Raw genomic sequence first — 72,089 nt, forward strand, 5'->3', positions numbered from 1 at the left:
AAATCAGATATGTAGCACAATTTAGAATGAATTTAATTTTAATTAATAATTCGGTTGAAGCTGTTTTTGTCCAAGCTTTGTCTCTAGATAAAATGATTGTCGAAATAATAGTTACTAATTCACAAACGCTTTTAAAAATTTTATTTCACAAATTTGAATGTTTTCAATTTTTTAAATCAATTTTTAGTTTTAAATTAAAATTCTAATTATTTCTCCTTTTTTTATTTTAAGGGAAAATAATAGGTAAACCTCATGACATTTTTGTGGAACCCAAAATGTTAACTGTTATGTATAAAGCCAAATTCGAATATTTTTTTTTCCTTTCACTTTGATTCGTAACTTTCATCCTCGTACCACTAAATTTAGACACAAACAATAAAAACAAATGTATTTAAATATATAACTATTTATATATATAAAAACAAATCTATAAAAAAAATCGTGCTTCATTTTATGCATTAGGTATTCTCTTTATTTCTTTGCGGTTTCTTAGTTTTATTTAGTTATACGATACAAATTTTGCGGAGCGAAATATAAATAAATGATGATATTACTTTAAAGAGACTTTGCTAAGATGTCAAGATGTTCTTGTTCTGCTATAAAATTAAATAAAATATGATGATATTACATTGAGGAGGTTAAGATAAAATGTCAAGATGTTTATATTCTGCTATAAATTTAATAAAATATATTGATATTACTTCGAAAAAGCTAAAATAAAATATTCAGATAATGATATTCTGCTATAAAGTCAAATAAAATTTGAATATTAAATGCATTAATATTATTTTTTTAAAAAAATGAATGGGTGTGTTTTTGATGATTTCATTAATCTATAATAAATGAACTTTTGAAAAATTTTGACAGAAGAATATATTTACATCGGAGTTAGTACACGCAGCAATGGAATAAAAACCATAGCTAATAAATAACTTATTTTTAGAATAGCTCACCTCTTTTTAATTTTATATAATAAATTTACGATCCATCAAAATTTTTTTATTTGTTTGATGCATTCTGATGATTTTTTTCCTTTTTATAATTCTATTCTATATGATTTAACTATGAAAATAAAAACATTAATTATTGTAAATGAAACAAATTTGATTGTTTATGTTTTTTATCATTATTATTATTATTATTTTATCTGATACTTTCAGTATTTTGATGAAATATTCGCGAGAATTTAAGAACTTTTGATGAAATTAAAAACAACCAAATTTTGAAAAATGCTGGCAGAAAAAAAGTTTTATTGTTTTCATGTGCATTTGTTTTTTCTTATTTGAAAATTAATCTTATGAAACTGTTTTTCAATTTATTTATTTAATCTTTTATTTAAAGATTCTAAAGCCTGAATGACATGTGCAAACCGGAGGGTTCTTAAAAAATATATCAATAAAAATAAAATGCATGCCTTAAGCGTGAATTTTTAACAGTGAATAGAGAGGTCGGTAATTTGAAGATCCGAATTACCGAGAATATCGATAATTTGAATCTCTTCAAGTTAGCGAGAATCGGCCCTTTCTATAAATCGATAAAGAATTGATATATCAATTCGAATTGTGAGAAATCAGGTCTAAAAGTGAGTTCAGTGAGAGAAGAAAAAAATTTTTATACAAAAATTGACTTTAAAACTTTGTATTTAATATTTAACAATAATGAAAAGTAGAACAAGATTAATAAAAAAAATTGTCTTTTCGAATTAACAATATTTATAAATAAAGCAAGGCGTATAGTCTTAACAACAGTCTAAAGGAATAAAGAAATAGGTAGTTAAAATTTTTAATACGCTCAATAATAATAATTTTATTGAATAAAGAAAAAAGAAAAAGAAAACTATCCGTATTAAATAGCGTAATTCTCAACTTCTCATATATATATATATATATATATATATATATATATATATATATATATATGTATAAGTAGCCAATCTAAAGTCAGAAATGTTTTGAAAGCGAAACGAAAACGAAAAGAATAGTTACGGAATCGCAACTAAAAATTATTCCTTATTCAAACTAAAATCAAAAAAGGAACAGGAAATACATTATAGTATTTAGAGAGCGCAAATGCAGCTACTTCTAAAACACAGATGAATTGAGGCAAAAGTATTAAAATCAAGTTAATAGGAAAAAAAATAAACCAAATAAAAAAAATAAAGAATCCGGCCTGAAGACTTTTTCAAGGGTCACCCTCAGGCAGGGATTCAAAAAAAGGAATTTTTCTGTGAGGGAATCAGACAAAAGGTCTAATAATGATTCCTCGTTACCCTAAAATCCCCTGAAATTATGCCCAAGAGATATGCCATTTTAACAGAAAGGAAAATACAAAACAATAATTTAGAAGAATACAACCACTAATAAACAAAATACAAAAACAAAAATAACAAAAATATCACATAATAACACTCAAAACTTTAATTTCAACAAAAAGGAAAGCACATACCAGCAGTAGGAAAAGAAATTTTAAGCTATCGATTGTGATTCCCGCTTTTAACACCTATAAGCTAACGCAAAACAGGTAAAAAACAATTGTAGGGTCCCAGCGCCCTCTATCGAGTGATCTAATATGCAAGGAAAGTTCTGTTTTTAAATTAGTTAAAGGATTAATCCCAAATCAAACCTAACAATCAATCAACCCTTTCTAATCAAAAAGTTGACAGGACCGTAGTTTCTGTGAAATTCATTATTAATTAAATTTTTAATGAGGTTATTTGATGCTTCATTATAGGAATTTTTATAATTACATATCCTTTTGATCCTGTTTAATTGTGAGAAAATTAGATTTTTGAAAATTTTAGAGTTTAGATTGAAATGATAATTACAAAGTTTTGTTATTTTAAAGTTGAATTCACCCCTTTTATCCTAGATACCAATTATTGTTTTGCCATTAGCAATTTCGATTTTTAAATCCAGAAAGGTAAACTCAAGTTGATCTGTTAGAATTAAATCTTTTGGATAGCAATTAGTAACAATATTAGTATTGTCTAAGTTTATCAAAAATAGGTCATCAAAATACCTCCACCCGTTTATTAAATTATATTTAATTCTTTTTTTCTCATAGAAATGTAGGAAAATATTAGCTAAAGCACTTGAGAAAGCTGTTCCCATTAGAATGCCCTTTACTTGTTTATAAAAATTAATTCCATTAAAAACGTAATTTTCAGTAATATTAAAATTACATAACTCTAACCAGTTATTTTTAGGAATAACATCTTCATTTAAATATTCATCATATATAAAAGTGCAGACCTTTATTAATTTTTCATGAGGTAGATTGGTATATAAATTTTCTAAATCATAATTATTAAGTTTATTAATGTTGTTATCTTTAAGAAAATCCAGTACTTTGTTACTAGAAATTATAAAGTTGTCTTCATCTTTGATTTTGTCCAGGATAAATTTTAAGTATTTAAAGAAATGTTTTCCCTTATAGTAATTATAACTGTCAGTGCTACGAGTCACGAATCTGAATTTTAATGGATTTTTATGAAATTTAGCTGTTGGGAATAAATAAGGATAGTTTAGAGAGCAATTCTTAATTTTTTTTTTTTTTTTTTTTTTGCGAAAGCTAGCATTATTTTATCAAATTCATTTTTCTCAGTGTTCTTTAAAACATAAATTGCATTAGATTTATATTCATTAACTAAAAGTTCTTATAATTAAAAGTTCTTTATTATTTCTTTTTTATTTTGTGTCATTTTATCTTCCTATTAACTTGATTTTTATTACTTATATATATATATATATATATATATTAGAAAAATAATCTTAACTCATTATTCAACCACTGAGAACAAAAATTGCGGAATATTAAAATAATGAAAACAATTCTGAAATAAAAATAGTTTCATTAGCTTTTAGTCTAGACATCAAACTAATCAAAACTAACTTGGAATTGCAGACAACAGTCTAATAATTATAGGGAATTCAAGAAAACTGAATTAAAACTGCATGAATTAACTTTCAGTATGTTATATTGCAGCATGATAGTTACACTAACTTTTAGTTCTACAACAGTATGTTAGATGAGTCATTGATCTACCTCGCAATTTGTTTGAAAGCAGAAAATTAAAGCTTACTGTTATTCATGGCATGTGCTTCATCCTCATAGGCTTCAACATGATATAATTATGTGAGCTCAACGAAGACTATTATCAAAAATTATATAAATTTGTCAAAATTTCCTCCTTAGAGGAAATTAAAGTATTTTCAAGTGATAGTCACCAAACGCATAGTCTTGTACAATTATAAAATGCATGAGTAAAAAAAAAAATCACACCGTCGCAACACATACTCCAGGATATTAAATGGCATACGCGGTTAGCTTTGTACTGCATCTGTGAGGACATAAATTGAATCCATTGCTTATACATGTAAAACAAAACAATCGTGTTCAGGCACAACTTAAAGCAATTTTCATTTTTATTTCGGAAATATTATATGATTATTTATTAACTAGAAATGCTTAAGTAAAATTTTTTAAATATTTTTTCAATCTATTATAAACTTTATTTATTCTCTTAATTCGCGAGAGCAATTATGGACCATAAATGTATTTTTGTGGTTTTCGGATTTAAATACATCAAAACTTATAGGGAAAAATGTTTTAAAGAATGTTTTAGAAAATGTTTTGTTTTTTCAAAGAAAATTCGTGTTTTCTATACACATATGGAACTCAGTTGGATCAAACAACGAATTGTTTTGAATTTAATTCAGTTAATAGACTAAAAGCATTTTGATTAACGTTAGTAGAATATTAAAAACAGTTTGTCTTTCATCGAACAGGAGAAAGTAAATTATGTAGTTTGTGATTAAATAAAAATTAATTTTTATTCTTTTTGAAATTGTTATACACATTAAGAAAAATTCAAGAATATTGAAATGCTCTGACAATGATTATATAATATAGTGAATCTGTTTTAGGAATCTGACAGTTATTCGGTTGTATTACCTCAGCACAGATCAGATGATCAACATTAATAGCGTAGTTTTAATTGTGCAATATTATTGCTTCTATGTATTTGTTATTAAATTTTTTAAAAATATTTAAAAATAAGAACATTTATCACTTTAAATTTGGGCTGAGCGGATTTTTCTTTAGACTACATTCAAAAAATTTCTTCTAATCATAACAAATCTCGTTCTCCTTCATTTTTTAAACATTATATTATTTATTCTTCATTTTTTTAACATTATATTATTTTAAACATTATTCAATTGGATAATTACTATTTTTGAAGTTCTTATGATTAACATCAAAAAGTTTAAATATAAAAAAAAATAATGAAATGTCTGCCCTAATTGTATTATTAGCTATTTATATTTTTTTTTCTTTCAAAGTTTGAAATTAATTTATATGCAATTTGGATTTAGAAAATAATAAATTACAGAAGACGCTATTAAGTGAATAAAATATTTTTAATGAGATTTAAGAATATATATATATTGCAGTCTTGAATAAGGTGAAAATTTTAGTTCAAAACATGTATAATTAGTAATAATGAAAATGGTTTAATTCCCTTTGCCTCTTTTTATAAAGAATTCATGAATTAAAACTCGGAGACAAGATTGAAAATAATTTTTATGAACTTTATTTACAACTTTTAAAATCGAAACTAAGGAAAATCTTGAATTCTTATTCTGATTTTAAGAAACTTTTATTTTCCTAATTAAAATTTAATTTACGTTTATAGTTTTATTAATGCATAGTAGATGGCAGCACAATTCTATCATTATGTTTTTCACTTCTTTGAAGATTAAGGATGTCTGGTGAAAACATAATTGCAAATTATTCTATATTATTTACATTATCAACATATTTTTTTCTAATCTATAGCCTTGATTTAGGTATCAGGGAGTATAATATTTAATATTCTATCAGAAAAACATTTTTTTTTCATTTTTTCGTGAGGGCATAATTTTGCGAACTCAATTTGTAACCATCTTCAACGATCATATAAATATTCATTTATTTGTCTTTCCATATTTATCATTTCTTTAATGAAATCAGGAAGCGAAAATTGATTTCATATATTATTTTTGTTATCAATATCGATTTTTTTTCAATAATACAAACCGTTTAATGATAAATATGGTATATATCAATGATTAAGATATTTTTATAGAAGTCAGAAATAGCATGATCAGTTTATTTTAAAACATATTGTCTGTTTAAAATTGAAATTACAAGAAAAACTAAAACAATGATAATTTAGTTATATGAACAGAGACAATGATTTTTTCAGTATAATCATATTATGCTTGAAAAACTGTTCTGTTAGCACAAGATATTCTAATGCTCATAAGGTAATTCGATATTCTAAATGCTGCATAATATCGTGATATCGAAACAATGTTGTTGGGTATTTTCTGTTAATAGGAGAAAACTGATCAAATATCATATATCCACTGTGTAAACGTTGCGAATGGGAATTGAGAAATTTATTACAGTTGAGATATTCTATAATTCTATTCAGAGGGCTAGTGCTTTTTTACATCTAGAATTCTTAAACAGTTTAAATCCATGAGACTTACCAACATATAAATTAATTTTGAAATACAATTAACATTTTGATTTAAAAAATTTAATCACTAAATAGGGCTTAATCTTAGAATTGCCATTCCCCGATAATTCCACTGCCTCTTTAATTGTTCCTGAAAAATTCGCTATCATATCACCTCACATTATCCTATCCTACATGCTTTTCAAAAGGCCAGAAGAAATTTTCACTGATTTTTTTTTATTTCAATGATTATTAATAAATATCTGTCGTAAGTAAAAAGAAACCCTTCAAAGATTTGGATACTTTCTAATTCTTTATTTCATTAGGAACTGCCAATTCTAAGCACCTTTCAAAGAGTCATTGAATCTAATATTATTTTTTTCATCAATTAACAAAAATGAATAAAAGTTTCGAGCTTTTTGCATTTCAAAAGTGATTATCATATAAACAATTCTACAAATGATTATATATACGTTTATATAAAAAATATGTTGGTTATTGCACGTCGTATGTACTTCGCTAGCTATATAATTTCAACCAACAAAGGACTAAATTATTTTTTATTTTTTTAGCTAAGAGATAACAAGATATAAAATCAGAAAATATCGCGCCATTTCGTTCGCAATAAAATAATACAAGGTTATTCAAAAAGTAAGAGCCGATTTAAAATATTTATTTTTAATGAGCAACAACAAATAGAGACACATACAATGAGTAACTGAAGAGTTCAATTTTTTTACATTCAACATGAGCTCTAATTGTTATACGATAAACATCGAATTGAAAGTCCATTCCTTAAATAGACACTTATACAATTAGTAACTGGTCCCTGATTAATGAATTCGCTGTTGTAACAATGTGATCTCGTTAATCTTGGAGGGTTGCAAGAATAAGTATACATGTATGCTCCCTTCTTTGTACCTCTACTGTTAGGAATACGTTCGAAAGCAGTTTAGATACTCTCAAAAGCTTCATGTGGCGTGCGAAGATGATCGGTGCTTATTTCTTTCCTAATGCAATCAGTTTTTACAAATTTCTTGAGCTAACTATAAATGTATTTACAGCAAAGCGGCTGTTTATAAACTTGCAACGAAATATATATTGCATTGCAATAATGGATTCATTCATTTTATGCCACAGCATGCAAAACAACTTTTTCTAAAAAGTTGACATTTCAGGCAGCAATGCCTTCCTTTACTAGGATTATCCGAATATATTAAAATAAAAATATTTGATGTTTCTTCTATTCATTGATGTGTCATATGTGTCTTGATCTATTGTCATTTATTAGAAATAAATGTTTTAAATCTGATCTTACTTCTTTAAATAACCCCGTATAATTGCTTAGAATTTATAATAATTAAATGTTTAGAAATATTAGAATGTTTTAATAAAAGTAAAATGCAATAAATAAATAATAATAGATGCTAATAAAATAAATAATAATAGATGTTCATAAATTAAATAATAATGTATATTTATAAAATAAATAATAATAAACGTTAATAACATAAATAATAATAGACGTTAATAAAAGAAAAATGCAGTAATGATGTTAATAAATAATAATAAATGTTAATAAAAGAAATAATAAGAGATGTTCATAAAATAAATGATAATAAATGTTATTAAAATAAATAATAATAGATGTAAATAAAATAAATAATAGTAAACGTTCATAAAATAAATAATATATGTTAATAAAAGTAAAATGCAATTTTCCCACGAAAACGCGAAAAAGGATGCATGAAAAACAGAACCTGATAGATTAAGAACAATAGCTAAATTATCAGATAGATAATCAGATGATAAAAAAGAAATTACGTAAGAACTGTGATGAAACCTGATCTTTTAGATTTGAGACAATAATTATTGTCATTTTTAAATTGGGATTTCCTTAATTTGTTAATAAGGATAATATCATGCAAGCTGTAGAAGTAATTCATAAAATAAATTACTGTTCCATACCGTAATTCCGAATGCTTTTAAAGTAATTCTAGGTGAAAGCTATAGAAAATTATCCTTTTGTGAAAAGAAAACTTAAAATAACTTCTTTTGTATTTCCAAAAAAAAAAAAAAAAAAAAAAATCAAAAGTTTTTATTCTAAATCATGAATTTATTGCAATTTTTCCGGCTCATATCATCTAAACACTTCATCTTCTTGTGTACAGCCAACCACCCCGCCACCACTGAACGAAACAGTATCGACAGGATTTGTTGAGGCCGATTGCTATTTTTAGTATTGCCACATAATTTAAACACTATAGGGGATGAAAATATATCGGAATGTGTATTCTTCGCTATAATTAATGATTGAAGGAACTCATCAAATCATTTACAACATCGCAGATTGATCAAAGAACGCATTTCATTGTGATTATTAATTATTTAACTGACAAATGGTGAAAAGTTGCAGTATTTTTTTTTTTTTGGATGCGCGTACTAAGTAATTAGGATATAAATAATATATTTTTTGCATTTTAAAATTTAATTGATAAATTCTTTAAATTTTTTGTTGATTAATTTATTTTATTATCATTCATACATTTGTAATTACAATACCCATGTAAAAATTTTGTAGGTATAGATTTTCCATAAGAGCCAGTGAAAACACATTGCTTTTGAGAAACCGTGCCAGATAATGGGTTAAAATTACTTCTTATCTTGAAAAATAGGTACTTACTGATAAACGATAAATAAAAGGGCAAGTGAATGAAAATGGAAAATAGGCATCTATTATTAATTCTTTAAAAAACTAAATTAGTATAAAGTATGTAAAAATTAAAATTGGCAGTATAGTCCCGTATGGATAGATTTAATAATTTTGATCATGAGCAGAATGTATTAAAAATATTTGCTGATTCCGAACAAAAATCTGCTTTAAATAACAAAAATCTGCTTTAAATAACAAAAATCTTTATGCCGTAAATTAAAAATTATGTATTCAAATTCTCCTTAAGAATAACTTTAAAATGTATTTCGTATTTAAAATTTCTTAAATACTCACGTTTCCAAAAAAATAACTTTCAACAAATATATTTTTGAATATGTTATAAAATTATCGTCATGCGCACAATCTATTTTGCACAATTATCTATTCGAATTAATAATAATTCAATAAAGAGTTAAGATAGTAGGACACATCGAACTTCCCGAAACTTGTAATTCAGCTTGTTACATTTACAATTAAAACGATGTTTGTCTTCGTTATTCCAGCAATCCTAGAATAAGTAATTATTCCTGAATCGCTCAATTTCAACTTGATCAGGTTAATTAATCAGAATCACCTTAAAAAAACATAATAGTGCATTTCTTTATGCTGCCCAGTTGAGATGTGCGTGACAATGAAAATAGATTTCGATCAATGAAAGATTCAGGATTTTTGATTAAAAATATCCCATATTACACTTCACATTCTTATGAAATTAATTTAAATTTGTAGAATTCAAAATAATACTTAACTATGTCTATTATAATGATGCAGATTTTTGGCCGAAAAGGAAGATAAAAATAATAAATCAGTTTTGAAAAGAAACAAGATTGTTATCAATCCCAGATATTTCAAAATTTTGATTAAAATTTCAATGTTTTGAAAAAAATATTATAAAATTTTCAATTTTAAATTCTTAATCTTAGTTTAATATTTTACAAATGATTCGGAATTAATACGTTTTTATGTGAAAGTGTAGAATAGTTTTTGTTTCTGTTATAAAACATTTTTAGTATATATGCGATGTTATTGCTATATACCATATCGCTAGTTTTATTTAAAAATTATTAATGATTTCGCACAAACAATCTAAAAAAAGAAAAGAAATCTAATTTCGAACTTGCTTTTAAAATTTTGAAAGTCATCGATTTGCACTTGAATCCTTTCTGAAGACTTTTGGTATATATGCGATATTATTGCTATATGACAAAAAGTTAGTTTTATTTCATTATTTTTAAAGATTTCGCAAAAACAGTCTAAAAAAAGAGAAATGTAATTTCACAATTCCTTTTAAAATTATGGGAATCGTTAATATAAATACGTCTTTCCACTTGAGAAGAAACAGAAGAAACTACCAATCCAAAAGCAATCATTATGAAATTCAATTAAAATTATTTTTTTTCCTGGGCCAAACTAATAAAAGATACATTTTATTTAGAGAGATCTCATGCTGCTACAACTAAAACACAAATGAACTTAACCAAATTAGAAATATATATTAAGTTTATTGCAAAAAGAACCAAAAAGAAAAACATAATGAATACGGCCTGAAGACTTTCTCAAGATTCACCCTCAGACAAGGATTCAAAGCAGAGATTTTTTTCTTTGAGGGATCTGACTTTTGTTCAAAAATATTGACCCTTCGTGACCCTTTCCAATTGAATCATTTCTGACAACTTTTCGGAATTCTAAAGTCATAAAAATCATAATTTTTTTCTTTGCTTTTGCTATAAATAAACTGTCTACTCAATGAAATATGAAAGAGAAACAATTACATCAGAAAATTTTACATGTAATCAGAAACTTTGATTTCTTTCTTTTTTTTTTTTTGTAACAGCAATTTCCAAAAATTCCCAAAATTAAAAAAAAATTCAATAAAATTCAGACTTATTATTTTCGCATTGTTCGTAATACCTTAATAATGATAATTAAATGCATGTTGTATTTAAATATTTATTAAGAGATGTGAAAATCTAATAAACAAATTATAATTTAATTTAATGAGCAAGTGGTCGTTATTGTGATTTTCTTAAGCGATCTCTTATAGTTACATAATGGTAGAAATGGACCCTGGCTTAGTAAAAATTATTTTAGTTTTAAATTGCGTTTTTAAATTCTATAATAAATTCCAAATAGTTACCATACATACGGGCAAGAAACTTGCATGTTTTAAAGCATTTAACATATTTTCGAACAGAGGCAGTATCAATGCAGTCATTCATATTAAAATTACTCATTCACTCTCACATGCTAACTTAATTACACTAACATCTCATCCAAACTGCCCTTATTCGAAACGACATCATTGTCTTAGAAGTCAATTCATACTTGTTAAACAAGTCACGAAAGCAACACCTGTCAGTCTTCTACCCACAGAAATAACGTTGCGCAATTAGAGGTCATTTGTAAGCAGGGTTTCTGCCTCGAAGTTCTAGAGCATTTTCCCTTTCATCGGAGGGAATGTTTTCACCACACTCCCCCCTCCCCCCCCCCCACGTGACCAGCTCACAGGATATCATCAACATCCCTCTATTTGCCCTGACAAATGAAGAAATATCGAAAAGAACGACAATTCGAGGTGTCCAGGCGGAAAGTTAGGTCTTTGACGAGGAAAAGTTCTTCAAGGCCTATCCTAACTTCAAAACAATCTATTCTGAGGAAAATATCAGTGGTTTTTATGAAATTTGAGGTTTCTTTCCCTGTAGTTCGTGCGTCGAAATGGTATTTTAATTCATAAGAGATATTTTAACCGTGGAAGGCAGGTTGGATATTCGTGAAAGAGGCATGGATTTCAGGTTATTATATGTCCTTTTTTTGCTGGTGGTGCTTAACGGTAGCGCACGTTCCGAAACAGTTAATGATAGTAATGCGGATAGAGGAATAACTGATGTTGTTGTTGATGATGAGGTGACAACAGAAGTTCCGAAACAGACGTATAAGGAGGCGGAAAAGGAAATTACAGAATTCGTCAACTCGCTTTTGAGGCAAATTTTGCCTCAAGTCATCGGGGGCTCAGGTAACGCAAAATTATCTCCACAATGCACGGGAGGGATGATGAAGATTTTTGGTTATGTCCGGCGAATGAAAGGATGGACTATAAAAAGTAAGTTTTTCCTTAATATTTTTAAAGCTGAGAGTATTAAATATAACAGATAAGCTAATGCGAATAGTAATTCATAATAAAAATAATTCCTCTTAGCGTAATAAAACCTGCAGATTATTAAATACTTATCGGGACGTAAAATGACCTCAGATCTGAAGTAAAAGCCTTTCAGTTATAAATCAAAATATCTAATAAATAAAAAGAAAATACATTCGATAAAAAAAACGACAGAAGTCTTTTTCCTAACCATACACTAATTTTGTTATAATTAAAAAATCTCTTTCAATTTAATTGATATCATAAATGAATAGCTTAATTTCCTGAAAATAGAATCGATTCATGGTCACGAGATGCTAGAAATGCTTTTTTAAAAATTCATTGCACATCCTTATAATGGAAACGGTTTATACAATATGCAATTAGATTACATTGAGCAGCTGTCACTCTTCGTTTATTCTGACATATCATTTAAAGATTCATTCAAACTGATCTTAATAGAATCTTCAGCAAGTGACATATATTTTCATTAATAAAAAAATGCATAGTGATATAAAATATGTGAGATCGTATTACATTTGAGCTACGGTAGAGCGAATAAAATTAACAATTTCGATATAGAAAGAAATTATATTGGAAACCCTTTTTAATAGAAAAGTCAATGTTATGTGAACCTGAATCTAGTTAAATCTGATATCGAGGATTAAACTTCAGTTGGCTGGTATCCTAAGCAATGGTGCCTAATCAAGAAGGGATACCAGCTCTGGCGTGATGTGTACATTTACACAACAATTTTTACTAATAGCTCCAAAGTATTCCTTGTGTTTCTTTAAAACAGAAAGCAAATAATATGCAACTAAAATTGAATCATTACTATTATTATTTTAAAATTTGTGGAGTAAATGATTACTTGAAAAATAAGTAATTTGAAAAAAATACAAATGTCAGGAATTATAAAATCCTCGGAATCAGATTTAGTTAGCATTAAGACCAAGTAGACTGGCGAATTTTTAGTGGAATCAGAATTCAAACCTGAAGATTTTTATCGACTCATCCATTTCCTTAAATGTTGCCATTAAGTTCTTGGTTGGAATCTTAAATTTTTATGTAATATTTAAATGGCCTTTTGTTTTTCCTCAAGGCTTGTCGATATTTGAGTGGTATTTTAATTTTTTAAGGCTTTCCTCCTCATAATGACATATTACTCAATAGAAGAAGTTTCTCAATTGTTAAATAAAATAATAATAATACTCATTAAAAGTATTGTATAACATCTATGCATCATTCATAATTATTCATCGTAATTTTACACTATTAGAACTTAGTAGTATAGAGATATAAAATTTGCTTTATAATATTTTTAAGTATTAAATCAATAATTCTCTTTAAAATTATATCTTTATACTTCCATTTCGATACAAATATGGATTTTATGTTTAAGCATTAATAGCGGAGAAACAATTTCATCATTTCAGAGTCTCGAATCTCGAAACGTGGTCACTTATATCGAATATTGTCGACATTCCTCACAAGGATGTCAAGGAATTCCTCATAGCGTGTGATTTTGATACAAAAACTAGGTCTAATCATCTTTATGTTGGCATCAAGTGAAGTATCATACGATATCAAAGTTTTAGAACATCAATTTCCAAATTTTATAAGCCTTTAATATTTTAAAAATAGGTATTTAATCGACTTAAAAAAACCATCGAAAGTTGCTGAGATTGGTTATAATTGATCAATAAAATAACAAGAATTTAATGCTAAGCTGAATTTGTACTAATTTTATAGAAACATGGAAAGTGATTCTTTCAAAGAGTGTTGCAACCTGTTCAGCATATATGACGAAAATTTATTTCAAGGACATAATTTTAACAGATATTTAATTGATCTAACAATCCATCAAAAATTGCTGCGATTGAATAAAGACGATCAATAAAATAATAAGAATTCAATGTTAAGAGGAATTTTTACTAATTTTATAAAAACATGGAAAGTGATTCTTTCAAAGAGTATTTCAATCTGTTCAGCATATATAATGAAAATTTATCAAAAGAACTTTTGGAAAGTTAAACTTTTCGGGAACATTTTTAAGATATCTGCTCAATACAAATATAACTTCGATTAAATGGAATAAAAATAAGGAGCTTGAATGGGAATTTTAATATCCGATAAAAGCACCTCACGCAATTATCTATAATAAGAATCATTTCAAAATTTAATTTCGACATAAAAATTGGAAGAATTCTGAAACGCCTTTAAAGACCTTTTACGTGATTATGTCTAATGCTGAAAGTATGAGTAAAGAGAAATAGAAAGCATGTTTTAATATTATTATATTTACAGGCCATAGATTATTTTATTAATTTTCTATTTCAATTCATAACTAACTCTTTTACATTAAATTATTTTAAATATTCTGTTTAAATTGATTTAATTTCTTAACATCGGAAAAAATGTTCTTCAATAGAGAATTGCTAAATGATGCGATTTTCTACTTCTTTAATTATTTTAATCGATATTGCAAAAGATTCTCGAATCGGTGTCTGCAAGATTATGAAGCAATATTTCCACATAAATTTTCTTCTTCGTCTGGTATCCTTTGACTTGGAGGTAAATGATGAAATGTTCATTGATGAAATATCTTATGACCAATGAAGCTTTGAAAAAAAGGAATAAAAGCAACTTTCAAATGTCGTTTTTAATGCGGGATATATTTTCAATAAATTTAAAACTTTTACTAATAAATTTATTTAGTATTAAATATAAAAAGCGTTTTTTTTAAGTGTAAAGTTTTTACAAAGATGAAATATTTTACCATCAATGAAACGTTAAAAAAAGGAATAGTAGCAACTTTCAATTATCTTTTTCAATACGGAACATATTTTCAATAAACTTATACTATTATATTTACTATTACTAATAAATTGATTTGGTATTAAATAAAAAAGACGTTTTAAAACTGTAAAGCTTTTACAAATTTGCGAAAGTTTAAATTCAACCATTCCTTCAGTTAATTACAGCGAGTCAAAGTTAAACTAACATATTACCTTTTCTTTTGTTATATTTGAGATATTAAACGTGATAAAGATAAAATAGGAATATTTTTTAATTAGGTAGCAAGTAAAACACAGTATTTACTTTTAAAAAAACTAATTTTGGATTTACACAGTACCCAAATAGCGCATTACTAATTTTGATGATTGTTGAAAAAAAATAATATAAAATTCATACACTGTACAGAATTATCTACGTAATAAAACATAGATACATGATACTTTTTATTTTAATACTTTATTGGATATCTTTTATTTCTAATTCCGTGCTCTAGCAGTGTTGCCATGAATCGAACAAGAGTTTTATAATAATCTTTCCCGATTTTTTTTTACATTTTTCAAACGCCATTTCAATTATTTGTTTTAGAAATATGTTTTTTAAATAACTTTTAACTGATACCCTAAATTTTCTATGTTTTTCAAGTCTGATAATTGCGGAGAGTTTTAATGGATGTTTTAAGACAAATGTGCAGTTGCCACAAGCGTGTATTGAATGCACAACATTTCGGGTCATTATTATGATAGAACTGAAAAGTGGTTTATATCCCAAGTTGTAATGCAGTAGTTTTTAAATAGATCAGTATACAGATTAATATACACATACTAATCCATCGTAGATTATATAAATGCCACCCAAAAACACCTGCGGTCAGCCATACGCCCTCCCATACCATCACTCTTTCCCTTTCATATTTTATAGAATTTTCTAATATTTTCTGGATTTAGTTCTTTATTAAAATTTCGACACACTTTTACCTTTCTATTTAATGAAAAAAAATGAGTTTTGACTCACCAGCGAAAAGAACGTTCTTACAAGAGATAAATGCTTCTTTCTTTGTATTTCGTTGCAAAAAATAATGTTTTTATTTGATGATTTTTCTTACTTAAATGAAGCTGTCATCTCGCAACCCTACTGTAAAAATTGTTTCTTCTTAAAATGATTCGTATAAATATCTCTAAAATATCAGTATTAATAAACAAATGTATTAATCAGTATTAATAAATAAATGAGAATATGTAAACAGATTTTTAAACTTTTAATTCTAAATTCAAAGCATGAAGTCAGAATTATAACTAAATGCTTCCAAAACAATTAATCAAAATGATGATGCGCGAAATACTGATTCTGTACACGAAGGAACTTAAGCACGACCACTGCGACATCTTCATTTTCTCGTTTTCTTTTATATATAAACTAATTTCTGTTATTTTTTCATATAATTATGTGAAACTTGCTCAGAGGGATTTTAAACACACAAACAGATATGTTTCGTATCCTCCAAATATATGCTATATAGATATTTCAACTTTACATTAATAATAAATTAATTAATCTAAACTAATAATTAATAACAAAATTATATAATTAATTAATTAAAATATAATATCAGTGCTACGTATATATATTAGGCTCTAAAGTATATTCATAAACTATAATTAAGGTAACAAACTCAACAGCATAAAAAATTAATATATTTAAGTTTAAAGCAAAAGAAAAAAGAATATACGATAAGAAAAAAAAGTAAATTGTATGGTCCTTTAAATTTTGTTAATTAAATTTGTGAGTTTGTAAACATATTTTACTTTTATTAACAAAAACTAGCGCATCAATGAAATTCAATCTAAACAGATAATTTGGATATTTTAAAAATAAGCATAGGTAGGTTTTAAATATTACCGAATGAAAAATAATGGAAGATTTGGACAATATTTAAAATTACCCATATTTTATTATATCAGGTAAAAAAATTACTCATTCAAAAGTATATTGATTTAAGTATGGCTTTCTAATGAAATTTTAAAAGAATTAATTAAAACTAAGAAGAAAAAAATATTTCTCTGATTATCAATATTTATTTCCCATCTTCGCCGAAATTGAATTAAAAATTTCTTTGAAGTCAAATTTGCACAAAATAATTGAATTTGATTTAAAACCCTAAAATTATCATTTTTGATTAAACTTGTTTGTGTGTCCTTGGTTCTAGATATTTAAAAAATCTAATAAGACAGAAACCGTAAGCATAAATAATTAAACTGAAAAAATGATCCTCGTATAAAATAATTTCAACACGTTTCATTTGCCTTGTATAAAAACGAAGGCAATCAATTTATTTTGTCTTCATATAAAAGTTATAAATTTAGCTGAAAATATGATTTTTTAAATTTTATTATTTATAAGTAAAGAGAAATTGGAAAATTCAATTACGCATTGTTGAAAACTTTTTCAGCATGCTTATTAACAGGACGGTAATTTAAAAGCTTTTTTCTTTACGAAATATAAACAATTTTCTTATGAATATATTTTTTGGAATTGTCTTGGAGGATACAGGCACATTGCCGCTGAGAAATGTTCGATTGTGCAGAAGCATTACAATTTCAACAGTAGAACAGGTACATTTAAATACAGAGTACATATTATGATTAGAGAAGCAGTTAATAGATTTCCGATGATAAAGAGTGTTACCATCTGTCTCATGGAATTTTTTTCTTTCTTCTTGAAGTTTTTAGTACTTCTACCATACAAACGAAATCGAATCCACAAAATGATAACAAAAACCAAAATCGCCCCCCCAAACAAAAGCATTATTTTTACATAATGTAAATCCGAAGTTTAAACTAGCAAACTTGAAAATTTTATTACTTTATTTTCTCCTTTAAATTGATATTTGAATTATATGAACTGCATGCAAATGATATTTGACTTAGTTTATAGAAATGTAATCATCCATTTCAAACGAACTTCATTCGTTTATCTTTCTTTAACATTTTACATGATTTATAAAAGTAATCCTTAAAAATCTCTTTTTTAATTTTTTTTAAAGAAAACACTGATTTATTGATACAGTTGCAACTATTAAGTTGGATCGCTTTAATTCGAAACAACTAATATTACCAATGTTATTTAATATTTTAAATAACATTAGAATTCACCAATTTCACCTTGAATTAAATTACCTATTCCATTTTAAGCATCAGAGCAGCAGTAATTCCCCCCCCCAAAAAAAACCCGCATAAAAATTATTATTTTATAATTTAAATTTTAATAACATCGTTTGCAGTAAACTTTATAATTCCATTGCTAATTTTTTTAAAGAATATTTTATTATCATCACTTTGCCTCTATTTTTATGGATGGAAGATATCATTGCCCCAGAGAAAAAAAATAAAAATAAGAAATCTTACTTCTTTGTTTTATTTTGACTTCATTTGGGCAACTGATGTTAAAGCGATTTCAATTTCTTTGGCATTCATAAATTCATGCATGCCTGTTTTTTGTTTTTTTTTTTTGTTATTAATATATAAGATGTCAATTCCTATCGTGTTCCAACAATTTATTATAAATCGTTAGAGATAGACTTATTATTCCAATCAAAAAAATGCTTGAAATGACATACAAAAGTATTTTAACATTGCATGAACATTAAAAAAAATTAGAAGATCTACATTTTTATACTGACAAACACATATTCTTTACAGGTTAGTCAAATTTCAATATAAAACACTGAAGAATTTTCTACATGAATATGCTATACCCCTATTATTTTCAAATATGTTTCATTCCCTTTAAATACTAATGAAAGAAAAAAGAACGTCCATGGTATTACGTAATATCATTGTCATCAATCTTATCAACGTCTGAAGTTACAAATTTCAAGGAAAAATATTATTTCATATGAAACATACTGCTGATTTCAAAATCAAGAATGCAAACATGATTCATAGAATTTGTCTCGAACATTAAAAATTGATGGAACTATTTGTTGATTTAATGAATTAAATTATAATATACTTGCTTACTTTCTAATTTGAGTAAATTCACAAGTATCAGTCATCGAACCTGCTAAACATTCAATAGCCTTTTATTTGCTTACCTTGGTAACTAAGAAAAATCGATCAAAATATTTGCCAAACACCTTCACATTATGAGTTTTATTCCATCAATTAGTGAAAGTGACATAAATTTCAAACATTTTTTCAATGAGTGAAAATAAAGAATTTTTTGTTGAAGAATCAGAACTGTAGAGGAAAACTGCAAGAGGACAAGTATATAAACATTCGAATGAGAAGCCTCCAGCATCGCAGAGACCATTTGGAAATTTTGATTTCATGTACTGTTCAGAAAAGAAACTCATTCTTGGAATATTGTTATCGAATCATAAAACGAGAATGTACACGTTTAAGGACAAAGACAAGCCCATAACAAGGAATTTTGGCATGAAATACTATAGTTTGTATAAGTTGTGCCACATTTTATCGCTGATGAGTGCGGTTAATATCATGCCATCATCTAATAAGTGTTTAGTAACATCTAAAATATTCAGAATATATAGTATTTGTCTACGGATTCTTTGTATATTCTCCTTTATAATCAGTATCCTTTTCATGAAAAAACTAAGCCCTTCAATGCCTGTGCTGCTTACAGCTTATTCATCAGTCATTTGTGGATTCGTTCTTGAAATTCTGCTGTATTTCAAGCAATGCGATATAAACCACGCACTGTTTCAGTTGTGTAACCAATGTAATATTATGAATGCGCGGATTATCATGAAAGAAAAATATGTGGTCTTGAAAGTTATTCGCCTTTTTGTCGTAGGTATTGCTTTACTATTTGTGCAATTTTATTTTTTCTTTTATCAGGAATGGGAAAGGTACGTTAAAATTATATACCCATATGTTAATTCTATAATGTTTAATATTCATATACCTTTCGAAATGCGTGAGTTTCTCACTGGCTTCGTTGTGGTATCTACAACTGTTTTTTGTATTTATAGAGGAACAGTTTGTAGCTTACTTTCATTTTTATGTGAATATGTCTACTTAATGACAGGAAACCTCATCAAAGCGTACGGCAGGAACCTGAAAAAGAAATTTCAAACCCAACACCCATCGTCATTCATATTCGATGAAATAAAATCCTTGAATGCAGTCGCTTCTGTGGTAGACACGATTGATAGAGCTTTTAATTTATGCGCTTTATTGCAGTATTTTTCGCTTACTTGCTTTATATTCCTAAGCATTTCTATTGCAATATCTGAAGAAGAGATTCTCCACTCAGAGTGGATGATTGGTTTCGTAGTATGTTTTTTAATATCTCCATTGTATTTGTTTTATGAAATTACCATCAGTGTATCTTTAATCCTTGATGAAGGTGAAAGATTAAAGAAAATCTGTTTGGAATGTTATAGTGGAGTATCTCGGTATTTCAGCGACAAATCAAATCATAATCAATGCCTTCAAAATCTGTCATTGCTGCAGAATTCCATTCGAGATGTGACCTTTAAAGTTACTGGGGGTGGCATGTTTGTAATAGGAAGACACATCTTCTTGGCTGTTGCAAATGCAGCAATCACTTATGCTGTTATCATGTATCAAGTGAGTTATGCAAAATAAGTCAGAAATTCTATGTCACATTTACTTGCATTCAAGAACCACTTTTGAATCATCATAATATTTTGTTAACGAAGCTGTTTGATCTATTGTTTGCATTACAACATGGGAAGAACTTGCATCTTTAAAAAAAATGAACATGAAGACTTGTTATGTATATTTTGGTGATTTATTCACGTAATACATTTACAAACTAAACGTTAAAAATGTGATCTTTCAATTATTATTTACCTACTTTATTGCTGTGAAGTTGATTATGTAATTCATCTTCGAAATTTAATATTGTCTTTACCGGACGCCATTTTATTACTTGTTTTCAATTCTGTTTTTCCTCTTTAAAACATTTTATCCCATACTACACTAATGTGATATATTTTTTTTTATCCAAGCGATATGCTAAACTGATTTGACTATTACAATAATAGATAAATAATTTCAATAAAATACAATTTCATTTTTTATTTTTACAGTGATAATAAATAATTACAATAATGATAAATAATTTCCTTATTTATACCACTTGTTATTTTCTTAAGACAACGAGCTATTTTAAAGTAATAAGTAGAATATAGGGAAGTAATAAAACAAAATTTAAAGTCAAAGTTTTTTTTTTTAAAATGACGCATAAATACAAAAACAAAATAAATTGCAGTTGCTTATTTCAGTTGTGAATCAAAATTAATCAAACTTTTCTATTAATATTAAATACTGATAAGGAAAAAAAATTCATCGTGATAAATAATAAATATTCAGAATTGTTCCAACAATATCTGATGTTAGAAATAAAAAAAAAAGATTTAAACAACAAAACGTAATTCAACAATTCTTTAAAAGCGGAAACTTCTTTCTATCTCAAAATAATTATTATAAAATAAAATAATAATTTTTGTCATTGATTATTAAAATGTAATATTTATACCATACGAAATGTGACCTTGAAAATCACTGGAGGCAGCATATTTTTAATAGGAAGCATTTTCTTCCTTTTTATTCTGTTGTTTTTTATTATGGCACTTGCCACGGACAAGCCTGTTAAAGCCTGAGGGGGAGCGTCTTTTGTTTTTAGAATAGCGCCAACTAGGGCCAAGAGTACGACTTTGCTACTCATGCATCACTCATTCGCGTGCGCAACCTCTTTTTACAAGAGGGTACATTTACACATCTCATAGATAGAACAACCATGCCCAGACCGGGACTCGAACCCGGGACCCTCAGATCGCGGGGAAGACGCGCTATCCCTATGCCAGGCCGCCAGCTCTTCCCCTTTATAAATGTAACAATCCCTCAACGATTAAATTATTAATTTTAAGGCATTCAGAAAGTACTTTTTATCATCTTAAAATCATATAATTGATGTTTTTTTTAAATTTATAATTACATGTTCACATGGGCTGATCGTTTCTCTTTGAAAATTATAAGAAATTTAGGAAAATCTGTCATTAATATATTGGGAAAATATTCCCATACATATGTGAACCAAATGATAAAAACGGTATATTTTAAAATTTGCATTTGTTCAATCCGAGATATGACCTTGAAATATCAAGATAATATGAATGTAAGAATAGGAAATTCTATTTTCTGAGATGTTACAAGTTCAGTAGTCTTTTACTTAATTTTTATGTACGAAATTCCTTACGTATTATAAATCATTGATTAAAGATCATATTTTGCAACTATTATATGCAATCATATAAAAGACACTTTTTTTGTCCATACAAATTTTCACTTTTTTATTTTACTTAAGTATTTTCTTAGCAAATACTAATGTTTATCCTAAAAGTAAAAAAAAATTAATTTTATCATTTATTTTAAAAGTAAATGAACAAAAAAAATACAGATATATCGAGAATTTTTCATTTCTTAAATGAATTATTGCACCATACAAATGAACAGTGAGAATCAAGAGTATGATTTTTAAAAGCCAAATTCTATCTCAAAAATTTCGAAATGTGAATGAATACATTTCATAATAACAATAACTTTTATGGATAGAAGTAAATTAACTATTTTTATTACACAGCATATAGATTTTTTATAATAGTTTTATTTATAATGCCGTAAAAGAACAAATATAACAAATAAGTATTTCTTAGCAACTTGTTATGCATCCAATGAATATTTTTAGACAGTAATTAAGTTTGTATATTTATAGCCTTTAAAATTATTGTTTTTTATTATAAATGTCATTATTAATTACCAATATTTTGAATTAAATTAATTTACCATTTATTACGATATATTTAATGTATTTTTCTCACCATTTTATCTAATTAAGAGATTAGTTATATTCGAAAAAGCTTTTAAGTTTTCAAGCCGCATTTTAAAAAGTTTCATTTGAATCAAGAAGGCATGATTTTAACATATGGGAAGAATTTCTTCAAAATCTTCAATGGTCAATTTTAAATGTCAATATAACTATCAAAATTTTTTTTCCTTATTTAATTTTTCTCTGTAAATGCAGCATTTAAGTTTAATTCAGTTCTTTGCTAGCAAATCTAAATGAAATTACTTGAAGGAGTTTCAGAAAACTGTTAGTTCAAAACTAATAATTTAGAATTCATATTTTTGTTGTTTAATTGCTACTTTGGATTACGAATAAATACAATAAAAATAGTATATACTAATCAAATCGTAAAAAAATTAGCTAAATAAGTTGCAAATATAATGAATATATTCACTCATTTCAAGTGAAACTAAATTAATTAACCTTGTGGACTTATTTCTCTAAAAATATTTATAGCAAAAATCTTTGTTATTTCCTTTTCAACCATTATTAAGTGTTGCATTTATTAAAAAAAACAATTTCTAAATCATCTAAAATAGTTTGTAAGAATCATAAATCAAAAGCTTTCCTCATTAGTAAATTAATTAAATTAGATTCAAATTTGAAATTGAAATCACATAAAATCTAAATTAGAATGGGCCACAGAGTTTTAATAGTTTGCTTATTGTCAACACTAAAATCGGTTTATATTCAAAATTTTCATACGAGGTTAATGCAATCATAGTATTATAATTAGAACAAAATCTCAAAATTAACAAGTACCAGGCCATCATATACATAATAAATACATACAATTGATCATAAAAGTATTTGCCATGATTTAAATAAATTTCCAAGAAGCTTTTTTAATAATTATACATGATTTTTAATTATTAATCCTACTTTTTCATCTATACTTAGTTGTACATTGTCAAAATAACTGATAATGAACCATGTGGGATCAATCAATTGCAATCACCTCTAAACATTCTGAATATTTATAACATATTAACACTGACATTAGATGTTTAATCCATGATTGATCTAAACAAAAACACAAACTACTACAGCATTATTATAAATACTGAATGCAGTAAGTAATGATAGGCGAATGTACATACTATAAATACAAAAAAAACATTTACAATCAAATGTGCATGATCAAAGAAGATCTCAAAATTAAATTGATTGAAAGAAAATCGGGTAAACTTCCCTTCTGTTTCTAACTCTAAATCTGCAGTTTCATTAATTACAATAATTTGTAAATAGTGTAAATTTATTTGATTAATATTTTATGGTCACAAGTTAAAATATATGGGAGAAGAGCAATTTCAAATATTATATGATGTTTCAATGGTAACCACGATTTTGAAAACAATCTTGTAAACACTTACATCATTGTGTATCTACAAGTGTTGCATCTAATTTTTGGAACAAAGTTCCATAACTATTACACTTGGTCAGTAAAAGAGCAACGGCCCATACTCATTGTAAATGATGATGCGTTTTTCTTCCAATAACATCCAATACATGCAAGTCGATTATCTCACCGTTCGAAACAACATGTCAACATTATATAGAACATGTTCGGTTTCTGAAGCAGTAGCGGAATAAAATTTATCCAGAAAGAAAATGATCTATGGAATAGGAATAAAAACAAGCAACAGTGTCGGTTCACTTGTCAGTCGGACGTACAGATTTGTTCTCATAATGCAGATGTGAGTGCGGTTGCTGTCATAAGAAATTGCCCAGACTATAATTCCTGATGTAGGTTCACTTTTTATAACACTGACAGCTTTGTTCCAAATATTCACATGGACTTTTTCTAACAAACATATGCTTGTTATTGACCCTGCCACCCGGGAATACAAAAGATCGTCACTCTTCCGATGAGCTCTAGCTTGACACTACTGAAATAGCAGATGGTATGATTATTGTTAATGGCATGAATGCTAAAAAGATATTTGGTTCTATACTATCCCTCAAGTAATCGATTTCTTTGTTTGACATGTTACTCTAGTATCAACAAAACTCATGTTGACATTATTGTTTGACACGTCAATCTAGTATCAACAAAAGCTCAAATTCCTCTTCACAGTATTATTGCAGGTAGATATACGTCACAACCATGTTGTGATCATGTTGGTTTTTCCCTCTCAATATCGGCCTATGAATGACTGGAATGACGAGTCTCTTTTTTAAATTTTCCTGTGATCACAACCATTATAAATAATGGATATATTTTTGATAAATCTTTCTGTGATATCACAAAAAGAAAATGTACTTTCTAATATTCTTATTTTCATGCCAGATAACTTACTGATATTGCTTTCCCATTTTCTTAAAAGCATTCTGGATTCCAATTTCGGTCACAACGTCTGGAATAGTAGTTGTGAATGAAAGATTAAATTGTTTTTGAAGTTTACATCACGTACTTAAACAAACGTTATTTACTTATTTATAGCGGCCCTGTTAGTGCCAATTTTATTCTTCTAGCAAGAAATTTGAATCTTTTAGATATGCAAAATGGTTTCCCAAATTTCGTTTATCTAGCAAAATTCCTTCTTTATACTGATGTTTCATTTTTCCACAATATATCTTTCTTTAGTAACTTTCTCAGTTTGTTCCTGTAATGTAAAATATTTCATTATGTAGAACCCCATTGAATATCTATAGAGGAAAAAAAATTACCACCTTATAAGGATAATTTTAACTCTCTATATAAAATAAATTGGAATTAATTTTCATTGTTTGAACTTATTTTAATATCATGATAATTTAAAAATAGTAAATTTCATTAACAGTAAAATCCCCTACATCCTATGTAAAACTTTAAGCACAAAAGGATTTATAGCATAATTTTTAATTTACATAACGTTTTCAATACATTTGGAGACATTTATAAATATCACCTTTAACAGCTCATGCTAGTCTATTTGATTTAATTTCGTTTTTTCGTATTGCCTTTCGCACAACATCTTTAACATTTTCATATCGCCCTAACAAACACGAATAATTATCTATTAACATTATATTTAATATTACTGTTTAAACCATGTTGAACTGAATTTTTTAATGCACTTCACATTATTGAAATTGTCCTTATCTTTAAATTTTAATGACTTCATTTTTTAATATACAAGGGGTGTTCAAATGAAAAGGTACGAAGCGTTGTAACAACGTAACCGTTAATATATTTGCCTATGCCGCTGTGGAAGAAGTTAGCGAAACATCTAGGGATGCGATTGGAGTTTCCAGCTTGGATCGGAGCATGCGCAGGAGAGAGCAGATGCTCTTATAAAGAGCGCTGTACAATTTACGTGGCAGTGTATATGAAGATAGGATGGAAATGGACAGAAGACTACCGACAGAAGACTCCAAAGACTACGCAGGTCCATCAAGAACAAAAGACCGGGGCTACTCATGGAAGGTGTGGTTCTGCTCCCGGATAATGCGCGTCCACACGTCTCCAGGGTCCCACAAACTGGCAAAGTTTAAGTGGGAGCAGCTCGACCATCCATCCTACATCCCGGAAATGTCGCCCTGCGATTTTCATGTGTTTGGTTCTCTGAGAAAACATCTAAAAGGTTAGCGCTTCAATTTGGATGGTGAACTCAAGGACGCTGTAAAGGACTGGGTCTCATCCCGGCCACAGGAATCAATCGGCTCTTTAATCAACAATATAAAATTCGAAATCAGTTATATAAAAATCAATTTATGAAAAATTTTAATTAAAATATTTTGAAAATTCCATCTTAATTAAAATAATTGAGGTATTCTTATTATTTTAGTTGATCTATAATAATTTCGATAAAAAGCTTTTAAAGAAAAGTTGTATTGATATTAATATATATAATACATATTAAATATTTCAAAACAGATAGAACAAATAAAACAATTACAACTGAAGTATTATTTTAGGCAAGTAGCAGTCAGTCTGTGTGAGTTATTCTAAAGGTTTCAAAACATTTTTTGTAACAGCACTCTAAAAAAAAGAAGTAAAAGAGAAATACAAAAGAAATATAAGAAAAGAAATACAGTAAAATTGCTGTCATCAACTGATATGACAGAATAATAATGCATCGAGCAGGTTCCTCCTCTCTTTTATTTATTTGAACTCAAATGCACCTGTTTGGCATCTTTTATTGCACCAATGCAAAATATCCTGCTGTTTAATAGTTCAACAGCAGGTATATATATATATATATTTAATTATTTAACTATTGAAAAGTTTCTTATATAATTAATGATGTACTTCAAAATTATATGGTTAAAAATATATTTTCACATGAATCTAATTATAGAAAATCTAGAAAAAAAACTTTACTTAGAACAAAATATATAGAACAGATATCCATTTATTTCTTCTGTTCGAATAATTTTTTTAGCAAATGGTCTTAATAGATAAAATTTCGTAAATCTTTTCCATCAATTTATTTGGATAATTTTTATAATTAGAATATTCTAAGTTAATTTGGAATTTCATATATAGAATTCTTGATCCATTGTTTTCTGAAATATTCATAAATAATCATCACATGAATTTAAGAAGTGAAAGAAAGATGTTTCTGGAGAGTTATCCTCAAATTCTACGTTTTTTCCCTCATACTTTACAAATTTAAATGAAGCCATTTTTTTTAATACGAAAATTGCTTCGATATCATGTGCATTTCTCAAAACGTAAGTTGCAGTAAAATTGCAGTATACATTTGAAATTTTTTCCGTCCTCCCGTTGGTGTGGTGCGGTGTGGAGAGGGGGGTGCCAGCTCAGGTATCGTCCTCGTCATCTGACCGCGGTTCACAATTACGAGGTCCGTCAAAAAATAGCCCTAGTGTTGCTTTACAACGGGACATTAATATAACTAAACTAAATTAAACTTGAATTTTTTTTTCACCAACAAACAGGTTCTATGTGATATGTTTGGTTAGCATATAAATATTTTATATTATTCTGGCCAATTTTGTATGCCCATTACACACTCTTCGGATATAGAACTATTGAAGATTAAATAAATATTTTTAAAAACTAAAAGAACAACAAAGAGTAAGCATGTGCAAATACATTTTGCTGTGTGTCAATTTAAAAAATTTCATTGTTCAGTATTTTCAAGAAACATACAAAGAAGTTTCACAAGCATTTCTAGGAATTCAAGAAGTTAAAAATCTAGATTTCCATGAATGAAAACAACGAAATGGCTTGAGCCGTATTGATAATAGTATTTTTCAAAACATTGGCTAAACAAATATTATTACACGAAGGAAATAAGAACTATACAATATTCTGTGAAGCGAAAATATTTTATGCAATTATCATGTTTTACAATTTTATTAAGTAATAATTATATTTTATAAAAGTTATTCATTTTTAGTTTCAGGAATCGCTACTTCGTGAATGAAAAACATTTACTCATATCCTTATCTAAAAATTGGTTCATTGATAAAATACATGAAGAATACTTTCAATGATCATTTGATGCATTTAATTTAACATTAATTTTAGCTATTCATTCCAACTTAGGAAGATTAGTTCAAATAATATAGATAGTTCTGTAACATTAAAGTCATAATTTCCTCCAAATAAATACTTCCTGCTAGCTGTCAAATTATTTTAACGACGTGTGCTATGTTTGACAAAGAAACTTTCAGGATTAATTGGTATATCATCGTTTAAAAGTTGTTAATATATATGCATATCATTAATATATATTATATTAATAGAAAATAACTGATTTTTAATTAATATAAAACATATCTTTAGAACTATTTTCTTGTATGTTTAGCATTTACTGCTTTATTCTGATATGTGTTAATGGAAAAGAAACCATAATAACTATTATTTCAAAATATTGAAAGTTTCTTTTCGAAATAACTTATTTTGATAAGTTCTTAAAATTTGTTGAAATATTATAAAAAAAAATGGTATGAAATGAATTATTGAAACTATGAATAAAAATTATAAATTATAAAAAAATATATATAAAAATAGGAAAATGTAATGTAAAATATATAATTTAAAATTAAAAGTAATAGTTGATGTATTGCACGAAAATTCCTTATAGAATAAATATATAAGGTGTCAATTTTTATGTAAAAGTGTGGGTAATTTGTTTACACAATAACTTCTATATAAATTTCTATAATAAAACAATTTTTATGCATTTTAATGTGTATTCCTCTTTTACGAATCATAAGAGGAACATAATATTTAAACTATTCTTCTTTAAACTTTTTCAAGTGCTGGACAGCATGGGCAAGCCCTCTTCTGGCATTCTAAAGGGGACTGCTTATTCCATGGGCAACTACGATGAATGTCTTGATCTTTCTATCACGAGCAAAGGGGCAGAAACGAGTGAAGCGACAGAAGCGATGTTCCATGGGAAGTACTGCAGGGTGAAAATACGATTCCCGGAGGTGGTGATCGAAACAGCTAGGAAATATCACCGTGGCCTGATCAATGCGTCTGACCTTGGAAAGCTGAAAGACGTAAGTGGACCCCTTTCAATAAAAGCACTTTTCCTATATTAAAGAGAGCCATCAGACATTTTATTTGTTTCCTTTTGCCATCGCAGCTAATAAAGTATCCAGGTCGATATATGCATTGTCTTACTTTGTTATTGATAAGTCTTAGCGACAATAAACTTCTAAAGTGTGATCGATATAAGCACTTCAGAGAAGAAAAATTAATAATCGATAATATTGGATTAAATTTTGTCAAAATTATCGATTTTTAAAGGCAATGTGTTACAATTATAATGGGGCTTATGATTTATAATATAATACTGCATTGCTTAAAATTCATTTTTGCGCAATTTCAATTTAATTAAATAATTTAATAAAATTTAAGTTGCATGGAATTTTATCCTTTTTTTAAATTAATTTTGTATGATTTAATAATAAAGCGATAAAAACAATAATTAGATTTTTGATCCAATAAAGGTAATAAATGAATAGTTGAAAGTTCTTTTCTTAAAAAAAAAATGTATAATCTTTACAGAAATTTATCTATTAATACATTTAAGAATTTACTTTAATGAAAAAAGAACACATTTTATTCATAGCAGCCATTAGGAACTTAAAGAAAGGACAACAGAATGCATTGTTAAATCTGATGGAAATTCTTCATTTAAAGTTACACAAACAGCAAAGAATGGGAAAAGAAAAGGAAAATTTCTACTTGTCGATCAATAATGCCTCAAATAATCGAAAAGTTAATTGAAAAAAATACAAATTAATAATAGAAAAATATATGTTAAAATGGAGCAAAATAATCTATACTTATAATAAAGCTCAATGTGTGTGTGTGTGTGTGTGTGTTGGTGCTCTACAGGCCAGGTCATTTGACATACAGCTATCAAATTTGGTACATGTATACCTTAGAGGTCGGGAATGTGCACCTGGGGTCCCTTTTTTTGAAATTTTAATTAGAATTTTAATTATTAATTAAAAACTAACTTTCCCGCCAAAAGAATCTTCCATTTTCCCCACCGCCAATTTTTCCGCCAAAAAAATCTTCCATTATCCCCAGCGCCAAACGAGAAAGGCTTCCGTTGTTTTTTTCTCCCAACAGTAATGAGGCTAGGGTTAAAATTTTTCGGCGGATTATTTCAATCGGTTCTGCTTATTTTATTAATGTTTGATGCATTTAAAATTAAACATTGTTAATGAATCAATCTTTCAGATTCATTCTGAAGTACTTTTGAATTAAAATAAAACAGAATAAAGGAAATTAAAAATTTCTAATCCGCATAGCGTTACCCCAACTGGCGTAGAAAAAATCACGTATTTGCGTTACGTAACCGGCGAAGAAAATTCACGCATGCGCATTCTGTTCTGATTGTTGCCATGACAACATGTATATGCTTATAGTTTTAAGTACAACGTTTTTTAAGTAGTTTTTTTAAAACCTGTTTTCAACCGTTTATTTTAAACGATTCGTTTTATTTTCTTAGTGTTTGATGCATTTAAATTTAAACATTGTTAATGAATCGATCTGCTCATAATGAATCTAAGAAAATTTTGTTGACCAACTCTTGAGATATTACATAAATTTAAAAAAATATTCTTTAGTGCCCATAAAGTTTAAACGCTGAGTGACTCTATTTTCAGTAATCAGATTATAAAAAAATGCTTTGTTTCAGCAAAAAATATTATTATATTAATTGAAGATAAATTCTTTCCACTTTAATTTAAAGCATAAATTCTACGGGTGCTAACAGAAAATGAGAGAGATACATATTACGTTATGACTGAAGGCCTTTATAATATTATGAATGAATTATATGATAATCAAAATTTGAAGTTTTAAAATATTTTGATGAAGAAGCTATTAAAGTAGAAATTGCATAAAATATTTAATTATTAAAATTTTAACGAACATTAAGATTGGCGAACCGGCTGGTCGCCAAAGGCGGCTAGTATCTAATAAAACAAACACATTAATGATAGAAAACTTCTAAAAATGACGGCAGATGTGTAAATAATTTTTTTTAAAGGAGCAAGTTATCAGCGGTTGTACTGAATATATTAAATGCAGTAAAGCACTTTTTATTCATTTCTCTTTAATACATTATTTCCCCCCACACTCTATTCATTCGTGACAATTATAAAGATAAAAACACACTTCCTTCATATGCCGCAAAACATTCGTTATACCTCATTTACATCGTCCTCACATTTGCTAATAATCTGATTCAATAATTATATTTATGTTTCCTATTGAAGGGAGAACTTTTCCTAGAAAACGAAGGGAATTTCGGGAATTTTCCTCCTTTCATTTCCAAAAAGAACACAGAAAAAAACAGAAAATATACTAACATATCACACTAAGAAAGTAAGGGACGGACTATTGAATTAGCCAGGGCCACCAAACTAGTCGGTCGAACAAAGGCCGTATTCTACAACAATAAAGCACATCTTTGAGTATCCAGGATTTTATTTATGTGTGCGTACGCGCGTGCGCGCGTGTGTGGTGTTTTGTGATATGTTTTTGTGTGTGTTATGACAGGTGACGTTGAATTGACGTTTTTGAGATGTCATGCGTTATGTGTGTGTGCATTTGGTGCTCTATTTGACACCCATATCCTGTGTCAAAGCTTATTGGTTAAAATTATTCAAAAATATTGAATTAATGACAGGTAAAGTGCCTAAAGCTAATTTAAATGATCATGAACGAGTAAGTAAAGAAATTCCTCAAAAGCCACAATAGATTCTATTGAAAAATCTCCAAACATATTTTTTCTGTCAAAAGCCCTAGCGATGATCCATTCATAAAAGTCAATTACATTCGTAATGTGATATTTCATATTCATAGGTAACAATCATACCAGACGGTAATTAAATATTTGTAATTAAATTGATGCTTGCATGAATTTAAAAACTGCAAAATAAGTACTTAAAGGTTGCAATAAAAAATTTACTTAATAAATTGCATTGGATTTGTGATGATTAAAGTTATTTATCTAAATTTAATATACATTTCCATTTAATCATCGTTTTACATCACCCCTTTGAAAGATATATAAATGACGCTCTAAAGTTTCTGTCTAAAATTGGCCTCTTTTCCAATGGTTTATACATTAAAAAATTGAAATATTTTTTTTCTCAACTGTTTTTATATTTGTATAGTTTGCACACTTTAATTTTTTTATTATATTAAAGAATAATCGATATGCATTTGAAACCCTTCCCTTTTGTTCAATGAATCCAAAATTTTGCCCAAATCTAAAAATTTGAATACAAGATCTCATATCAAATTACAATTATATCAATAATTATGTTTTTGTGTAATCGAATTTCCATATTCTTAAATAAACCGATAGGCAGCCCACAATTTATATCAACCTATTATCAGATATAGTCCAAAATATATACTTTTACACTGTTAACTCTGGTGGTGGAAGCACTTACTGAATTCCATCAACCTAAATTTTTAAATAATCCGATATTCAGATTTACAGATATAGACAGACAGAAGACATGTGTAGAATAGACATAGAAAAACTTACACCAAATTCAATAATAAGTTAAAATTTGGCTGTTCAGACGGCATATGAAATTTCATCAAAACCATTTGATGTTATGACTGTGAAGTTATGCGACTACGCTCGGGATGAATTATTTCAAAAACATTCAAAAATAGTTATATGTTTGAATATTTGCACAAAAAAAAGATTGGAAAAACATCTATGAAACCAAAATATACTAGATAAGTAGCAATTGTTAAAAAAATTGGAATAAAAGGACATATTTTGGCTAAAAAAGAGGTATAAAGCAAAAATATTTTAGTTTAAAGGTTTATCAAATGATTTGCTTAAAATTTTCAGATAACTCCAGAAATATATAATCTATTTCTTAACTAAAAAAGTAAGCTGTGCTTCTATCCATTCTATAAATATTGGAGTTCAGATGATAAATAACATGATATTTCCTATATTTTCCTATTATGTAGCAGGAAAAGAACTATAAAATATTTTTAAATGAATAGATTGTTTATTCCATAGTTCAGAACTATTAAAGAATTGTAATATCAAATTTGAACAAAAAATATGTGATAGAATATGTAAAAGTATGTATCACATGATTATTTATTTTAATTTATGAGGTTTTTCGTAAGAACTATCAAAGATTAGAATTTGAGGAAATTGCATCTAAAGATGAAAATAGCATGTAACGGAAACAAAATTATAACGCTTTTATAAAGAAACGTGTTTAAAAATTAAGAACATTAAATTTAAAAAATTTAATTTCGTAAAAAAATCAACTTTTTAACGTAGTTATTTAGTTTTAAATCATCGTGTTCACTGAAAGATAGACAGATGAATAGAGAAATAGATAATCTCTCAAAATGACGCGTTTGCATACACGTATATCTGAAAAGTGATTTAGATTCTCGAAGTCGAATTTATTATTAATTATGATATTTTATCTTTGTAAAATTCATATACAAGAAAAAGTATTTTTCTACAGAGTAAATTCTGCCTAAATTCGGACTATTTTCCACTTTATCTACTTTAAATTTTATTTATAACACAGTAATCTGTTCAAACAAGTCAATGTGTATAAAAAGCATATTTTATTTCTATCACATTTCAGAAGCTTTCAGAATTTTAATACTAGAATAAATCACTTTCCTAATTATTAAATTCTTTTAAATAAAACAGGAAGAACGTGACACGATTAGACAGCATTTCTCCCCTTGAATTTATGATGTAAGCGACGGCCCTTTCATTTTTCCTAGTTGAATCATTTTCTTTCCTAGTCATATGAGATGAGAAATATCATTAATTTGTCCAGAAATGCATTCATTTCCAATCATGGCGTCTTGTTAAAAGAATAATAATGTCCTCGACCGCAGAAGGCCATCGGGTAGCCATTTTTCCTCTAACATAAGTAAGTGCATTGTAAAAAGATCAGCTTCCAACACCGATTATTTTTTGTTTTAGTTTTAATGTATTTATGTTCCTTTTGACATAGTCATCCATTCATTGGGTGTCTTTATTCTAACCTTTAAGGAATTAATAAAGAATGTATCAACATTTTTCCTAGAAGAAACAAACAAACTTTGACGAGTGTTGGTTTTTTTAAACAAGTATTTCTATTAACATTTTATATATTTGTTTACATAATATGTATTTTAAAAAAGTACGTTCTAGAACAGGGATGTAGATGTAGTGCAGAATTTATAATTAGTTGAATCACATTAGGTGTTTTCTTATATATAATTGATGTTTTCAGAATATAAATTTTATTGAAGTGACCAAATTTTTGACCTTCAACTCGTAACGTACTGGAATCGGGAACTTGAGACGACAAAGAGGAAAGAGTTTCCAGGAAGTGATTTAGATAGTGAAATATCTAATTTTAAAAAAATTACTAACTAAAAAAGAAGAAAGAATTAAACAGTCATAAATAAAAATATTCTTTCGTTACTTTCTAAAATATCCCTTCAAGTTTATTCATTTAAATGAGTCACATTAACGTGATTTTATTTTATGTATGGTATAAATTGAAGAGACAATTATTCAGAGAATAGGTTAATAAACGAATAAATCCAGTTAATCATTTTTAATAGGAGCTAGATATTAATAAGCAAAGTATTAAATAATTCTGAACATTCATTTTAAAAGCCGGATATCTTTCTTCAATTCCGCACCATTCTTTCGGATATTTCAAAGTACAAGTTAATCCTCCATGGCTGGGTACTTATTTGTATACAAAACTTAGGAATGATAATTAATTTTTAGTTTATTTTTATTAAAAATTACTTCTTTAAGAAATTGTTTTATGAAATCTAGATAATTTATTTAAGTTTTTATAAATTGTTCCGAACTCTACTGTTTCATATATGAAATAATTTTTTTACAAATAAAGTTATAAAAATATCATCTTGATTTCATTTTGAAATCCTCTTAGATAAGATTGATGATTAGGTCATCCCGATAAAAGTAATTTGTCTAATTCAAGCAAATTACAAAGGATTTACAGCTGGTTTAGAGAAGCATCTAGGGAAGTTGAATGAATGTCAGATAGCTCCACGGATGAAACTAAGATTGAGTAATAACGGTCATCAGTGATTGAATGAACGGTCAACGATGATTGAGTAATCATCGGTCACAGTATAACATCCTTAAGAGTATCCTTAAGATATATGCAGTGGAGTGGAGGTAACTTGACTCGCAACATTACAAGGTCCACCAAAAAAATGAGAATAAAATCACTGATTGGTAGCTTGCTATCCATATATCTAGAGAAATGAAATAATTTGGTCCTTGAGCGGAGGTTAAATTAAGCTAAGGAGAATATTGTTCTTGATTATTCAACTCTTTCTGGGAAAATTTTTCCTAAATACTAAATAAATCATCAATTTTGTAAACTTTTATTTTGAAAACTTTCTTTGCCATTCAACTAATTTTTTTCATCGGCAAATAATGTCCTTTCTCATTGTATTTCTTTTTTTTTACCTATTTTAAAAGTGAGAAATTTCATGTATTTTTTTATTAATGTAATGTTTTGTTTTTTCCTAAAGTCAATTTCAAAAATTTCTTTCAAAATTGCAGACTTTTCTCTCCTTTTTATCATTTTTCTTCTTATTCAATTTAGAATCAATGAATTAATCTAATTTTCGATACTTTAATATTTGCAATTTAAATTTTCTATCAGAAAAACTGAAATAATAAAAAAAAGGCTTTATTTCAGCTCTGCTTCATTTCTGAATTTTAAATTCAATATTCTTTTCTTCCTTTGTACACCAACACACTTTGGAAAATTTTATAGGATTAAGTTGTGTAATTTAGTTTCTGTACAATGACAAATAAATGAACATTATCTGAAAATGACGTTACCAACTATATTTTAGATAGTCCAAGTGATTCCATATATCCCTGTGAAATCAAACTACATGAACCATTTTATTGGCCTTTGTTTTCCTTCAACATGTACAACAGATGATTTGGAACAACTAGTCAAACTCAGTACGTATTACTTTTGATATTAGGGTATCTAATATATTGTGTAAGAAATACAAACCAAATATTAAATGCCAAAACTCTTCATACATTTTTTAATATATAAAAAAAATTGAGCTATTTTACAGTTATGCAACCTCAAGGTATTCAAAAAGTAGTTCTTTATTTTTAAAGAACTGTTAGTTATTTGAATTATTTAAAATTTATATAAAAAAAATCTGCTTTTAAAAATTCCTTCAAATAGATTTCTATTTTAATTGATTGACCATGAATAAATCAGTTTGCACATTAACCATAAGTAATTGGATGTTCTATTTCATCACACCTCTTGTTTTGAGATCATAATTCTGCCACCTAACCAATACTTTCCCTTTCCGGAAACATAGATAATGCATTTTCCATTTCACCCAAAATTTTGTTTCATAAGTCTTCAAGATGCACTTGGATTTGCTGTTACAGATTTTTTTTGCTGAGATCACAAGATTTAATACAGAAAATAATACAATATTTTAAGAAATATTTATTCTTTAACATTTTTTAACAATATTTAACTATATTTAGAAACGAAAGATTTTTTATATCATCTGAATTAAAACGCATATATGTATCTGATTTGTAAATATTGAGAATTAATGTTTTTTTCTTTAAGTAATAACATGTTCACATTAGTCTAAATCTTGTGTAAATCATTATTTCTAAATCTGATGGTGAATCAAACAGCTGGTGCTAACAAAAAGCGTTATTTGACACATTCCTTGCTGAAAAGCCGCCCTTAAATGCAGTTTATTGGGAGGCTAGAATCATTTTATAAATATCTATACATTGAGGTCTTAAATGATTTTTGTGATAAGGTTTTTTATGATTATTTGTATTTTTATTAAAGCAAAGTTACTAATAAAATGGATATCATTTGGTGAATTGCTTTACGCAAGGATGTAGCTGCAGCGAAGGCAGCTCTAAGATGCAGTCTATTGCTGTTATGTATTTACTATAAAAGCTTTTTTATTAAATCTATAAATTTTGAGATTTTTATAGATTTAAATATTTCAAATTAAATTAAATTAATTAATTCAATTAAATATTTCAAGTTTTTGCAAGAGTTTGGATTTTCAGCAAAGCAGCTGCTGTTAAAAAAATAGCAATTTTCGGTGCATAATTAATGTTGAACGTTGAATAATATTACAAAAGCCATCCAAAGATGTATTTTGCTGGAATTATTTAATTACGCTAGTTTTTTTTTTTTTTTTTTGATAACTTGTATTTTTAGATGATTTTAAATAACAAAATGCCCAATATAATGACTTTTTTTTACAGCATTTTATTAATTTTGATTTTCATTATAACAAATAATTCGCTCAAGTTTTTTTATGCAACCTGCATTGACTCAAAAATGTTTCATTATTTGACTTGAACGCTGGACATTGGAAAGAGTTAAAATTATAATTTTTCGTGCAAAATATAATGTGTTCTGCATAGCATGTTATGATTATTTGATTAGGAAATAAATAAACTTTAAAACAAAAAGTGTTTATTTTTAGATTGTTATACAATTAAAGGTTATACAATTTATTGAAACAATTATAGAAACAACTTTTAATTAGACTCCTTTCTGTAGTTCCATTTCCAGGTCAAAGTACACTTGATCGATGCGAGGTGAAATCAGATACAGAAGTCGATCATACTCAGTTTATCATAATGTGAGTAGATATTTTCAAATATAAATATTTTTTTTATATAAATAAACTAACTGAAACATTCGAAGATTTATAATTTTGATCTCAGTTGACAGTATTAACTGTTCTTTTCATAAGATATTAAGGTCATCTAGAAATTAAATATGGCAATTTTTTACATGATAATAATTGCTTTTATATATATTATTAAAATGAAATTATATATACAACCTTAATAAAAAAGAATCTATAAAATTCTAATTTAGATATCTTTTGATTGCTGCTTATGGTAATTGATCACTGCTTTCATCTTTGCTTTCTAATTTTAGATCAGAATTTTATTTTTTACACCCCTGCAACTAAAATTCAGTTCATAATGCTCATTTTTGTTTATTAATAAAATGGGTGGTAATAAAATTTGACAACCGACATTATTTAATTTATATTACGGCAGTTGCATAACATTTTAAAAATATGTTTTATTATAAAAGCCTTTATTGTAAAAACTGACGGTCTTACTTGGATTGAGAAAATCGCATGAAAATAATCTCCATTTATGTAAAAGAGAACTTTTAATCTTAAGGTTAATTTACATTTTATTTTTATATTAATCTATTTTAATTTCATATTTTTCTTTCTTTTTTCATACTGTGATTCGTAAGTTTTAAATAAACCATATTTATTTGGGTGTTTGTGTATTTATTTATATGTTTCTCATAGCTCGTTTTTATTATTAGATCAGCCTTACTCAAAATAATAGTTGTTTTATCGGATGTTATGTCAAAAGACAACAACATTGGAGTTTGCAATAAAATAACGCTACAGTCCTCAAAATGCATGACTAGAAAACGACTTGGTGCTCTAATCTGGCGAAACGATGTCATATTAACTCGTCTGCTTAGTAGCAACACAAGATTACTAAATAGCTCTTATTTTTGGTGAAAGTTCTCCTATTTGTATATACAAATAGTTAATACATATAAACATAGTTCTTTTAAATAAATATCTATTTTTTAACTTTCAATCAATGATTTTTAATGCCACAGATTTATTGCTTGATGATAAAAAGGGAGAAATTCCTTATCCAAATGCATTTTGTTTTTTGCAGTCGACTTGATTTATATGTCCTATTAATGTTATATGCACCATTAATTATTCATATACCATTAATTATATTCTATGTCACTTCTTTTAACCACTTTCATATCAGTTTTGCCAGAATTCGTAGATTTTGATATAATTTTATGATATGATGTACGCATATATTATATATTTGATACAGCATTGCAATATTTTGCTCTTGTGCTGTTAAAAATCTAACATCCAACTCCGAAATCATCATTAGATTCACAAATATCTTTGCACTTTCTTACTCTGAAATAATTGTCTGCAATTTTTCAGATGTGTATGGCTCCTACTCATTCTGCTAGTGGTGGTTAGCTCATTCGTTCATTGGTTGGTTCATGGTAAGAAAGAAGAAAAGAATGTCGATAAAGAGAGTAAGTTCGACATCTTTTGATATCATAAAGTCGAAATTAATAAATGAGAGAATTAAAGATTTTTTTCTCCTCTTTAGGAAAATGTTTAACCATTTCTCTGTCTTTCTCGATATGCAACAACACTACTCGTCTTATGAAGAACATAGAAGACGACACAGAAGGCCTTCTGGCAGGACAAAGTGTCCGGGGAATCTTCGTAGCCTCGATTGCATGGATTATTCTTGGACATACTTACATATTTCCTTATGAAGGATATTATTTTCAAATGAGTACGTAACTTTTTACATTTAAAAGTATTCTTTTCTTCAAATGCAATAAATGTCTTAGCTCCAATGAGCATTCAAAATTTTGAATATAAATAACTTAATGCTATTATACAAACATATATAACAGCAATAATAATTAAAAATTAATTAATTAACCTTAATTGTTATTGCTGTCTTAGAATAGTTGAAATTATCTGTTACACTATGCGATTCCAATTCAAAACATCAAATACTTAAATATGGATGAGTTATGTAAAAGGGAACCAATTTAAGAATGTACAATTTGAAGTATAAGTTATTATAAACTTGAAAAACAGTCACTTTAATTATGCCTTAAAGTCTGTCTTTTTATGTCTTTAGTATTGCATCTTATGTCGTATTTTAATTTTGTCATGTGTCTTTAGTTATGTCTAACTTTAATTATTACTGCTGTTTTAGAATAGTCAAAAACTGGCTAGTATACTATGAGACTCCAATTCAAAACATCAAATATTTAAACATGGGTTCAGTTATGTAAAATGAAGCCAATTCAAAAATAAGCATTTTGAAGTAAAACTTTTTTGTAAGCATAAAGAATGACCACTTAAATTATCTCTAGTAGCTTGTTTCCAAACCATTTGCCATAGATAATATTGACATAAGTATAAATTTCTGACAACGTTACTATAGACGATTTTATATCATTTAATCAGCGGCCTCAAGAAACATTGGCCAATAAATTCATTCCTCGTCCTTGAGACGGCTATTGATTGGCCTAAAATATCGGAAGACACAGCTTCATATTTTGGTGTGTTTTATTGTTAGTCACAGATGTGTGGAACGTTTTGGGCTTCAAATAATGCTGTAACAAGAATATTTTACTAAGCATGACTAATAGAACATAGGGTTTGTTCAAAAAATAATAATTATTAATTGGTCCATCAATAAATTTTTGACTTAAACAGCATAAAATGTGTTTTATCGGAATGATTCATAATTTTTCCACAATTGGAAGAATATGTCTTTAAATTTCAATTGTTGGGGCACGTTTAGAGTGGGCAGCCTATATAGCCGCTTTCTTAAGGGCTTCGTAGATAATAAAAAAAATATCTTGGCTTTTACTTTGCGCAAAATATTTCTGATGATAAATCAATTTAAATTCCTTTAATTCTGCAGTTTCCATAATTGATATTTTATATCATCTAGAAGCATTTTTATTTTTATCCAGACAATCTTTTTTTTTCATTTCTGAAATATATTAAGAAAATGGAGTGTTATTTAAATGTATAATGAATGTTTACAGTCATATATATAATAAATGCAATTCTAAATTAAATTTTCTTTGATTTGTGTGAAAAGTAAATAAAAGTAAAATTTATGTTTCTTCATTCGTACCATGTTCTGACAGGATAGATATAATTGATGAAATAAATTTTCAGCGAAATGCATTATTTTATATGACAAGGTTTCTTCCTGTGTATGACTAAATAAATTTATTTATTTCTCGATAAAATTAATATTATCAAATTAAGAATTTAATTTCGACTAAAATAAGTATGTTATTAACTATATGGAGGACTTTTAATAGCAGAAATTCATTATATTGATTGCAATTCTTAAACCTGTCAATATGTTAATAAACGTACTTTATTTCTATTAGATTATTTTAAACTATCCTTTTTATTTTTTCATTTTATTCAAAGGTTATCTTGATAATCTAAGGAAGTTTTGGGATCAAGGCTATTTCTCAGTTTTTATGAGCTTCCCATTAGCTGTAGACGCTCTTTTTGTATGCTAGTAAGTATTTATCTGTTGCTGAAATTATCACTTTTGAATAACGCCATTAACATTTAGATGATTTTCAATTTTCGATTGTATTGATACAATGTTTTTATAAATTATTTCAATACGATTATGAAATACGATGTTCAAAAGTAATTATTCGTTCTTTTAATTAAGATTAGAATTTAAATAACATATCACGTTTATTTCAGAATAAAATAATCTTTCAAAATCTTTTAAATTATATGTCTATGATTCTATTTAATTTCTAACTTTGAAGAATAAATAAAATATTAAGATATTATATAAAGATATAAAGTTATAACTTTTATTGAAACTTTAATTTATTTATTTCTTTTTACAAAAAAAATGGGTATAAAAGATGAATTTTTTATGATTTCTTTATGCATATTTTTGCAAGATAAAAATTCATAAGCCTGAAATGAAATTTCCTTCGTTAATCTAATGAAAACTGAATCATCTGCTTTTAATAATGCTTTCATTTAACAGGAAATTGTACCAAACACTATAAATTGTATTAAATCCTCGAGGAAAGAAAAAAAGAGATGCATTACTACAATGGATGTCGTTTCATAAAGCTAAAATGGAAGTTCTGCATTTATTCTAAGAAACATTCAATGACATCAGATTTAACAATGGCAGCAGCTTACAAGACAGTGTATCAGACAATTTTGAATGTAATAAATCCTTCAAAAAACTCCAAGCTATCAATTATCATTTTCCAGAGGAAAAATTTACCAGTATTTGTATAATAAGCAGAATTTATAGGTTTTGCATTAATTATTTATTTTTTTCGCTATTCCTAGGAAAAAACACTGAAATTATATTTAAAATTGGTTTCAACTTACAGGGCAGTGCATTAAACACTTGGTAATGTAATAAATCCTTCAAGTATTTTTTTATCAACTTTGATAAAAAAAATTATACAATTATACTATGTTCTTTAAATGCAGGTTTAAAAGTTATACTAAATTAAATGTAAATAAAAAGAATATAATTCTTTTTTTTTGTATAATTAAACCACACAGTGTTTAACAGGAGAATTCGATATACACTAGTTTGGAAAATTATTTGATTATTCTAATGTGATCTGTGCTCTTTCTTCAGTGGTTTTCTTATGACATACAGTCTGTGGCAACCTGCTTTAAAACCCCGAGATATAGAAGTCAATGTGATTAGTTTGATCGTGAAGAACTACTTAAGGTAAATGATTTTAATATTAAAGAAAGTAACATAAATGATTTTAATATTAAGGAAAGTAACATAAATGATTTTAATATTAAGGAAAGTAACATAAATGATTTTAATATTATGATAAGTAAAGAAAATAATTTTTTTTATTATTATTATTAAGGAAATCTTATAAAACATAGTTATCAACTAATTATATAGAATATTTTATATTTTATTATTTCTATTATCAATTTGCATTGCAAGTCTCAGTTCATACTCTTTTATAACTACCATTTTTTAATCATTGAAATTTTCTATTGTTAAATTTTTTTATTGTAAAAGCCTTTTATAAAAAAAAAATGGCCTGGAATTTATACACCACTTACCATGTATTTTATATTATTTCTAATAAAAAGACAATCGTTATCTATATAACGTTATTAGTCCATTGTATTTTAAAATCAATATTTACTAAAAACCCATTAATGGGCTTTTGTTATATTATACATTGCTCTTATCTTTTGAAATGGGTTTATCAGCAATTCCATATAAATGCATTAAAAATAACTTTTAAAAATCTTACACCTAAGATTGAACCATAATTAGCATATACTTTATTACTTTATTGGAAATGTTTATAACTATTTCCCAGCTCTAATAAAAGTTTTATGTTACACTGAATCTGCTTTTTGATTAAAAATATAGTATATTAGTCATATAATGTCAGTAAAGTTATGATTTAAAGCCTCTAGTTTTATAATGTTCATATAAACTTCGTAACATATCTGTGATGCTAAAAATAAATATATTTTATTACTCAATATGGGTGTTTATTACTTTAGGCTATGCATACCCCTGCTTCTCTTCTTTGGAGTATTGTTGATCCTGCCTTTAATTGCTTCCGGTCCTTTCTGGGGTGATTTGTTAGGAGCTTCCATAGATAAGTGCCGCGATAATGCTGCTGCTCACTTTGGAATGTACAGCAATTTCCTAGATTTAGAAGATCAGGTAACAAAATATAATAAATCGGAAGTATTTCTTGATCGTTATTTTTCTTTCTGTAAGCAATTCATGAATGTATATGTACACACATAAAAACAAACAAATTTGTGTGTGTGTGTGTAAATATATATATGCGTGTCACCTGCAGTAGTAGCTAAACGTAAATGCGCCTTTGCATTATGCAACGACTTGTTTCGTATATATTTTCTGAAGTTCTTACATTATTTGTTTACATTCTCGCAGGTTTATATAAAATGTTGGTTGGTTTAATTATATTAACGTTCCGTTTTTAAAACAACATTAGGGTTATTTGGGACGGATCTCGTAATTTTGAACCGTGGTCAGATTACGAGGGCAACACCTGAGCTGACACCCCTTCTGCATATTTCCACTCCGCACCAGCGAAAGGACGTTAGACGACACAAAAAGAAAATATTGTAACTGTCGAAAACATTCCATCTAAAGATTTGGATCAATCTCCACATTTCAAAACTCACTGAATCCAGGAGAAAAAAAAAAACATTTTTGCAATTATGATTATCTGTAAAGCCGATATTTCAAACTCAAAGTTAGGAGATTTAAATTTGGTATATGTTTTCTATATGAATTTATAGATCTCTATCGACTAAAAATCTAAAATTCGTTCATAGAAAGTTGATCTGGTTTTCTAATTGAGAGCGAATGAGTGCAATTTTTACTACTAAACACAAAGAACAATATAGTTAAAATTTTCTTCCGGGATAAGTAGTTTTATAATTAGTTGCTGAAATTAAATTGCGCATATTATTTCCATTCAATCTGAATAATATCATGGCAAACAATTATAAATATCTCGTATAGACTTATTATTTTCCATTAAGAAAAATACCCCGGGGTTGCACCTCGAAATGAGCATGAGTTGCTTCCCGCATGGTGGTTGGATCTCGCCACCCTGGAGAGTATACTAATAGGTGGGGAATCTGACTCCTCCCATCGATGACAGGACGTACTTTCTTCGGGGAGGGTTGTACCGTGGCCGGTGATGTCTCTTAGGACTCAACCACAGTTCCTGCCAATGTTGTTGTTGCGGCGGTTCGGGCATTCATTTTTTTTCTTTTGTTTAAAACCGTGTTCCTTTGTGGCGGGTCGGAGAGTCAGATGGCTGACTTTAATTAAGAAACATACCCCCAGGGGGGGGCACCTCGAAATGAGGATGAGAATCTTCTGGCATGGTGATTAGTTCTCGCCACCCTGGAGTACACGAAAAGGTGCGGGTCTGGTTCCTCCTATCGATGACGGGACCTACTTCCTTAGGGAAAGGTTGTTCCGGGGCCGGTGATGGCCCTTAAGACTCAACCACACTAGTGTTGTTGTTGTGGCGGTCCAGTCATTCAGTATTATTTTTCCGTCTGCATTCGGGTGATCAAAGAGTCAGCCATATGACTTTCCATTAAGAATCAAATAAATTTTATGCGTGTGGCTCTCAGCTGTATGAATTCTTCTGTAGCTTGTACACAATCAGAATTTTTTTACTTGTATATTTAGGTAAAATTACAGCGTTGAAATTCATCGAAATTTAAAGGTCAGCATTTTTTAAGGCTATAGTATTTTATTGCAGATCTTTTAAAAGTAGAAAATAGAAAAAAAGTAAGAAATAAATAAGGAGGAAAAAATACAATTATTAGAATTTACCTTTCTAAACTCAATTCAAATGCAGATTCAAAATACAAGTTTAAACTTCTTTGTTGTTTTTATCACGATTCCAAGTTAAGCCAATGGGCAGGGCGCTTCATTTGAGCGGTGATCAGATAAATGATTGGCTTAGTTTATGAATAATTTATTTAATATAAAAAGGATAATGCTAGATCAATATTTTTTCCCTTCTTTTTGATACAGATTTCATTTAATGGTTAGCTATTCTATCATAATTTCCATATTAATTATTACATTAAATGAAAATTTAAATTGGAAAGTGAAAATTTAAATTCATTTCCTATTTAAGACAGAAGTTATTATTCATTTCTTATCTATGACTTAAGCTTTATCATTTTTAATCAAAACTTAGCAGTTGAGGGACTGTTATTTTAGCATAGCTAAAGCAAAAACTTAAATATTTAAAGCAAAATAAAGTTGGAAAATCAAAACATATAAGAATTTTATAAGAATTTCCATTTATATGCAAATTCACATTTTTATACGATTTGTAAATAAAAGAAATTTTGTTGTATATGTGCATCAGATATCTTTTTGACGAACTGTTAGAAGTCCATAATTTTCATTCTATAAAAGTGATAATCATATCGAGTTTTATTTCAACGTATCCCAAAAATTAATTTCTAACCCGCCAGAGATGGATATATATTTTGAATCGGAAAATTGTTCCAGATAATTTGCCTAATTAGACTTTTTATTGTTTCAATCAATATGCTTATACCTTGAAAAATTATGAAATTCGATGTTTAAACAAATCCCGGTTCTATTATAATGACATTTGAATTAAGACTAACAATTTAAAACAAAAGAAGTTTCACTTTTCTGCAACAGAAATTGGGCCTTTTTATTAAAGTCTGTATTTCATCATTTTACACCAATCAAGTGTCTTCTAAAGGGAGCGAAAAAAGTCCATTGATTGGATGATCTTATATTATTTTGGAAATGAATGACATCCTGTTACTTCTTAAACCCTGTCGCATTTCTATGAACATAGATGAATATATAATTTCATATCGGAAAGTTAAAAGGCTCGCGTTTGAATTTCTACAATTATTCTCGTTGCTGTAGCTGACATAAAAATTTAGAAATTCTAAATTGCCTCATGAAAAACTCAATTCTGCAAACTGATTCTAAGGAAAACATATTTGTAAGATTTGCAGTGTTTTAAAATTTAAATACTTAACCCGCCTTACATCTAATGAACAAGAAAAGCCAAAATCAGGAAAAACATCAAATTTGTGTTGCTGTTGTTACTTATGGCAATTTACAAGCCCTCTAACGAAATGTCAGCGATTTAGGCCAAGTGAGCAGTAGCTTCGGAGGGCCAAGGCCCCTGAGAGCAGAAGTCTGACTTCTAGCTCATATGAAGATGACGCACACATTCGCTTGCACAACCCCTTTTTATAAAAGGGCTCTTTCACTCTTTCACACACCTCACAGATAAAACACAGAGAAAAGAACAACTAAGCACAAACCAGGAGTAGAGCCGGGACGCCTAGAACACGGTGAAGACGCGCTACCCCTAGGCCAGGTCGCCGGCTCAAATTCGCATTTGAATTAAGAAAATGACGTGCTAAAATTGTGCATATAATATTTTATTGTTGCATTTTATTGGAATGCTATTGTTATGTCAGCAGTCCTGTATATTGGAGCAATTTTGATTCATACTTTTTGAAATTATTTTACTGATGAATTTTTTTTATTATTTATATTTTATCAATTATTTCAGTGTTTTCCTCATTTGTGGTTTGTGTCTTGCTTAGCTCAATTGACTCTTGTGGGAATTTTCTTGAGCTTAATATTATCCAGGTATGCTTTTGTTACTTTGATATCCACCAATAATTAATTACAGAAATATATTTTGAACTTTTTTTTTTCCAAAAACGGTCTATTGCTTGGTAATCAGGGTAGAACGTAATCGGTTGTTGATTAAAAAAATCATCTTCCTTATATTACGCACTAGTCGTCTTTAATAACCAGCTGATTCATTGAGAATACTATTTATTTTTAATTGAGCTAAATCGTTTCTACAAGACGCAATGTTCTTTATTTTCACAAGAAATTGTCTTTTATGTATTAAATTATAATATGTATTAAAAATATTTTAATTTAGTAATTTTACCTTTTTTCTGCTTTTTATGTAAATAAACATTACAAATGGATTCAAGTCCAACAACATCTTAAGGTGCACGTACACACTTGAAGATTTTTTTAAAAATTTTAACTTTAAAAATCCAGTTTTTTCACAGTAGGTTATTAATATATGTTTAAACTCATTTCAGTGAGAAAAAAACCATATTACACTAATTATTAATTAATTAAATAATATTTAATGAGTTAATTAGCCTATTTTTTGAAACATGATATCTTAAATTCTAATTTGTACAGACACACAATTCTAGTTGGAAATGATGCCTAATATTAGTCTTCATGTTGTCTGCCTCAAACAAGTTATAAACATCTATAGTGTTTTTTTAACAATTTTTTCATCAACGATAAATAGAAAAAGCGAGAATTTTTCTGTAATTTTAACTTTTAAACAGCTATTAAAATTTTATTTCTATAAATAGAACTTTGATGGAGGTACAAAACTTCCGCTATTTCATACAGATTATTTTGATGTATAAATAACTGTATTTGGTTAATTTCTTGTTGAGTTATAATTGTTTGAATGAAGCAACAGAGTGGAAAAATATCATTCTTCATAAAATGAGTTTTAAAAACACCCTAACTAGAGTTTTTAATGAAAGCCCCTCAAGAAAAATAATTATAACTCGAGAAATATTTCGAATATTGACAACATCTTGGTATCGTTTGAAAGCTAAAGGATCAGAAAACATTATTAAGCAATAAAAAAATATTCGATATTTTGAACGATTTTCAAAGTTTCAAGTGTGTACATACACCTTAATAACGTTAAATCTCTCGATAATATACTTCGAACTCCACTTACTGATTTTTCATTTTAAACTGAGCAAATAATATCAAGATCTTTTTTTCCTTTGGATTTAAAATATGATGAAATAATGAAGATAATGAATGCAACGGAAACGGTTCTTCTTTATTCCAACAATGAAATTTATAGTTGAAAGAACGCAAAGAAAAAAGTTTTTTTAAATAAATAACAGAATTTAGAAAAAATTCCCGGAAATTATATTGGCGTGATTAAAAAGGAATATTTTCAATTTTAAACTACGTCAGAGATTAATTTTTTTGAAAAACATTCGCAAAAAGTTATATTTTTTTAATATTTACATAAAAAAGATTGGAAAAAGATGTGTGAAATCATATTATACGATTACGAGGCAAAAGCCTTATAAAAATTAGAAAAAAAATCTCTTTTTTTAGAGGTTCAAAAGGGGTACAAAATGAAAATCTTTTAGTTTAAAAGCTTATCAAATTATTTGCTTCAAGTCTTGCGGAGATCTTAAGAAATATATTATAGGGTTCTTGAGCAAAAAAAATAAGCTGCATTTTTGTCCATTTCTTAAATAATGAAGTTCGACTGATAAATAACACGAAAGTTTCAAGATTTTCCACACTGTGAAGCACTAAAACAACTATAAAATATTTCTATATGAATTTATTACCTTTTTTTTTCTAGTTCAGGAACTGCAGTAAATATTAAAATATAAATAACAAAATTCAAAAGTTTTTTAAAAGAAGCTTGTTTAAAAATTAAGAATATTAAATAAAAAAAATTTCATAATGTTGCAAAAAAATAATCCGAGCTTTAAACATAGTCACCTACTTTAAAATGGGGAGAAAATAAAATTTTGACATATCAGTTTCAAAAGTGGCGGATCAAAACATCAAAAGTTTACTTACTTTTTAATTAACTGAAATTTATATTAAGAAAATAGCACCAAAAAGCATATTTTCACCTCCAACTAAAATATGTCTCTGCCAAATTTAGTAGCACTAAATTAAATTACTATTTCCTGTAGAGGGACAGCACAAATAATTTGTGTTCTTCTTCATTCAGTTCCTACTATTAGCTCACACTCTCTCGGTATATATCTTGTTCAAATTTTCAATCGTTAATAAAATACTTTTTATTCATCCACTCAATTTGAAATGCATTTTTTTAAACTGGTAGTGGATGACACTTGATGTTAATACAGTTTTTTTTTCAAATATTAATTAATTAATTAAATTTGTCCAGTAATTTCTATTTGGTCGCCAAAGTCACCAAATCCATCGCCATGTCACCAAATGGTCGCCAAGTTCTATTTTGCCACTTAATATTGTAATTCTGTCATATGTATATACATATTTATATTAATTGTAATTATTTAATAAAAAGTAACTAAAATATTTTTTTGTTGGTCTAAGTAGGAACGGACTTAATTTTTTTTATATATATTTTACTTGTTTTTAGATAGAGATGGAGACTAACAACTACAATACTCGTAATATGTATAACAATCTTACTTTAAGGAATGATGAAGTAAGAAATTCATTCATCTGTTTATTTCAGGAGCGTAAAGGTTGGCATCTTTTTCACCATGCTGATATGCATTGCCTGTAGTGGAGCCGTTGGTATTCTAACACTAAATCACGAATTCCCACCAGCATATGTGGCGTATTTTACTGAAGAGTAAGTAATGTTTGCAAACGAATTTTAATAGAGATATTTTATACTGGCCCACAACACATGAATGATACATTTAAATTTTAGATACTAAATATCGAAAAACTAAATGCAGATGTCGCAAATATAGGTAGTTATCCTATAAAAGAATGTAATTAAATTTTTAATAAAAGGAATTTATAGCATTTTTAACAGCATAAGAATTTTTTGTTTCAGTTACAAACCGCATCTAAAACATCTAAAGTTATATCTGTTATAGCTCATTTTAATTTCTTATACTAAGCGTCAAATTAAAGAATTTATCAATAAAAATTGACAAAGATCCCTGCTTTTATTTTATGCCAATTTCAGATGCCCACGATATGCTAATTCATCATTTAATTTTGAGTCTTTGAATTTTATTTACAAGCTATGGCAGAATATTTAATTATAATTTCCAAGTGTAAACCTACAAAAACAAATTGTTCCTTTTAAAATATTGTTTATCAAATTGTTAATCGTATTTGTAATAAGAATATCTTTGAGTTAATAAAAAAAACTCATTACATAAATTAAGTACGTAAATGTGCCATCGCCAACATCGATACAGGTCTGGTAGCGCCTAGCAGGTGGTTTGCGTAGCCTTCCGAATATGCCTGGTTTTTCACGAACAATTGCAATAGCAATAGAATGTTTTTTAATGATGTCCTCATCAAAGTCAATTGGAGACTCGTAGACACTGCATTTTTTTTCCGCTTTGCTTTACTAACACGTACTTGCCCCACCTATGCTTTTCATTTTCTACCCCATACTATTATACACAAAATGCTTCTTTATAAGAATTTTACCTATATTTAAGGCTTTAGCCATGAATTCAGAAACACCCTGTACATACATATATATAATTGTTTCTATGCTAAACTCAATAATTGAGTTCTTATTCATGATAAATACATATCTGTTATTCTTAATCTTTTTTTTTTCGTATGTTTAACGCAGTTTAATCAAAAATGGTTCTTGCGCTAATAATTTCCATCAGCCAACCAACCTTAATCTATTTCACTAGAGTTAAATTATTATTTTGCAGTAAAATATAACGAGAAAGGAAAATGTCCAGTTAGAAAAAACAATAATAAGTCATCTCATTATTAAATAAATATTTCATTATTTAATTTTGCACTTCCACACTAAAGCTTTAGTTGCACAACGATTTCTTAGTTGTTGATTTTGCATTAATTGTGCTTGGCGTTTAAGTTAAACTAAACATCCCGTCCAACTTTGATTGCCTAATTGGTATTTATCTTCCTAATTAAGAAGCAGTATGCCGTTATTTACCTTTAAATTTGAGAAAACTCGGTTTATCTTGTGCATGTTTTAACATACTTATGAACAACCACCATGTCTCCTAATTGAATATAATAATTTTAGATGGCACTTCGGATTTTGTTTACTCGTTTCCCGAACAATTCATTTGCAAAAGTTAATTTTTTTTTCCAGTGATAATGTTCTATTTTCTGTAGGCGGTAAAGGGTTTTTGACTCAACGACAACATTTTCCGAAATTGAAGAAAACTCATCGAAATATCCTTTACCATTTGCCACGTATGGTAAAAAATTTAAAAATGAGTGGTAAATATCTTTTAGCAATATTTTTGATTGGACTTGCTGTCAAAGATACAATTTACTGCTGGTTCATTCAATTATGCGTTTAAGTCTGCAGTAAAAGATCGAAGAAATTAGTTTTTTCTCATCAAAACAAACTTTGCACTCATCAAAACAAACTTTTAAGCAGATTTATAAGGTTTTTGAACAAGAAAAACATCAAATTTAGCTACTAAAATTGGACGTTAAGTGAATATTTTTCTGGAAAAATATTATCCCTATCTCTCCTTGATTAAAATTTGTTGACATATAAACTCATAATTGGTGTAGATTATCTTTTATATAATCTACAACAACCTAATATAAATAAACTATTAGTTTAATATTAAAATTTAAAAAAAAAACTATATAAAATTATGCAAAGTAAATTTGAAAAACTAACACATGTTGTTATGCTGTACAATCTAAAAAAAATCTCTTCCAAATGGATTTATGCATAGTTACGTAAATTCATGTCATAAACGAACCACATAAATTCATGCCATAAACTAATCACATAAATTCATGTCATAAACAAATCAAAATATTCACTTTTAAATTACCTATTAAATATTTTAATGATTATTTTTTATTTTTGTAGTATAAAAATATTGGAAATGGAGATAAAAACTATCTGAAAATTCAGAAAGGAGAAAATGTTGATTATTTGCCATATTAAAATTTAAAAAAAAAACATATTTTGGATAATATCAGAAAATTAATACTTCGGTGATTTTTTTTAAAATTTGGTCCTTAACTGATTTGTTTGTTCCCTTTTCTCGCTAATTAGAGCTAGCTCATGCTGAATAGATCAGCAATGATTGCTTTGATTTAGAATCCTGTTAAATGTCTTCGTTGATATTCAATATTTTTAATCCAGCATATTAACATCCAACTGATAATCAGAAGAAGAAAAAATTGTTTCACTTTTATGAAAACATTGTAAACTAATAACTTGTAATAATATGTTGTGAATTCTCTTATGGTAAGACCGATGATTATGACAATAACAGGAATGGTACATGCACTATTTAATAAGCTTTCGAAAAAAATTATGAAACAAATTGGCATTTCACAATGAGTAAATTCCATGAGGGAATATGGAAAAGCATAGCCTAGAACCAAAACAAAATTAATCTCGTCTTTTCGACCGCATTCGAAATTATCTACCAAAACAGAAAAACTATCGGGAAGATGCATTCCGTCATCCGAGTGGAGATAATTCGGCCATGTACCATTACTATACCTTCAAAGAAATGCGATAACTTGCTTTCTTACATGGCACTTCTACGCCAAAATCTCTTTATGAAATGAATCTAAAATGTGATTCCAGCAATAGTTGATTTGACATAGAAAAGTGTTGGCTCTAATTTTATAATTTTTTTTAATCAATGACTGCGACTTTTTAACATGTACCAATGTAATATGGTAAATAGACACAATAAATGTTTTGATTTAAAATTAGCTTTTATAACAAGTTTCAAAACTAAAATGTAAATGAATTTTTCATATAAAGTGAAAGAAGATTTTTAGATTATCATTATAGAAACAAACACTGAAAAATAAATTTTGCTCTTTTAATAGATCTTCAAGTTTGTTTTGGAAAATTAACATGGCTTTGCCTTTGAGTCATTTTGGGCCATATGCTGCTGGAATGTTGGCTGGTATTTGGGTTGGCAGAAGAGAACATCAAAAATGTAGAATGGTATGTAATTTAATATTTTTACTAACACCCGCACTCTGGGCCTCTCTATATTTTCTGCACAAGTTACCAAAAGAAAATATTTTGAATATCATGAAGTATTTTCTTAGTTAAAAGAGATATATAAGTTTAATGATAAATTTCAGCATACTTTTTAAAATATAAAAATGCGATTTTGTTTCTCTGCAAAATAATATTAACATATAACTTATACTATAACCATATTAAAAATATTATTATGAAGAAAAAATATCAGTTTGAGCATCTGCAATTATTTTAAGATAAGCGAGTAAGAGAGGTTAACTCTTCTTTGCAATTCTAGAATCCCTTAACTAATATTAAATAACATAATTAATTAGATCCTGTATATTATAATTTCCTAAGAAAACTGGCATATATGAAAAAACAAGATGTATTGAGACAATTCCAATTCAAATGATAAATTTAGTGTCTCCAAGATGAATTATTCTGGTATTAGATAATCTAAAAGGATTTCGTTATAGAATGTTTTCACTCAGATTATTTTAGCGATTTTTCTTACTACGATAAGCAGATATCCTAAATTTATAACTTAGACAACAGATATGAGCTTTGATAATGATATTCAAATTTTTATTAATTAAAAGGTATATTTCAGGGAATCGAGCTTTTATTACAAGATTTTAAAACCAATTTATTATTCAAACATTACAATTTATTGACATATTTCACAAATTCAAAGATTTTTTAAAAATTTGCTGTGTTATTTTCATTACTATTATAAAATGGCTATTATAATACTTCTGTTTTTCTTATAGTTACAAAAAATTATCAGAATGAAAAAAAGAATAATAACTCATATTATAGATATTTAAATAAAAAATTTCTTCGTAGTGTTTGGGTGCCATAGGATGGATTGCCTGCCTAGGTATTTTGTACGCACTGCATATCGTTCTGTACAATTCTCGAGACGGGTCGATGAGTCCGTACTGGTCGGCAATATACGCGGCCATTCACCGAACAGCTTTTGGATTGTGTGTCACGTGGGTTATAATTGCTTGTTCATTCAGAATTGGAGGTTTGTATTCTTATTCCTTATCAAATTTTACATTAATTATTTATTTTTAATAATAATTCTTGACACAGTAATATCTATCTTATTGTATAATTATAATTTTGAATGATATTTCAATTTACAAATAAAATTATTTTTGAATAACACGTTTTAAATTATATTTAATCTATGTTATAGAATGCTATTATAGTGAACGCCTATCATAAATCATATATACCTATCACAAATCATATATACCTATCATAAATAATATATATTTATCATAAATCATATATATCTGTTACGTTGAGGCTGTGCGTGACGTAATTGGTGCGCCGTTCATCACCCGGGTATTGACGATCGAAGCGTCTAACAAAGCTATTCAAAACTATTCTTCTATTCTCTTCCGAAAGTTCTCGTACACTGCCTCGACAAAGTTTCCAGTAAAAATCAGACGTTTAATTTCTTTAGTTAAAACGTAAATAAAATTATTTTTCTAAAACGTCCTAATAATTAGAGTCAATATAAAAAATACACGCAAACCTAATTACAACAATACATTCTACTTATGTTATGTGCATATTAACTCCGCAAATTTTTGCTGTATTATTTTTATTATTAGACAGTTTTACTACTTTTATCCTTTCTTTTAAACAAAAATATATTAAATTTCAAGGATTAAATAAAAATTAAATCTATTATGAAATAAAATTATTTTACTTTATTTGTAATATGATTTTAATTTTTTAAAACTAATTTCTTACTTAAAATTGGAATAAATTTGTTTATTTTTCTAATATGAAAACGAAATTATAACAATAAATGTATTTAATTATCAAAGATAAATTCTTTGACTTGAAAACTTTGAAATTTCTTATTTTAATTAAACTTTTTTTATAGCTCAGCGAATTTTAATAGAGTGAACAAAATTTACATCTATTTTTCAGAAACTATATTGGATAAAGATTTGTAATTCTTAATCAACATTTGTAAAGTTATTTTAATCAATTTTAATTTGTCTATACGAAGTTGTATAAATAATTCAAATTTATGATTTTCAGGATTTGTCAATGCCATATTTTCTTGGAGAGTGTTCGATCCCCTTTTCAGGTTGAGTTATTATGCATATATCTTCCATTTCCTGGTCATTTCCTTCCTAGTAAGTGTAGCAAGAGAGCACACAGAATATTCTCATATAGAATTGGTAAGTTCTGAGTTCTTATTCTATTTTTTTTTTCTTGTTTTCGGCCTAAGTATATTAACGTATAAAAAATAGGAGTGATTCTACTCGTTAAACTATTATCTTGAATATAGAAAATATTGTGATTAAATATTTCAATCTCAAAACTTTAAACAAGCAATTCTTGTAAATATATAAATTTATCCCGTGTATCTCGGTAACGGCTCATTAAATTTTATATTTAAATAAAGTTTTGGGTTTTAAGTTCATCTATATAGGTGTCTTTCCTAAAAAAATAATTCAAAAAAAAATTTTTTTGTTATAACTATAATAAGTATATTCAATTTCTGCTTCGAAGTGCTTAAAGTATAGTGTAATAGTCAGAACAATATGAATAATGGGTGTGTTAAGTGTCGTCGGTTAGAATCACACTTTCTGATTTTTTATTTATTGTTTTTGTATTTATATTTAATATTTTTGCTTCTTATCTATATAGGTTTTTTCTTGGAAAAACGCTATTTTACACAAACACACATACACACACATTTTTTATAACTAACTATTGTAGCCTTTTTCTATGTGCTCTTATGCTGACAATGTCATATAGCACCATCTCGTACTCGATTTCACCATGGCAAAACTATGTGCAAGTTCCAAAGTAATGTGAGATAAATTATAAAATGAATGTTGTAATATAACAAATTGTTTCGAATAACATGTTAAACTAAGTGCGCTCATGATTATTTGTTTTGTTTGAATGACCAGCTCAGACTCAGGTAAAATTGAAAACTGTTCGTATGCAATCGGTATGAGATTTCATCTAAATATTTTCTCCAAAAAAAGTACGAATTTATGGGAAAAAACCCTGCTGAAGAACGTTCGGTTTTACAGATATTTGCGGTAATAGAATAAGAATAATTAATTTAGTCAAAAGAATTTGGCTTAATCTCATATCTTGGAAGGAGTACAATGACGATGATGCAATTTTTCCTTTCCATTTTTCCTATGACGGTGTTCCAATTTTTCAATTCTATCCTTTTGCGAATGCATTAATCGGATGCTTATCAATCGTAGTATGATATGAATTCACACTGATATATTTGTACTTTTTAATTATAAAATATAAAGCGAAAAATTAAATGTTAGGATTAAGAATTACCTGTGCATGCATTAATCCTATTGAGGTTTTATGTTAAATTTAACAATTAATGTTATGTACATAGTTATAGTTTACAATATAATCCATTCGTAATTACGTTATACAAGTGGAATCACCGTATTGGTTTAATTATTGAATCCACTACGTTTCCTTCTAGAGGAAAAACGTGTGACGTCATATCATAGTGATTGACAACTTGCCATTATTTAATATGTCATAACAAAAAGCAACTTGCAGATTCAGTTGTTTAATAATATGAACAATAATTTGTGTTTATCTATTGAATCGAACAATAAGGTAATTATTGAGTGAAAATCAAATCAAAATCTTCGCAATTACTTTTTATTCATTTGATCTGCAGACTCTTATACTTTATATAATGTTTCATGGGATTTAACAGCTTCCTTTTTAATTTTACGCATTTTTTTCAGTGTTTGAGAGCTACTTCCTACATTACGGTCACATACTTCATTTCTTACCTCCTTTACCTGGTCTTGGAAATGCCACTCGGCTCTCTAAGGCTCGCTCTCTGCCCGCAAAGGACATCTCGAATCGAAGTGACCCCTTTAAACAATTTTAGTAGCTTCAAAGGTGATATTGTAACAAAGAACACCATGCTGGAGGGTACTTGTAAGTTGTGGTCTATTACAGAAACTCATAACGGTATATCTTATTAAGTGTCATTTTCATGTATTCACTAAATGTAAAAATAAAGGTGTCAGTTTTTCTTTTGCATCTATGTATTTTTTCTCATCATATCAATTATAATTGCTGTGTGCGAATTTGTAGAGTATAAATGAATTTTTTTACACGTAACAAATTGAATTATTATTACATTTAAGGATTAATACTGGTTAAGCACTAAATATATATAAATAATATATATATTATTATTATTCTAGATTTTATCTTTTAAATTATATGAAGGAATATGAAAAATGACTTGGAAAAAATCATCTTTATTTGTGGCATGAACGAAATCATGGGAAAATAAAAGGATGCTTCTATATAAAAATAGATTCTATATATTGGTCATATAATTAAGACCCCATCATTTCTTAAATCTAAAAAAAAAAACTTGTTTATTATGAAAATTTAAAATCTATTTATTCAAAATATTTACCCTTCAGAAACTGCAACAATTATCCCTTTTTAGAACAATAGATAAACACCGCGAAGAAAAGGGTTTAAATGTAATCCAATTATTCGACCAATTTTTGTCATCTGCGTGGAAATCGAAACAAGACCCATAAATAGTACTCTGTGTGGAACGAAATAAATGTTAGCATTAAATACAGCAGTTGAGTACCCCATTCCAAACAAGTGCTTCAAACGTTATTTTCACTGCACTGGCAACATGTGAGCAAATAACCTTGTGATTTGATTGGACATGATCACCAAAATTGTAGAACAGCTATAAATGTGTTTTTCCTGCATCTTTCTTTGTAATAAAATAATGTAACATAATTTTTCTCAAAAACGATTTGTTTCAACAAAATTCAGCATGTTTTATAATATGAAAAAAAAACAAATACTGACTAGAGATCACACATTAATTTTAAAGTTTTTTCTGAATACTTTCAAATAAAATTTAAAATTTTCCCAATTTATTTCTAAATAAATGGTATTACTAAGGTCATCTTTTTTTTTTTTTTTTTTTTTTTTTTTTTAAGAGGGAAGTTTTAGGTTTATTACACACAATAATTTTCACCATGTTAAATAATTCACGAAACCTCTGAAACAAGTGAAAGTTATTAAAATAATAGTACGTTTATTTTATTTTTTACATTTTGAATTAATTTTTATCTGTTATGATAAATATAACCACCACAATAATAAATTATAAAGATTAAATTATTTCGTGAGCTAAAACTTTTTTTTTATTTTGCACTTCAGTCAATTCTCCATGCAAATAATAATAATAATAATTTAAGAATATATATTTCGTTGCAAAAAAAAAATTCTTTAAAGACTAATTCTGAAATATATAATAGAATTTTAATATTTACATTACATATTAGATAGACCAAAAAAATTTTAATATTTGAAGGTTTTTATATGTTTATAATCAAAATTTCCAAAAAATTAAAAAAAAAAGAAATAAAGAAAAGTTATGAAATCTAAAAAAAACTTGATACCTTTTATAGAAAGTTGCTGAAGGGATGTTTACATATATTATAATAACTAATATAATTATATCATATATGCTATAACTATTTTCATGGAGGAATTCAATGGGTTATAGTCCTTTTATTTGTCTAAAGATCAAAAATGTCTGTTATATAATAACCCTCTTTTTTTCTTCAAAAAAACTATTAATATCACCAAATATATATATTTTTTTCCGTGGATACAAAATTTCTCCTAGAAAATTACTTCCAAATATTTTAATTCCTGGAAAATATACTCTGTTCCATATTTTTATTTTGACTCATATTTTTATCAAATATAGATATTATAGTTTCATCCCTTCCATAAATGAATGAGCAGTTTTATTACAAATAATGAATACAATTACATGCTAAGCCATACAAATTTTGATTAATCGTTCAAGATCTGAAATGCTGCTTTGGAATATAAATTCGGCTCTGATTAGAAAAATATGCAAAGAAATTAATACAAAAACGGTAGATTTTTTGTCAATGCATCATGCTTAACTGTGTTTATTTCACAGTTAATTAATTAATTCTTCTTCCCTTTGTTTCGCAGTAAAGAAATATAAGAAGGATAAAAATAAGTTTGTTTCCTTCTTCTTTTTAAGATTTATTTGTTATTCTTAGTATTTTTTTTTTCATTTTATATTTATAGTTTTATAAAGAAAGTTTAATAGATATTTGCGGAATCAATAAAAGAATCATATCAACAAACAAATTTTTAGTGGCATACAAATAAAAAGTGAACATTGGGAAAACTACTACAAGACAAGATATTAGACTTTCAAAATAGTTACATTAATGACCAACAGATGGCAGCCGTAAACTTCAGAACTGCAATGGTAAAAGACGATAGGATGAAATCGAAAACTGGTTTTAACATTCTTTTGCGTCAGAAGAGTTTAAACTCTCATTTATGACGTAATTATGCGGTTTTAAGTAATGTTTCATTACAATCTGAAACTTCTAATGACGTAAATGATAGCTAAATAAATAAAACATCAATTCCTAAAATAAATGAGAATTATCTTAGAAGTTTAAATGAAAAACAAAAAAGAATTCAAATTTAAAAACTAAACAGAAAATTTAAATCTTTGTGAATTAATTTTTAGTGAATATCTCGACTATAGAAGTATTCTATTTTCATTTTTTTTTTCTTCTTGATTCATCAAATCCAAAAATATATTTTCTTAGAAATATATTTTTATTTACATTTGATCATTGGGAATATATTAATATAAAATTTATTTCAAATTTAAATAATATTTTTAAGGAACTATTTTAGACTTCTAACATCTAATGGACCTTAAATCTATAAGCGTTAAATAAAGAAAAAATATTTATCTGTCGTAAAAAATGCACATTAAATTATCATCTCTAACATCTCTTAAAATACATAGCTTATGCTCATGAAGAAAAAAAAGTGTATTTTTATAATGTTTCTTTTTTTTTACCCTAAATGTTGTAATTTCAAAATACTCGGCTATGAATAGTTTTGTATAATATACGGTTTTATATTATTATATCAAAAATTTATTTTTGTCTTTTTATGTAAAGAGACAGTTTTGTAGATTATTTCAAACTATTTTTATTAATTACTAGCTTCTAGATGTAACAAATCATTATCCTCATAATTATTAATATAAATTGAAAATGATTAGCATAACTTTAAAAATTACACTCAGAATATCAATTTTTCTTCTTTAAATTCTATAGATGGCAGCACTACCTAGGATATTTTCTGCTGTCATCTCGGGGTAAATAAGAATTGCATTCTTAATTAATACATTCATGAAAAATTATACAAAAACCATTAAAAATTATTTTTAAGAAAGCAGTATATTTTTAATGAAAGCGCATCTTTCCGAAGATATATATCGCTTCGATTCATTTATAATTCTTGTTGCATCGAGTAATGAACTAATTCTTCTGAAAAGTAATTGTGTTTTCTTTTATTTAAATCTCTTATGTATAACTTGTCCAAGGTTCTTTTCATAGTATATTTTTAAGTATCAACTTGTTATAGACTTAAAGCGCTTGTTCTTTGTACGATACCCACCTAGTAGATTCCAGTCTCCTGGTATCATAGAGCCATTAAACCATAACTGGAAAAGTAATCTATTTTCTAACTGTACGTTATCTTTTCAGGTATTCTGTTTCTTTCTTCATTAGTTTTCAAAAATGGAAGAAAATCAAGTTATTAAATAACTGATTAAACTATGTAAGAAGTTATTTAAAGCAGAAAAAAAAGGAAATTTAATTAGTTAGTTTAAACATTAGTATCATTAAAAAGAATATTTTTTGATCTTCAATATGATTTAAATATGAATTATGAGCTGCAATATTTTTGGTAGTTATAGCGGAAAAACTTCAAAATTTCGCTTAATTTTTAATTAATCAAAATTCTGATTAAAAAAATTTTTAAAAATCGCTCCAAGGTACACATTTTTGACCTCCAAATTATGCCAAATTTGAGGGCTTTATATCAAACGGTGTGACCTATAGAGCACCAAAACACACATATTGAGCTTTATTATAAGTATAGATATAGATAGATAGGTATGTTATTAGCATGTGTCTCAAAACATCTCAAAGATCTAAAATTTTAAAAAAAATCACATTTTTTGTTAAATAAGGTAAAACTTGAATAAAATAAATTTAAATCAAATCTGATATTAAATATTAAGATTATTTATGTTTATTTATTTGTTATTTTGCGAATCCAATACCTGTTTGTGCCAGGCTCATCAACATTGAGAAAAACTATAGACTCTACAAATGGAAGTAATTTTCCCGTGTGTAAGTAAACCGCAACCTAAACAAAGAGAAAACCTTCAAATTGCAGGAAAGAAAGAGTCAAATAATCCTTTGTCATTACACGCAAATAACAAAAAAAAAAAAAAAAAAAATCTGAACCACTGACGTTAATAGCTTGAAGTTATTATACAGCTTTTAATACGATGGAAATAAACTGCTAACTCTTATAATCAAATTCTTAAAAACACACACACACACACAAATAGAACTGTCCGATGTCTTGGATATGAATTAGAAAAATGATTTTTAAAAATATATGTAAATTTATTCATCAAGAAACACTTAAATAGCATGATCAAGGAAAGAAATTCTAGGAAATGATGTAGTAATCTTATTATCAAATCCACGTTTGAAAATTTTCATTATTTCAATACAAATTTTTATTCCAAAAAATTATTTACTTGAATCAATAGTTTGCTAATGGTAGAAAACTCATGCCTCTTGGAATAAACAAAAAAGCGAAGTCAGTTTTTGAACATCTATGACTAAAACATTTTATTACAAAATATTATTTTTTAAAAAAAATTTGCAATCGATGTGTTGTTTTTTAAATGATAAAATGTATCTCGATAATCTGCGTATCAATTTAACGAGGTTAAGCGATGTTTTTATAGGCTTTTTTTTCTTCAGAAAATTATATTTTTTTAAAATTTATTAATTAAATTTATTAATTAATACACACACACACACACACACACACACACATATATATATATATATCCATATTAAAAAAAGATGTAATTATTTTTTTTAATACAGACTACCATTATGTTGAAAGTTATTAAAGATACTAAAAATGTAGTTCTGCGTCATTTTTAACGTTCTAAATAGCTTACATCGTTGTTAACACCCATTTTATTAATACGCAACGGCTACCTAAATTTTGAAAATTTTATAAAAATACTTTTAGCAAAACTTTTAGTTTCACATTTTATTTTTGCTATGAAATTCAAACCGCTTTCATTATTCCATCTATAATTGAATCACGTGACTTTCTTCCATTGTTGAGGGTTAAGGTGAAAAAATTATGTTTATAATTTGAACAATTTACATGAAAAATAAAAAAGTGAAGTTACAGTACTGTGGAAAGACAAATGTACGTTTAGAAGATATGGACAATTACGTTTTTAATGACTTCTGATGTCATAGAATATGTTACCACTTGGATTATTCATGTACATAAAGAATAAAATATGTGTAAGGCTATTTAAATAATACGTCTTATTTCTGCCGCAATGTGATACTTAATCCCTTATATATGTTATGCATCAGCGATTTAATTACATTTAAATATTATTAATGTTCCCGTTGAATTATTTGATCCCGAAAAGAGAAGTTTTAAATAATAATGATAAATTTAGAATTTAGTATATTGAATTATATATTAAAAATTAATAAAAAAAGAAAATAAAGATTCTTATGAAATTAATTCTTATTTCTGAATAATGTGATTCCTAATTATATAGATCTTATTTTATACTTAGAAGAATGCATGTGTCTAAGCGCGTAAATCAAAGAGTGTTTGTCAAAAAAAATTATGACTTTTAGAATGTTCGACCCCATTTTCAGGTTGTCATGAATTACGTACAACGGTCTTTTTTATGAGCCTGCACACCAGGGTTCCATATTATCCTCCTATTGACGCAAGTCTTTCTGACACATTCTGTTCACCATTTCCGTCCCTTTCATGGATTTCAAGATCAGTTTTAAAGTAATAAGTATTAGACCCATACAACTTCGATGGTACTGGAAAAAGGTGTTGCAAGTATCTACTAACATCAGTTCCGTCTTTCGAAGTTTCTATTAGTGTTAGTACATTGACATGGAAATCACTATCGTACGTCAAGTTTCATGAACTTAGCAAGCTTAATGAATCTCGTTTCTGCAATATAAAATTTGCAACAAATTATATACATAGAATCCTTAGTCATCTTAAAATTAAAACAATCTTTTGAAATGGAATTGATTAATTGAAAAGCATATAGGTAACTACCTTGGATGTAAAAGATATTGATGCTCTGGTAGCTAGTTTTAGCGGGTTTGTTTTAACAAAATAATAAAGTATTTGTGGAACACTTCTAAGGCAAATATGATGACAGAGTGAATAAATAATGACTGTAGAGAGTACGGTGTACAGAATGCAATGCTTAGTCCAAGAAAATTGAGGTCTTATTAAAATTAGCCGATGTTTTCCCCTGGAAAGCGATTCTACTGAATAAAAACAAAAGAACAAAGAATAAAAAGGAAGTCCAATAGAATCTCCTCTATTTCTTTAATTTGTAACCGTTTACAGAATTTTTTTTCGAATAAAGCACATTTGTGAAAAAATTAATTTTTTGCTATTCATCTATCTGTTTACTGTAGTTTTTTTAAACTTTTATCATGCAGTTAAATAGTTAAAATTTAGATCAAAAGCACCACATTCCCCCTATCGGCAACTTTCCGAACTAAATTTTTTTCGCGGATTCTTTTTTCCCAAAATTTGTTGGCATTGTGGCTAATAGTTCGAGCTACAGAGGTCTTCCAGTACCGTCAGTTTAAAAAAAAAACACCATGTACTTGAGTCTTTCTTAAAATAATAATTAGTACTTTTCGCTACTGTGATATTTGCAATGTATTTTTTCATACAATTATTTCCAGATCAAATCGGATAAATCATAATAACAATAATCTAAATACAAATTTTCCCAAGCTATATTTCACCTTGATGGGAAAATTTGAACATAATTATTCGTTTAGATTAAAGATTGAAAGCTTGTCAATTAAACCCATATTGTTTGTTTGTTTGAAAAAAATAAGCAAATGAGTTTTTAAACCTTGATTTTTTCCCCGAATCGATACCTTTGTGTCGTAGATTGAACGCAACTCTGTGATTTGATGTAAATATCCTAAAGAAACGACCAATAAAATTTAGCTACCAATTTCAATTTAATTTTGTATTTGCAAAATATTATGAACTTGTTTATCTCTGTTTCTTTATTTATTTTCCATTAACTAATGTAAACATTAGAAATTAATCTCTTATTTTATTAACACATTCTTCAAATGGGAAGCAAAAATACTACGCAGTCAATGTACGAAAAGTTTTTCAAGGCTTTAAATCTTTAACATCCAAGCACTTTTCAAGCGGCACGCCCTTTAACTTCCAGACTTTCTCAGCGTCTCGCTGAGAGACATGAACTCTTTCAAGCTCAGGGGAGCTCAGGTCAGTTACTCTCTGTGGGCCGAAGTAATAAATCTGACGTCGTTCTACTTTCACCAATTGCCTTGCTTTTTTCAGGAAACGAGTTGCCTTTACTACCGGCCTATGTGTTTCATTCTAATTCATTGGTATTTTTTAGTGTGAAGCGAGTTTTATTTTAGACTTCCAAAACCATTTAAATAATTGAAATAAAAACCGACCTTAATATCAATATTTTTCATCTAAATTTCTACAGACTTTTAGAATATTAATTCAAGTTTTTTTTGGAAAAATTAAATAATAAATCACGTATTAGTATGTATTTTTTTTTTTTTTTACATAAGGGATGACACACATAGTATATATATATCAATACTATTAAGATATTTTTTTACATAGTATTGATGACAATGCAATTCAGAAATAGACGAAATAATGTTTTAAATCTTCATTTAATACTGAAATAAAAACATCCGTTGAATAAAAAAAATTGTGAAAATAGCACCTTGAAAGACATTTCGAAAATGATTATATACTATGTACTTCTTTTAATACTCAGTTAAGATTTATTATTATTATTATTATCTTCAGTATTACATTTTTTAAAAATAGAAACTGTTATGCTCATTGAATTTTTGAATATAAAATATTAATTTAATTTTCGATCCTAATCTAAAGATATTGTTAAGGCTTTTAATTAATTTTTAAGGTAGTTTTCACATTTTGTTTTCAAAAATTTACGCATTATTGTTTTATTTAAATCATCAAAAAAATAATAGATGAAAGATATTCATTACAAAAATCTTTATTTTGCAACTCATTTTATTTATCTTTTAAAATTTTTATCAAACCTAGAGACTACATTACGTCAAACGTTATTATATCTCATCTATCAAAGCAATTCTATAAAGGAGATAACATGTTTTTTAAACTTCATTTAATACTAACATACAGATAATTGTTCAATGAAATCCGGAAAAAAAATTACTCAGTGAAATATATTTCGCAAATACAATCCTCCAGTTTTCAGCCTGAACATTTTACTTTAGTTCATCATAAATATTACTTTTTTTTAGTAAAAACCGTCATGCTAAATTTTCACGCAGAATTTCTGATTGTAATTTGTTATTTTAAGATTTCTACAGTATTTTTAAGACAAGATCTTATTACAAATAAATAAGTGAAATATTGAACTCAAGTCCCATATTAAGATTTCGCAAATTTACGCATGAGTAAATTTGCACAAATTTACGAAGCAGGCGTAAATTTTTAGTAAATCATTTATCAATCATTGAAATAAAAGTAGGGACACATATCTATGGAAGAATAATCCTTTTCTTTTAACTTATTTTTATTAAAATTTTAAAATGTTATTAAAGCAATCGTTTGTCAATCGTAGACAATATGCCATATATTACTTCTTATTTTTTTTACATTAAAAATTTAAAAAATAGACGAGATGATTTGAAAACTTCATTTTACAATAAAATAAGAAAAATAAATGAAATTTGAGAAAATATTTCAAACGATAAGATAAAACATTTTTTGACCAACCATCATCTTCGTTTGACAGATAACTGTCGCTTTCATCAGTAGCGTAAAATTCTTTTAATTTTTTTTTTCACCAGTGAATTCAAGTTTAATTTTACTCATAATAAAGAAATAATAAGCTTTTAAATAAAACAAATTCTCTGATTATACAATAACCGATTCACTGTACATAAAATAAAGAGTAGAAATTCACAACTGAAGAGATATTTTCAGAAAAGTATTCGTACAAGGAACTCGGCATTTATATAACTTATCTCACTCTATGAAGGAGGGGGAAAAAAACCCCAATCTCTTTGGAGGCTTTTAATGATATTTGAAAACCATAGTTTGAACTCGGCATCAAAAATTACGAAGGTCCTTTGATGATAAAATAAGATGATGGGAATATAAAACGACTTTTCATCACAATAACAATAGTCGCTACTCAATTTGTGAGAAAATTGCAATGTAAATAAGCGGCAGTGTCAATGCAATAGTTTTTCCTTTATATCATTAGAATAGTCTTAATATTGAAAAGAACTTCTGATGCTTATCCGAAGTCGGTATTCTAATATATCATTCATCGTTAGCAGAGAATTTCAGTGGAAAATTTCTTTTATAAATAGTTTTAAAATCTTTCAATTCTGCGATAACAACGGGTGAAAATAGAAACTACAAATCAAACCACTAGAAATAGAAACTGAAAAACAAAATCAAAACACAAAATATGTGCAATCAACCTATTTAGTGAATCCCCCTCCCACACACAAATTCTACCACCTTAAGGCACAGGAGAATCTTCTATGAAAAAGCGGCGATCGTCAGAGATAATTCGGACCTCCTGGAGTGCTTAAAATAGTAGCCGTTTTTAATACCCACCTCCCCTATAACAGAATTAGGCGCCCGAAACCGACCCACTCGGGCGTTAAAGAAAAATTCCCAAAGCGTCTCAAACCTCCGGCTGGAAGCGAGAGGGTATTAAAAGGTTTTCCAGTCCTGTATCCAGTTTTGCCTCCTTCGGCGTACCAGAGTCTCCATCTCTCTATGCTGCATTGTCAAGGGAAGCCGAAGTAATGGTCGCACCGTACGAGTGGATACTGGGCGTGCTGCAAACATGCCCGTACAACCACATTAAAGATCCGTAATGTGGTTGTACGGTTTTACAGGTCTACAACACAACACGTCTGTCCTCTCAGGCGTTAATCATGGAAGGCATCGAGATCCTGAATGGCTTTCAGTATGACTCAACAACCCATTGATTCCATATTCGCATGACATAAGTTTTGGATTTCGACCAGTGTGATTGTCGGTATCGGGGAGCGATAATCCAAGCTGTCGATAGCAAACGATCCAACTTCTACCGAATTTCGACTTACAATTAAGAATTTATTATTATTATTATTCAATGCATAACACGATATTCTAAGCAAACTCCATCCTGACAAAGTGCTTTCCAAATGAGCAATCCCCTTCACAATTTTTCTTTTACGCAGTGTTTCAGATGTCGTTTCTCCCTCGCGTCATCTAAATTCGCTGAAATGCTAATCATTTGCATATTCCAACCTCTTTTTCCTTTTATAAGATTTTGTCAGATCATTCCTTTCTGGTGTTGCAATTCTAACGGTCAGCAGTGTACATAACCTTCTATTTGCAGTATCTAAAGAAACTATACCGGAGTATTTTAGCAAGAATTAGTTAGGATTCGGAGCCAAACAATACCATGGTGCATCTTCATTGATTCCTATGCTACTGGGTCATCATGTTTTTGATGCACCTTAAACGAAAATCCCGCTTATGGTATATAAAGTAATAACCTATAATTGCAGATAGGGCACCTTTGTTTCACCTTATCCTAATTTTCTACGAAAGATGGCAGATTTATTTTTAAATTTGTCGTAATAATTGCTTTTTTTAAATAATTTTTATATTTATTGAATATGCTTCTTTCGGGTTCGAATTTAGATAAATATTTTTGAATCATTTTCAAAAAGTGAGCAAACTTTAGAAAATATCTCGCACTCCACTTCGTGCGCGCTAGCTGTGCAGCCACCTCGCACGAATCTTTGGAAGAAGAGGACGCTTCATAAGAAATTTCGAGATCCCTATAAACTGATAAAAACTCAAAGAATTGATCGGTTTTTCATTTTATTATTGCGTGCGTTATAAGAAAACGTTATCCTTTTAACGAATTTTATGTAATGGTTCTGAATTCTGTTAAACTGGGTACGTTGTGTAAACTATTGATGTCTCGTCTGAGAATGAATATTTTAGCTGTCTTCAATTCTTTGGTGCCCTATTCAAGAAATATTCATATCTTTTTCAAGAACTGTTTATCACTAATACTGAATTAAATAATAATAGGTAAGTTATTTAGTTTTGAGTTCGCAAAAGTATAAAAATGGACTATAATTATTTTTTATGTATGGAAGATTCGAAGAAGTTTTCTACTGAAATATTCGTTCATAATATTTTTTTTTCGAAAAAGGCTATTTTAATTATTTTAAACAACTTTTTTAGGAAATGTAGTATGTAACAGAATTTATGCAATTATTGAATAAACCATTACTAATAAATGACGCTATCATTCGCTAGATGAATGAACCAATTTAAAATGCCAAAGCTTGATTATTAGTTTTATGTATATGGTTTGCTGTAAAACATAATATCATATAGCTCGGTTTTAATTAAACTCAGTCGCCAAATTCCTTTCTCGTGAAATTTAATGAGTATTTCAATTGCAAAAACCTCGATATTTTATTGAGACTAAAGCAGTCTAGAAGTTCAGTTCTTGAAAGCTAGACTTCATTCATAAGAAAATCTCGCCAAATATGAATTGTTCATGATGCATTTTACAAATATGGCTACGTAAATTAAATATCTATATATAATAGAAATATTTAAAAGCTTAACGGAAAATGGTACATTTGGAAAAAGTTGAAAACTTAGTCGTTCGACTAAGATCCAGTTTTAATGCTCTATTCAATATTTCAGTTAATTAGTGTTAAAAAGCATCTTTATAGGATTGCAAATATTCGGAAATTTGACTTCTAAGCTTATTTCTTTTACTTACTCATTTGAACGAATGTACGCTTGATTGTGGCTCAATTTAAGTGTAAAACAGAGGCATTGTAAAATCCTCCGGAACTTATCTAAAACTGATTTCAAGTCCCTTGAACTTCGAAAACTTTTTTAGCTAAATAAAAAAAGTACTTGTTTTTCGCGCAATAAAACATTATTATTGTATTAGGGATTTGATGCATCCCAAAATTCAAATTATTTCTAATTTCTGCATCTGTACTAATAATAAAGACGAATGTTAATTTTGGCATTCTACAAGAGGGATCATTTGACCTAATGCTACCGAATTTGGCACATATATAATTTTATATAATTTTAAGGGTGGTAATGTAACTCCTCGGGTATTTTTTGAAATGTTAACGAGAATTATTAGAGCTGAATTTCGTGAGTTTTGTGATATTTTTTAAAATACTGCGATACAAAAAAAAATTTCTAATACCAATTTAATAGTTAGGGAAATTTTTCCAAATTTCGGTAATTTTTTAAACTTTTTCCTTTCATTAATATTTAACAATAAATTATATTCAGAAATGTAAACCTCTTCGTTATTTCATCAAATATTTAATCGATTGACTCAAAACATTGTCGAATACTAAAGATTGTTTTGCAGCGGAATAGGAGAAATAATTTATAGTATAGTGAAAATTAGAGACCATCTGCGAAGTTGCATTTGACTTTATTAGGATGATTTATATACACAATGAAGAAATGGATTAAAAATGGATTAAAATGGCAAATTTGCATCTCGTAATAGATATTATTTTAAGCTTGAATAGTCGATCTAGCACTATTTCATTGGTCAATGCATTCTACTCGAAGTATTTAGTCATTTGATTTGCAGAATAAATGCCAGTTTAAATCTGTTAGAAGTAAAAGTTATGCATTGGAATGAATAAATAAAATTGTACTTTTTAAATTATAGATTTACATTGGCTAAAGCATGCGATTGAAATATGTAACTAAACAAATTCTTGAGTTTTATTACAGCGTATAAGCATTGTTACCATTTTTTTAAAAATTTGAATGAAGTAAATGCACACAAAATTATCGCAGAATAATTTTTTAATTTCTGTAAAGTTAGCTTTTTATCATAATTTCTGGATTTGTCAAGGAAAATTTTCTATTGCTAGAAATGAATTTTGGTAGGAATTTAATTTTTAAAAATCAAATTTTGTAAGTGAATCTTTCTCGAGTAATGTCATTTCTCGAAAATCCCTATTTGCTAAAATTGACAGCTTCAGGTCCAAATCTTCGTCGTCTAAAGAGCGTTATATTCTGTGCGTAATGCTCATCGCGATTCTTAGTTTGTCTTGAAAGGACAATTTCCTAATAGTGTTGAAGTGTAACGTATAAATTTCGACAGTTCAGGCTTCTAATAATCCGAAATAATGAATTGAATGTCATAATGGTTACTGAGAACAGATGCTTGAACATGGCTTTGGTGCCATGGCGTCGCCAATGACCGGCGAGCCAAGATTTCTTGAAATGCATAATTTGAAAAAAATGCCAATGCTTATAAATTCTTGATTTACATTGTTATTACAAAGGCTAATCAATGAATGCTGCATATAACATATAAAAGCAGGTTTGTTTATACTTAAAATATAGGCTCGCAGCTTTTGCCTTCCTAGTTGATTTGAATTTTAATAGCACAGTTAGCAAAAATTGTCGCACAGTTTTAATTTCGTATCATATTTTTCTTGGAAATCTTTTGTGTGTTTAAATGTAAATTTAAATTTCATTATCATAACATCTTGTGAACACGTTTAAAGCCTTGGGGATCACAGGCTATTCTTATGAAATAAAATCATTAAAATATGCTTATACATAGTCTCTTAGTTGTAGGCAATACTTCAGATTTATATTTTTCGCATAACAAACTTATTGCACAGCCATGGGAAAAACCCTGAAACTTGCAAGGCTCTCGCTGTTTTATGAAACATTTAAAACGTATTTGTACGGCAACTTTTCTAATGTAACATTAATGAAAGTTCAATAAGGTGCGTTCATTTTACCCAAAATAATAAAAGCATAAAGTTGTAATGTTGAGGCAAGCTTGTGTGTTCTGCTAAGTAATGAGACGCTCGCATATTTTAATGAATATTTTATCACGTATGTAATGTAGATGGTACATCATTGTTTGTAGCAGTTTATCTAATTCTGGTCCTTTTGCCATAAAATCCTTTCTGTGATTATAAAGAGACTCAAGGATAGAATTTATAGCAATTCTACTTACAGTATTTTTGGCTGCCTAGATTAATGAGAAATTAGAACCTCGCTGAACTACCATAATTCCCTCAAATCTTATTCGCGATGCGAAATATTCATTAAGCATAAAATTTTCCACGGAAATCGATGTAAAGTAGGACAATGCATCCAATTTCGTAAAAAGATATAATTATTAATTTATCATTCATCATTTATAACTTCGCCAAGGTAACCAATTTCTCTTTCAGGTCATTTCACAA

The 72,089-nt window shown here is 27.6% G+C and overlaps 1 protein-coding gene across 1 annotated transcript; it reads left to right on the top strand.

Annotated features, from left to right (window-relative positions):
* Positions 1 to 11,766: 11,766 nt before the first annotated feature.
* LOC129964226 (nose resistant to fluoxetine protein 6-like) lies at positions 11,767 to 57,589 on the top strand. Its single transcript, XM_056078949.1, has 15 exons — positions 11,767 to 12,318; positions 29,261 to 29,508; positions 36,380 to 36,494; positions 38,104 to 38,185; positions 39,563 to 39,660; positions 39,738 to 39,929; positions 41,609 to 41,702; positions 42,816 to 42,911; positions 43,724 to 43,889; positions 47,305 to 47,384; positions 50,056 to 50,175; positions 53,373 to 53,493; positions 54,364 to 54,547; positions 55,585 to 55,727; positions 57,294 to 57,589. Exons 1-15 carry the CDS (start codon positions 12,000 to 12,002, stop codon positions 57,537 to 57,539), a joined length of 2,304 nt encoding a protein of 767 aa, XP_055934924.1. The 5' UTR covers positions 11,767 to 11,999; the 3' UTR covers positions 57,540 to 57,589.
* The last annotated feature ends 14,500 nt before the right edge of the window (positions 57,590 to 72,089 follow it).

This window comes from Argiope bruennichi, chromosome 3 (genome assembly GCF_947563725.1).
Source record: "Argiope bruennichi chromosome 3, qqArgBrue1.1, whole genome shotgun sequence".
NCBI lineage: Eukaryota > Metazoa > Arthropoda > Arachnida > Araneae > Araneidae > Argiope > Argiope bruennichi.

Bases quoted from the DNA above. Each gene is read 5' to 3' on its own strand.
- LOC129964226 (XM_056078949.1), top strand. From the start codon at position 12,000: ATGGATTTCAGGTTATTATATGTCCTTTTTTTGCTGGTGGTGCTTAAC. The intron at 39,661-39,737 runs GTAAGTTCGACA...TCTCCTCTTTAG, and splicing joins AAAGAATGTCGATAAAGAGA to GAAAATGTTTAACCATTTCT. The intron at 42,912-43,723 runs GTAAATGATTTT...TTATTACTTTAG, and splicing joins ATCGTGAAGAACTACTTAAG to GCTATGCATACCCCTGCTTC.